We start from the raw sequence: 72,089 nt of genomic DNA, 5'->3' as shown, positions 1-72,089 counted from the left end.
TTCTGTCCCCACCCCTCCCATCCCTTGTAACCATCGAAGATTGTTTCTTTTTGTATGTAAACGTTTTCATGAATTTTTATAGTAGTGGTCTCATACAATATTTGCCCTTTTGTGATTGACTTATTCTACTCAGTATAATGCCATTCACATTCATCCGTGTTGTAAAATACTTCGTGGATTTATCATTGTTCTTTATAGTTGTGTAGTACTCCATTGTGTGTATATACTATAGTTTGTTTATCCATTCATCTGTTGTTGGACATCTAGGCTGTTTCCATCTTTTCGCTATTGTGAACAATGCTGCAATAAACACGGGTGTGCATATATCTATTCGTGTGACAGCTCTTATTTCTCTAGGATATATTCCTAGGAGTGGGATTGCTGGATCAAATGGTATTTCTATTTCTAGCTTTCTAAGGAAGCACCATAACATTTTCCAGAATGGTTGTATCATTTTGCATTCCCACCAGCAGTGCATAAGAGCCCCAATCTCCCTGCAGCCTCTGCAACATTTGTTTTTTTCTGTTTTTTTGATTCATGCAAGTAATGCCAGGGTGAGATGGTATCTCATTGTGGTTTTGATTAGCATTTCTTTAATGGTTAGTGATCCAGAGCATTTCCTCATGTGCCTGTTAGCTGCTTGAAAGTTTTCTTTGATGGATTGTCTGTTCATTTCCTTTGCCTATTTTAAATCGGATTGTCTTTTTTATTGTAGAGGTGTTGGGTTTTCCTGTAGATTTTAGAGATTAGACCTTTGTCAAATTTGTAATAGCAAAAAATTTTTTCCCAGTCCGTAGGTTCTCTTTTTACTCTTTTGGTCAAGTCCTTTGATAAACATAAGTGTTTAATTTTTAGAAGATCCCAGTTATCTAGCTTATCTTCTGGAGGTTGTGTGTTGTTAGTTACGGTTTATATCCTGTTAATGCCCCATATTAAGGACTCTAGTGTTGATCCTATTTTTTTCTTCTATGATCTTTATAGTTTTTGGCTTCACATTTAAGTCTTTGATCCATTTTGAATTAGTTTTTGTGTATGGTGTGAAGTATGGGTCCTGTTTCATTTTTTTTACAGACAGACATCCAGTTTTGCCAGCACCATTTGTTAAAGACTGACTTTTCTCCATTCGATGGACTTTGGGCCCTTGTTGACGATCAAGTGACCTTAGGTGGATGGATTTACATCTGGGTTCTCCATTCTGTTCCACTGGTCAATGTATCTGTCATCATACCAGTACTAGGCTGTTTTGACTACCATAGCTGGATAGTAGGTTCTGAGTTCAGATAGTTCAAGTCCTCCTATTGTATTCTTCTTCAATAGTGCTTTACTTATCCAGGGTTTCTTCCCTTTCCATATATAGTTAATGATAAGCTTTTCTTCTCTTTAAAGAATGTTGGTATTTTGGTCGGAATTGCATTGTATTTGTAAATTGCTTTGGGTAGAATTGTGATTTTCACAGTGTTGAGTCTACCTATCCATGAGCATGGTATATTTTCCATTTATGTAGATCTCTTTTGGTTTCTTGAAGTAGTGTTTTTTAGCTTTCTCTGTATAGGTCTTTTACATCCCTGGTTAGATTTATTCCTAAGTATTTTATTTTTTTTAGGGGCTATTATAAATGGCATTTTTTTCCTGATTTCCTTTTCAAATTTCTTTTTATTGATATATAGAATCCAACTGCTTTTTTTTTTTTATTAACTTTTATTAAGCTTCAAGTGAACGTTTACAAATCCAATCAGTCTGTCACATATAAGTTTACATACATCTCACTCCCTACTCCCACTTGCTCTCCCTCTCTTGAGTCAGCCCTTTCAGTCTCTCCTTTCGTGACAATTTTGCCGGCTTCTCTCTCTCTCTATCCTCCCATCCCCCCTCCAGACAAGAGTTGCCAACACAATCTCAAGCGTCCCCCTGATATAATTAGCTCACTCTTCATCAGCATCTCTCTCCCACCCGCTGACCAGTCCCTTTCATGTCTGATGAGTTGTCTTCGGGGATGGTTCCTGTCCTGTGCCAACAGAAGGTCTGGGGACCATGGCCGCTGGGATTCCTCTAGTCACAGTCAGACCATTAAATTTGGTCTTTTTATGAGAATTTGGGGTCTGTATCCCACTGATCTCCTGCTCCCTCAGGGGTCCTCTGTTGTGCTCCCTGTCAGGGCAGTCATCGATTGTGGCCGGGCACCAACTAGTTTTTCTGGTCTCAGGATGATGTAGGTCTCTGGTTCATGTGGCCCTTTCTGTCTCTTGGGCTCTTAGTTGTCGTGTGGCCTTGGTGTTCTTCATTTTCCTTTGCTCCAGGTGGGTTGAGACCAATTGATGCATCTTAGATGGCCGCTTGTTAGCATTTAAGACCCCAGACGCCACATTTCAAAGTGGGATGCAGAATGATTTCATAATAGAATTATTTTGCCAATTGACTTAGAAGTCCCTGCAAACCATGTTCCCCAGACCCCCGCTCTTGCTCCGCTGACCTTTGAAGCATTCATTTTATCCCGGAAACCTCTTTGCTTTTAGTCCAGTCCAATTAGGCTGACCTTCCTTGTATTGAGTGTTGTCTTTCCCTTCACCTAAAGCAGTTCTTATCTACTGATTAATCAATAAAAAACCCTCTCCCACCCTCCCTCCCTCCCCCCCTCGTAACCACAAAAGTATGTGTTCTTCTCAGGTTTACTATTACTGAAGATCTTATAATAGTGGTCTTATACAATATTTGTCCTTTTGCCTCTGACTAATTTCACTCAGCATAATGCCTTCCAGGTTCCTCCATGTTATGAAATGTTTCACAGATTCGTCACTGTTCTTTATCGATGCGTAGTATTCCATTGTGTGAATATACCACAATTTATTTACCCATTCATCCGTTGATGGACACCTTGGTTGCTTCCAGCTTTTTGCTATTGTAAACAGAGCTGCAATAAACATGGGTGTGCATATATCTGTTTGTATGAAGGCTTTTGTATCTCTAGGGTATATTCCGAGGAGTGGGATTTCTGGGTTGTATGGTAGTTCTATTTCTAACTGTTTAAGATAACGCCAGATAGATTTCCAAAGTGGTTGTACCATTTTACATTCCCACCAGCAGTGTATAAGAGTTCCAATCTCTCTGCAGCCTCTCCAACATTTATTATTTTGTGTTTTTTGGATTAATGCCAGCCTTGCTGGTGTGAGATGGAATCTCATCGTAGTTTTAATTTGCATTTCTCTAATGGCTAATGATCGTGAGCATTTTCTCATGTATCTGTTGGCTGCCCGAATATCTTCTTTAGTGAAATGTGTGTTCATATCCTTTGCCCACTTTTTGATTGGGTTGTTTGTCTTTTTGTGGTTGAGTTTTGACAGAATCATGTAGATTTTAGAGATCAGGCGCTGGTCGGAGATGTCATAGCTGAAAATTCTTTCCTAGTCTGTAGGTGGTCTTTTTACTCTTTTGGTGAAGTCTTTAGATGAGCATAGGTGTTTGATTTTTAGGAGCTCCCAGTTATCGGGTTTCTCTTCATTTTTGGTAATGTTTTGTATTCTGTTTATGCCTTGTATTAGGGCTCCTAGGGTTGTCCCAATTTTTTCTTCCATGATCTTTATCGTTTTAGTCTTTATGTTTAGGTCTTTGATCCACTTGGAGTTAGTTTTTGTGCATGGTGTGAGGTATGGGTCCTGTTTCATTTTTTTGCAAATGAATATCCAGTTATGCCAGCACCATTTGTTAAAAAGGCTTTCTTTTCCCCAATTAATTGACACTGGTCCTTTGTCAAATATCAGCTGCTCATACGTGGATGGATCTATGTCTGGGTTCTCAATTCTGCTCCATTGGTCTATGTGCCTGTTGTTGTACCAGTACCAGGCTGTTTTGACTACTGTGGCTGTATAATAGCTTCTGAAATCAGGTAAAGTGAGGCCTCCCACTTTCTTCTTTTTCAGTAGTGCTTTGCTTATCCGGGGCTTCTTTCCCTTCCATATGAAATTGGTGATTTGTTTCTCTATCCCCTTAAAATATGACATTGCAATTTGGATCGGAAGTGCGTTAAATGTATAGATGGCTTTTGGTAGAATAGACATTTTTACTATGTTAAGTCTTCCTATCCATGAGCAAGGTATGTTTTTCCACTTAAGTATGTCCTTTTGAATTTCTTGTAGTAGAGCTTTGTAGTTTTCTTTGTATAGGTCTTTTACATCCTTGGTAAGATTTATTCCTAAGTATCTTATCTTCTTGGGGGCTACTGTGAATGGTATTGATTTGGTTATTTCCTCTTCGGTGTTCTTTTTGTTGATATAGAGGAATCCAAGTGATTTTTGTATGTTTATTTTATAACCTGAGACTCTGCCAAACTCTTCTATTAGTTTCAGTAGTTTTCTGGAGGATTCCTTAGGGTTTTCTGTGTATATAATCATGTCATCTGCAAATAGTGATAACTTTACTTCTTCCTTGCCAATCCGGATACCTTTTATTTCTTTGTCTAGCCTAATTGCCCTGGCTAGGACTTCCAGCACGATGTTGAATAAGAGCGGTGATAAAGGGCATCCTTCTCTGGTTCCCGTTCTCAAGGGAAATGCTTTCAGGTTCTCTCCACTTACAGTGATATTGGCTGTTGGCTTTGCATAGATGCCCTTTATTATGTTGAGGAATTTTCCTTCAATTCCTATTTTGGTAAGAGTTTTTATCATAAATGGGTGTTGGACTTTGTCAAATGCCTTTTCTGCATCAATTGATAAGATCATGTGGTTTTTGTCTTTTGTTTTACTTATGTGATGGATTACATTAATGGTTTTTCTGATATTAAACCAGCCTTGCATACCTGGTATAAATCCCACTTGATCATGGTGGATTATTTTTTTGACGTGTTGTTGGATTCTATTGGCTAGAATTTTATTGAGGATTTTTGCATCAATGTTCATGAGGGATATAGGTCTATAATTTTCTTTTTTTGTAATGTCTTTACCTGGTTTTGGTATCAGGGAGATGGTGGCTTCATAGAATGAGTTGGGTAGTATTCCGTCATTTTCTATGCTTTGGAATACCTTCAGAAGTAGTGGTGTTAACTCTTCTCTGAAAGTTTCGTAGAACTCTGCAGTGAAGCTGTCCGGGCCAGGGTTTTTTTTTGTTGGGAATTTTTTGATTACCGTTTCAATCTCTTTTTTTGTTATGGGTCTATTTAGTTGTTCTACTTCTGAATGTGTTAGTTTAGGTAGGTAGTGTTTTTCCAGGAATTCATCCATTTCTTCCAGGTTTTCAAATTTGTTAGAGTACAATTTTTCATAATAATCTGAAATGATTCTTTTAATTTCATTTGGTTCTGTTGTGATGTGGTCCTTCTCGTTTCTTATACGGGTTATTTGTTTCTTTTCCTGTATTTCTTTAGTCAGTCTAGCCAATGGTTTATCAATTTTGTTAATTTTTTCAAAGAACCAGCTTTTGGCTTTGTTAATTCTTTCAATTGTTTTTCTGTTCTCAAATTCATTTAGTTCAGCTCTAATTTTTATTATTTGTTTTCTTCTGGTGCCTGATGGATTCTTTTGTTGCTCAGTTTCTATTTGTTCAAGTTGTAGGGACAGTTCTCTGATTTTGGCTCTTTCTTCTTTTTGTATGTGTGCATTTATTGATATAAATTGGCCTCTGAGCATTGCTTTTGCTGTGTCCCAGAGGTTTTGGTAGGAAGTATTTTCATTCTCGTTGCTTTCTAAGAATTTCCTTATTCCCTCCTTGATGTCTTCTATAACCCAGTCTTTTTTCAGGAGGGTATTGTTCATTTTCCAAGTATTTGATTTCTTTTCCCTAGTTTTTCTGTTATTGATCTCTAGTTTTATTGCCTTGTGGTCTGAGAAGATGCTTTGTAATATTTCGATGTTTTGGACTCTGCAAAGGTTTGTTTTATGACCTAATACGTGGTCTATTCTAGAGAATGTTCCATGTGCGCTAGAAAAAAAATTATATTTTGCAGCAGTTGGGTGGAGAGTTCTGTATAAGTCAATGAGGTCAAGTTGGTTGATTGTTGTAATTAGATCTTCCGTGTCTCTATTGAGCTTCTTACTGGATGTCCTGTCCTTCTCCGAAAGTGGTGTGTTGAAGTCTCCTACTATAATTGCGGAGGTATCTATCTCACTTTTCAATTCTGTTAAAATTTGATTTATGTATCTTGCAGCCCTGTCATTGGGTGCATAAATATTTAATATGGTTATGTCTTCCTGATCAATTGTCCCTTTTATCATTATATAGTGTCCTTCTTTATCCTTTGTGGTGGATTTAAGTCTAAAGTCTATTTTGTCAGAAATTAATATTGCTACTCCTCTTCTTTTTTGCTTATTGTTTGCTTGATATATTTTTTTTCCATCCTTTGAGTTTTAGTTTGTTTGTGTCTCTAAGTCTAAGGTGTGTCTCTTGTAGGCAGCATATAGATGGATCGTGTTTCTTTATCCAGTCTGTGACTCTCTGTCTCTTTATTGGTGCATTTAGTCCATTTACATTCAGCGTAATTATAGATAAATAAGTTTTTAGTGCTGTCATTTTGATGTCTTTTTATGTGTGTTGTTGACAATTTCATTTTTCCACATACTTTTTTGTGCTGAGGCGTTTTTCTTAGTAAATTGTGAGATCCTCATTTTCATAGTGTTTGACTTTATGTTAGTTGAGTCGTTACGTTTTTCTTGGCTTTTATCTTGAGTTATAGAGTTGTTATACCTTTTTGTGGTTACCTTATTATTTACCTCTATTTTTCTAAGTAAAAACCTAACTTGTATTGTTCTATATTGCCTTGTATCACTCTCCATATGGCAGTTCAATGCCTCCTGTATTTAGTCCTGCTTTTTGATTATTGTGATCTTTTACCTATTGACTTCCATGATTCCCTGTTATGTGTATTTTTTTTTAATTAATCTTAATTTGTTTGTTTTTGTGATTTCCCTATTTGAGTTGATATCAGGACGTTCTGTTTTGTGACCTTGTGTGGTGCTGATATCTGATATTATTGGTTCTCTGACCAAACAATATCCTTTAGTATTTCTTGTAGCTTTGGTTTGGTTTTTGCAAATTCTCTAAACTTGTGTTTGTCTGTAAATATCTTAATTTCGCCTTCATATTTCAGAGAGAGTTTTGCTGGATATATGATCCTTGGCTGGCAGTTTTTCTCCTTCAGTGTTCTGTATATGTCGTCCCATTCCCTTCTTGCCTGCATGGTTTCTGCTGAGTAGTCTGAACTTATTCTTATTGATTCTCCCTTGAAGGAAACCTTTCTTTTCTCCCTGGCTGCTTTTAAAATTTTCTGTTTATCTTTGGTTTTGGCGAGTTTGATGATAATATGTCTTGGTGTTTTTCTTTTTGGATCAATCTTAAATGGGGTTCGATGAGCATCTTGGATAGATATCCTTTCGTCTTTCATGATGTCAGGGAAGTTTTCTGTCAGGAGTTCTTCAACTATTTTCTCTGTGTTTTCTGTCCCCCCTCCCTGTTCTGGGACTCCAATCACCCGCAGGTTATCCTTCTTGATAGAGTCCCACATGATTCTTAGGGTTTCTTCATTTTTTTAAATTCTTTTATCTGATTTTTTTTCAGCTATGTTGGTGTTGATTCCCTGGTCCTCCAGATGTCCCAGTCTGCATTCTAATTGCTCGAGTCTGCTCCTCTGACTTCCTATTGCGTTGTCTAATTCTGTAATTTTATTGTTAATCTTTTGGATTTCTACATGCTGTCTCTCTATGGATTCTTGCAACTTATTAATTTTTCCACTATGTTCTTGAATAATCTTTTTGAGTTCTTCAACAGTTTTATCAGTGTGTTCCTTGGCTTTTTCTGCAGTTTGCCTTATTTCATTTGTGATGTCTTGAAGCATTCTGTAAATTAGTTTTTTATATTCTGTATCTGATAATTCCAAGATTGTATCTTCATTTGGGAAAGATTTTGATTCTTTTGTTTGGGGGCTTGGAGAAGCTGTCATGGTCTGCTTCTTTAAGTGGTTTGATATGGATTGTTGTCTCCGAGCCATCACTGGGAAACTAGTTTTTCCAGAAAATCCACTGCGTCCAGTCCAAATCCCAGCGGGATGGTTCCCTGGCTGGGACGCTGCTCTCCCCGTTCCAAGACCAGTCACTGCCTCCCGGGGACTTCTCCTACCGGCTGCGTCCCACGCCGCCCGCGGAACCAGCTGGTCCCTCTCCCGGGGTTAGTTCAGGGGGTGGAGCAGCTCTCTGTGCTTGTGCCGTACCTGACTGGTACGCTGGCTCCAGGCTCTGGAAACAATCGCTGCTTCCCCGTATTAGTTCGTTCTCTGTCTCTAAATCTGTGTTTGTTGTTCAGGGTTCGTAGATTGTTATGTATGTGATCGATTCACTTGTTTTTCCGTGTCTTTGTTGTAAGAGGGATCCGAGGTAGCGTCTGCCTAGTCCGCCATCTTGGCTCCGCCCCCCAACTGCTTTTTTTTTTTAGTGTTTATCTTGTATCCTGTTTAGTAGTCTTTTAATGTAATCGTGAATATTCTTTGATACAACATCAACATTTGATGTGATAGTTTCTTAAAGGTTAGTTGCAACATGGAATCTGAAGCCATATTAATGAACATTTCAAGCTCTTCTGTGTGAAAATCCATTGGCATATCTTGCACCTGAATGGATCTTTTTACCCAGGCATGATTTTGTAACATCATGCATTGGTCATCTGGAAAGTGTTGATTCAATGAGCTGTGCAGCTTTCCAAATATTGACACACTTCATTATATAAAATTAAAGAAAAACCCACACATTTGTTAATGTCAACCAGCAATCTCATCAATAAAGTCTTTAAGTGTTGAAAAGTTGTCAAGCTCATGGGGCAGATGCATGTTTCCTAAAATTGTAATTTTTGGATCCAGATAAGTAAAACACTAGTGGAGAAAAAGAATAAGTAGGAGGATTTGCACTACCTGACCTAGGAGCCCAGTATATAGCTACAGTAGTCAAAACAGCCTGGTACTGGTACAATGACAGATGCATTAACCAATGGCACAGAATTGAGAGCCCAGATGTAAATCCATCCACCTACAGTCACCTGACCTTTGGTAAAGGCCCAAAGTCCATTACATGGAGAAAGGACAGTTTTTTTTTTTTTTTTTTAAACAAATGGTGCTGGCAAACCTGGATGTTCATCTGTAAAAAACTGAAGCGAGATCCATACCTCACACTATATACAAAAACTTATTCAATATGGATCAAAGATCTAAACATAAAACCAAAAACTACAAGGATCATAGAAAAAAAACAAAACAAAACAGGATAAATAGGGCCAACACGAGAGGCCCTAATACATGGCAGAAATAGCATAAAAACCATAACCAACAATACACAAACGCCAGAAGGTAAGCTAGATAACTGGGATTTTCTAAAAATTAAACACTTATGTTCTTCAAAAGACTTCACCAAAAGAGTAAAAAGAGAACCTATAGGCTGGGAAAAAAATTTTGGCTATTACAAATCTGACAAAGGTCTAATCTCTAAAATCTACAGGAAAATCCAACACCTCTACAACAAAAAGAAAAATAGTCCAATTAAAAAATCGGCAAAGGAAATGAACAGACACTTCACCAAAGAAGACATTCAAGCAGCTAACAAACACATAGAAAATGCTCTGGATCACTAGCCATTAGAGAAATGCAAATCAAAACTATAATGAGATACCATCTCACCCTAGCATTACTTGCATGAATCAAAAAAGCAGAAAATAACAAATGTCGGAGAGGCTGCAGGGAGATTGGAACTCTTATGCACTGCTGGTGGGAATGTAAAATGGCACAACCATTTTGGAAAATGATATGGTGCTCCCTTAAAAAGCTAGAAATAGAAATATATGATCCAGCAATCCCACTCCTAGGAATATACCCTATAGAAATAAGAGCTGTTACGCAAATAGATATATGCATACCCGTGTTCATTGCAGCATTGTTCACAATAGGAAAAAGATGGAAACAACTTAAGTGCCCATCAATAGATGAATGGTTACACAAACTGTGGCACATACACACAACGGGATACTATGGAATGATTAAGAACAATGATGAATCTGCAAAACATCTCACAACATGGATGAATCTGGAGGGCATCATGCTGAGTGAAATAAGTCAGTCACAAAACGACTAATACTGTATGAGATCACTATTATAAAAACTCATGAAAAGGTTTATACAGACCAAAAGAAAATACTCTTTGATGGTTACTGGGGGTGGGTAGGGAGGAAAAAACTCTAAATAGACAATAGTTAAGTGGTAAATTTGGTGAATGGTAAGACAGTACACAATACTGGGGAAGTCAATACAACTTGACCAAGGCAAGGTCATGGAAGCATCACAGACAAATCCAAACTCCCTAAGGGACTGAATTACTGGACTGACGGATGGGGACCATGATCTCAGGGGGACATCTAGCTCAGCTGGCATAAAATAGTTAATAAAGAAAATGTTCTACATCTTACTTTGGTGAGTAGTGTCTGTGGTCTAAAAGGTTGTGAATGGCCATCTAAGATACTCCACTGGTCCCACCCCATCGGGAGCAAGGGAGAATGAAAAAAATGAAAGACACAAGGGAAAGATAAGTCCAAAGGCCTAATGGACCATTACTACCACAGCTTCCACCAGACTGAATCCAGCACAACTAGATGGTGCCTGGCTACTACCACTGACTTCTCTGACAAGGATCATAATGGAAGTTTCCAGACAAAGCTGGAGAAAAATGTAGAACAAAATTCAAACTCACAAAAAAAGACCAGACTTACTGGTCTGACAGAGACTGAAGAAACCCTGAGAGTATGGCCCCTTGACACTACTTTAACTCAGTACTGAAGTTACTCCTGAGGTTCACCCTTCAGCCGAAGATTAGACAGGCCCATAAAATAAACAATAATCCATGTAGCTCAATCATGTATATGAGACTAAATTCACACACCAGTTCAGAGACAAGGATGAGAAGGCAGGAGGGGACAGGAAAGCCGTTAACAGGGAACCGAAAGTCAAGAAGGGGAGAGTGTTGACATGTCGTGGGGTCAGCAACCAAGATCACAAAACAATATGTCTATTAATTGTTTAATGGGAAACTAATTTTCTTTGTAAATCTTCATCTAAACACAATAAAAAATTACAATTTTTGCTTGAAAGATCAACTTTTATCATTGGCAATAAACGCTGTCAGTTCCTTGAAGCGACGAGCTCTCTTTGTTCATTTTTGAGAAAATGCCTGCCAAATACTCACGTCTGAATAACTGCATTTGCCCATCAGTCATTCTTTCAAGTAAAAATGGTGTTAGATTGGGGAAAAGATCTGGTTCAGCTCACAACTCAAAAGGTCACACAAGTGCTTTTCTTTGAGAAGCCATTGTACCCTGGTATGTAGCAGAATTGCTTCATGTGTGCTTTTCATTTTGATGTACAGAATATTAAAAAGATGCCCATTCAAGGGCTGAGGTTTAATAAAATTATAGTTTTACTGCTTTAATAAGACTTTATTAAGTGAAACTAATTTTTTTTTTCTTTCTGCAAGGGCGCAGGATAAAGAATACAACTACTAATACATAGCACCATTTGGTCCCACTGCCTTTATTTGTGCTAAGGCACCTATGGTTTTACCTACCGTTGCTTTTGCACTATCAGTGCAAATGTTGGCATAGTGAGAAGAACAAATAATATCTTACTGTTACGATGAAAATGGCTTTGACCTTATAGATCTCCTGAAAGTGTCCTGAGTTCCCATAGTGTGCTTTGAGAGCTGCTGCATTAAGTGATGGAAAATATTGGGGAGGGACATGGTCAAATTTGCAATTTAGGACGATCACTCTGACAGTAGATGGAAGATGGATTGGGTGGCGTCAGTCTGGAGGCAAGGAGACTATGGCAGTGTTCCAGGAGAGAGATGATGAGGGCCCTGAGCTAAGACATAGGGGGAGCATGGGGACCTCACATACAACACTACGAACCATTGCCCGATCCTGTGCCATCTTCACTATCATTGGTATGGTTAAGTCCATTGTTGTGGACACTTGTTGAGTGCCTTCCAACCTAGGAGGCTCATCTTCTAGCACTATGTCGGACTAATCTTTGGAAGTAGATTTCCAGGCCTTTCTTCCTAGTCTTAGTCTGGAAGCTCCACTGAAACCTGTCCACCATAGGTGACCTTGCTGGTATTTGAAATACTGGTGGCATAGCTTCCAGCATCATAGTAACATACAAGCCACCACTGTACAATAAAATGACAGATGGATGGTGGGTAGAGCACAGGGATAAGAAAACTGACAAGTCCAGCATGACTCTAAGCATCCACAATCACGTGGCAGGATTCACTGAGATGGGGAACTCAGGAGAAGGAGCAGCTGGGGGCACAGCACATGGAGTACAGCTTTGATTATTTTGACACTGGGGTGCCATCCATGGGGAGTTGTCCAGGAGGTAGCTGATTATACAGGTCTTGAGATACAGAATTGAGAACTGAAATCAGAGGAAAGGTTGAAATTTTGGAGGATAAATGTAGAGCCCAGAACAGAACCTAACTAAGATTCTGTTAAAGGCTGATTAACAGTTTAATGAATAGTTGGAGGAAAAGGAATCCACAAAGAAGACTGAGAAGGAACAAACGAAAAGACTGGAGAACCAAGGAGATTAGTGTCATGGAGAGTAAGAGAGTGTTTCCAGAAGGCCAATCTCAATGACCACAAATGCTAGAGACATAAGAACTGAAAGGAGTACATTAAAATGTGAGCTCCAAGACAGTCTTTTTCACAACTATAGTCCACTGCTTCAAACAGTGTGTGGTTCAGAGTAGGCATATAATAACATTTTGTTGAATAAATAAATGAGTCCATTTGGTATGGCCATTGAAGGACCATGATAATTGTTGTGTTAGTGGTTCTGTGTGATGTAGAAAAGTGAATGAAAGAAGAAAGAAGAGAGTGAGTGTAGACTCTCTTGAGGAACTTGGTTGTCAAAGGAAGGAATGAGGTGAAGAGATAATTGGAAGTATCACTAAGAGAGGAAGGGCTTATGTTTAATTAGGTGAATTTTATTTATTTATTTTATGATGAAAGAGTTTCGAGTATTTTTTTTTTAATTTTATTGTGCTTGCTTTAGGTGAAAGGTTACAGCACAAATTAGTTTTTCACTCAAAAATTTATACACAAATTGTTTTGTGACACTGATTGTAAATCCACATTGTGTCAGCGCTCTCCCCCTTTCCCTTTCCACCCCTGGTTCCCCATATCCATTTGTCCAGTTTGCCTGTCCCTTCCTGCCTTCTCATCTTTGCTTTTGGGCAGGTGTTGCCCATTTAGTCTCCTATACTTGACTAAACTAAGAAGCACATTCCTCACGTGTGTTACTATTTGTTTTATAGGCCTGTCTATTCTTTGCCTGAAAGGTGGACTTTGGGAGTGGCTTCAATTCTGGGTTAGCAGGGTGTTCACGGGCATAGTCTCGGGGTTTCCTCCAGTCTCTGTCAGACCAGTATGTCTGGTCTTTTTTTGTGAATTTGAATTTTGTTCCACATTTTCCTCCTGCTCTGTCTGGGACTCCCTCTTGTGATCCCTGTCACAGCAGTTGGTGTTGGTAGCCAGGCACCATCTAGTTCTTCTGATGTGAGGTATGGGTCCTGTTTCTTTTTTTTTTTTTGCAGATAGACATCTAGTTTTGACAGCATCGTTTGTTAAAAAGACTGTCTTTTCCCCAGTTAGTGGACTTTGGTCCTTTGTCAAAGGTCAGCTGACCATAGTTGGATGGATTTATATCTGTAGATCACCTTGGGTAGAACTGACATTTTCACAGTGTTGAGTCTTCCTCTTCATGGGCTGGTATGTTTTTCCTTTTATGTAGGTCTCTTCTGGTTTCTTGCAATAGTGTTTTGTAGTTTTCTTTATACAGGTCTTTTACCTCCCTGGTTAGATTTATTCCTAAGTATTTTATCTTTTTTTTTTTTTTATTATTATTATAAAGGATATTGTTTTTCTGATTTTCTTTTCAAAGTTCCTTTTTTTTTTTTTTTTGGTATCTAGGAATCCAGCTGATTTTTGTACGTTGATTTTGTATCCTGTTACTCTGCTGAATCTCTTAGTTCCAGTAGTTTTCTTGTGGAATTTTTGGGGTTCTCTATGTATAGTATTGGGGCCCTGGTGGCACAGTGGTTAAGCATTTGGCTGCTAACCAAAAGGTTGGCAGTTCAAATCCACCAGCCACTCCTTGGAAACCGTATGAGGCAGTTCTACTCTATCCTATAGGGTCACTATGAGTCAGAATTGACTCAACGGCAATGGAAATAGGATATATAGTATCATATCATCTGCAAATAGGGATGGTTTTACTTCTTCCTTTCCAATTTGAATGCCCTTTATTTCTTTTTCTTGCCTTATTGCTCTAGCTAGGACTTCTAGCACAATGTTAAATAGGAATGGTGATAAAGGGCATCCTTGCCTTGTTCCCATTCTCAGGGGCCATGCTTTTAGCCCATCTCCATTGAGAATGATGTTGGCTGTTGGTTTTGTATAGATGCCCTTTTATGTTAAGGAATTTCCCTTTTATTCTATTTTATTGGGGGCTTTTATCAGGACTGCTGAGTATGTTTTATAAGCTCTGGGGAAGGAGCCAGTAGAAAGGGCAAAGTTGGCAAGCATGATGAATTCTAATCCTTTTATTTACAGTGCCGTGTCTTCTGTAAACTGCATAGCTGCCAAAGCCATAACTTTTCAAATAGCTTGAAGAAATATAAATTCTCCTTTACACAAAGAATATTTTGGGGAAAACTTTTGGCCATGCATATCAAGAGCAACAAAGGTGCTACTGAGATATTATGTTCACTACTGACTCCTCCCCCCCAGCAACAGACTGTAGTTTATCTCAGTCCTATGTAACTGGGGCCTCTCGTGCACTGCTGGATTTCAAGACATCCCACCCAAGATGCATCTTCAAAGTTACCATGAGTTCAGCCACAAGAACTACTTTCAGTTCTTCAGGAATGCCTTGCTCTCTCTTACTCCAAGCTTCCTCTCACCTGGAACACTTTAGCTCTCCATCTTGAACTGGCTAACCGGTACTCATGCTTGAACTTTCAGCTTAGACATTCCTTCCTTTCCCTGTGCTTCCTGTATCATAACACTCATCATGCTAGACTGTAAATTCCTATTTACAAAGCTGCTTCCCTCACTAGACTAGAAGCTCCACGACAGTAGGTACCATGTCTTGTTTTCTGTGAATTCCCAGAACCTAGCAATAAATGCGTGTTGAATGAATGAACCAATGAACAAATGGATCTATTCCTTATCCTTTTTTTATCCGACTCTCTTCATGGAGATAGATGCAGGCAAAACAGCAGCCTTAGAAACAGAGTTTAAATCTATGCAGCTTCCCTCTAAGGTCTAATTTTCTCAAGCTCCAGACTTAGGCTGCAAGCTAACTGCAGACTAGGAGGCAGTGATGACTACATCACAATAACTACATTATAATAAACTTCAAAGGGAAAAAAACTAAACACATAAATGGAGCTAATTGCTGGTTGCCACAAATTGGTTCCTGGGCATTATAAATGGTTTAATAGTGGGTCTAGATACCACTGCGATAGGTCAGTGCCATACATAAATACAAACACAGAGAGATGTGGACATAGTTGAAGGCGGCTGTGACCTCACCAAGTCACAGCCCCATAGCCTACAGGGAAGAATTTTACCTATTAGTGTGTTTGACATAACTATCTGTCATAAAGTAGCCAAAAATGACTCTCTTGTTTAACGATTTCATTACCTAGAGACATCCAGGCTTAGGTGAAGCAAATGAAATAACAGTTATCCCGAGCTGGGGGTCAGGATGCCTGCGGTCAGATCAAGCAGCTGTGTGCCCACAGGCCAGTTGCCTGTCTCTGTCACTCAATGTGCTAGATATAATACTTGGGCTCCTTCATTCCCTTATTCATTTATTCAATACATATTTATTGGGCACCTACTATATTCCTGGCAAGGAACCCTGGTGATGCAGTAGTAAAGCACTCAGCTGCTAACCAAAATGTCGGTGGTTTGAACCAACCAGCAACTCTGCAGGAGAAAAGACCTAGCAATTGCTTCCGTAAAGATTACAGCTGAAGAAACCCTACTGGGCAGTTTTACTCTGTCATACAGGTTGCTATACATTGGAATTGACTCGATGGCACTCAACAACAATGTATTCCTGTCACAATGCTAGGCATTGGGGATACAGACAGGAATAAGGCATAATCCCTGACCTTGAGATCACAGACAGTAAGAGGGTAATTGCAAAGAAATCAAAAGAATCCAATGGGACATTGACAGTGATGTAGGTACAAGTGCTGTGTGTGTGTAGGATAGGGGTGGGGGTAAGTGACCCTGATGGGAGAAGACAGGGGAAGTATCCAAACCAAAACCAAATCAGCTGCTGTCGAGTCAATTCCAACAAAAGTCTCCAGAGAGGAGGAAATCTTTGAATTGGGCTTTACGTGATGAAGGGGAGTTTGTCAGGCAGAGGAAAAGAAAATGCCTCTCAAAATAACAGGAAAAGGGTATGTAGCAAAGATACACAAAAAAGAAATGTTTAGGGAACTGCAAGTGTTAGGTGGCTGTGGTTAGACTGTAAGTGGCCTGTTGGGTTCAGTGGTCAGTTGTGAGGCCTGAGAGGGGCCCGGGCATTCTCTCATAAGCAATAAGGCAAAGGTTCTCCAATGTTAACGTGTATCAGGAGGGCCTATTTCAACAGATTGATGGGCCCCACCCCAGAGCTCCTGATTCAGTAGGTTTCAGAAAAATACAAAACCAAACTCATTGCTGCCAAGTTGATTCCGACTCATAGCGACCCTATAGGACAGAGTAGAACTGCCTCATTCTGTTTCCAAGGAGTGGCTGGTGGATTCGAACTGACAACCTTCTGGTTAGCAGCCATAGTCTTCATCACTACCCACCAGGCTTTCCTAGACCTCAGAAGGGCCTCAGAACTTGCATTTCTAATAGGTTGCCAAGTAATGTCACCACTGCTGATTCTGGGAGCAGACTTGAGGAACCGCTGGTTCAGTTTTCCCCTCGGATGCTGTTAAACCCAGGTCTGCTGAAGCAAGTAGCTGGCATGCTGCAGGGCAGATTGGAAGCAGACTGGCCAGAGGCAGAGGGCATCCAGGGGGGCTGTAGTGGCCCTAGAAAGAAAACTTCTCCCAACTTTAATAATGCAGAAGAGTGTGGTTCACCTTAAACCCTTATGTTCATTTCCCTTACTAGTTTGTTACTGGTGCCTGACATTTTTTCCATTAGAATTTTCTTCGTTTAGATTATAAATTGTATCTCATTTAAACGCAAACGCTTCTGAAAGGGACAGCAGATGAAACTGCTGTCAGTCCTTTACTATACAGTAGTGAGTTAACTGAATTATGTGATCTTTTCCACACAGTCAGATGAGACTTGTGGTAGTTATTAATGAGCTGGGAGGGTAGACAGACTCAGATCCTGTTAGGGGCTCCTGGTTTCTCTGTGGAATATAAGCAGTGTTTTCCAGAAGCCCAGAAACTGGCAGTATTGACCAGGCTGAGACTGAGGCATATAACCTCTTCAAACAAATACGCTTCTAGCCAGTTTTAGGAAACCTTCTCTTAACCTTGACGTAATTCCAGGACATTGACCAGCCGGGTTTAAAGAGCTCCTTCACTATGACTGAAGCTTTCTTTTCATCAGGAAAGACTGCAAGAGGATGTAATATGTTATTCTGAAATTTGCTGGCAGGCGCGCCCTGAAACAGCGAGCTATCAGTTTACCGGTAAGTGAACCATTACCCCGGTGGTGTGGTTAATCACGCACCTTCACCATGGTAAAAGAAAAACAACATCCTTTCCATCTTGTCCCAGAGGAAAAAGAAGAAGCCATCTCTCAATCTGTAAGAGGATAATTTCCTAATTATCCCATGAAGTTTGTTATTTCTGGTGGGTCTTAAATCAGCTTGAGAAGGGCGACATCGGATCCTTCCTTTAGTGAAGAGAAATGTTATTGGCGGGTTACCTTTTCAAAGTGTCTCCTTTTTACAACTGAGGAAGAATTTGCTAATCTCATTGGTAGTCCTAGAGGCAGCTGGGCTAGGCAAAGGAAAGATCCCCAAGTGAAAAGGCCAGAGCTAGTGTACTTCAGATAGGTCACAACATAATTGTTTAATTACTTGCAAAACCTCTCTCCTGAGTGTGAGGAGGCCCGGTAGAATATATGACTCATAGCATACTATCTTCTGAATGCTAGAGAAATTAAGCTTTAAGTTTTTCAGCAACCATTAAATTCTCCTCCAGGCATTTTGTCAAAAAAGGAGGCGTGTTCTGGTAGTGATTATCAAACCCTAACAACCCGCAGCCACTCATAGGGCACTCCCAGACTGCTGTGTACTAGTCAGAAAAAAAAAAAAAAAAATTAATACTTTAGGATTTATGTAGGGGTACCATGTATTCCAGAACTTTCCCACCTATTGTCTTCTTATCTCTTCACAATAACCCTGTGAGACAAATGTAATAGCCGCCATTTTAAAGTAGGAAAATGGAAGCTTAGAGTCTAAATTCCCACATGGAGGAGCTGGGAAGTAGTGCCCAGTCTACCCCATTATACTATACCTTCCAGAAGAAGGTGGCCATCTTGGCAGCTCTCTGTTTTCAGAGCTCTGCTCCTTTCTGCTTTCCTGTCTTCCACTCTCCTATAGCTGTGAGCTCACAGGCAGGGGACAGCAGGAAACAGAGACGGGGGAGAAGGTAGAAAAGTAGGCAAAGGAAAAAAACCCTGGTGCAACCTGGATGAGGAGTAGCGTTGGTGTTGGAGGGAGAACCAGGGCTGGTGCCAAGAACAGAAAAGTAGGGGAAGTGTGGTTTTTTCCTCCACTTTCTTCTGTTCCAGAACTACCTCCCTCCACTCCTGGAATTCATTCATTAATTCAACAGCTACTGACTAAACACCTTCTATATAAAAACAACAACAAACCAAACCAGTCACCATCCAGGCCACTCTGACTCATGGCGACCACCTGTGTGTCAGAGTAGAACTGCGCTCCATAGGGTTTTCCATGATTGCCAGGCCTTTCTTTCTAGTCAGTTCTGGGTGGACTCCAACCTCCAACCTCTCAGCAGCTGAGCATGTTAACCGTTTGCACCACCAAGGACTCCAACTCCTATGCGCCAGGTACCACAACAGGCACCGGGGACATAGCAGTAAACAAACAGAAATCCTTTCCCTCAAGGAGCTCACATTCTAGGGCAGTTTATTATGCATTAGATTGAACAGCCCTGGAGCCCCTGTGGCGCAGTGGTTAAATGGCTACTAACCAAAAGGTCTGCAGTTTGAATCCACCAGGCGCTCATTGAAAACTCTGTGGGACAGTTCTACTCAGTCCTATAGGGTCGCTGTGAGTTGGAATAGACTGGACGGCAACTGGTCTTGGCTGCTCAGAACTTTAAGTAACCCCTTTCCAGTTAGGGTTTTTTTCTTACAGACACGAGCACACACAGCCCACTGTCTTGCAAACCTCTCTCACGCCAGGTGTGCGGTGCAGAGGGTGCAGCCGACGTGGACTTGGTCCATGCTGGGCCCGGGCGGCGGAGGCACTGGTTTGGTGAGGAGCAGGACACTGGGCAGCCGCTAAACCGGGAAGGGCCGGCCCGCCTCGCGCCCCCTGCCGTCCGCCGCACGAGGTGCAGCCCAGGGCCCCAGCTGCCTGCGCCTCTGCCTGCCCCGCCCTCTCGGTCCGCACAGCCCGGCTCCCAGCCGAGGGGCGGTGCAGGGGTCCCGCCCAGCGACGCGCTGCAGGCGTCGGGGCGTAAATCCCACCCTCCGAGGGCCCCATCTCTGCCAACCCCCGCCCCGGTTGCTGCCCTCTCCGCCCCACAACCGGGCGGGCTACCGTCCCAGGCCCGGCCTTGCTTCATTGAGTTCCCCTTGCTCAGTAATTATTTCTGGGGCCCAGTCTGAGGGGAGGAGCGAGGGAAGGAGGCCTGGGTGCCCGGCAGTGGTTTTGGGGCAAGGCACGGGTGGAAAACAATTATCAAGCTTTTTGTAAACAGCCTCAGCCCTGGGAGTGTGGCAGAAACTTGGACTCGGTGGCCTGAAACCAGGCAGAGGAGTCGCGAGGCCGACGGGCCTTCTCTCGGGGCTGACTTGATTAGCTGCTCTTCCTCCCTGAGGAACAGCAGTGGGTTGTTTGTTTCTAACCCTAGCAACGCCTGCCGCCTTGTTTCTGACCCTAGCAACGCCTGCCGCCTTGTTTCTGACCCTAGCAACGCCTACCGCCTTGTTTCTGACCTTAGCAACGCCTACGTCTGGTTCTCACATCTTCCCCAAAGCAGGCAGCATGGCGGACAGCGCCTCAGCTACTCCCCTACTCGCTCGCATTGGGGCCAACTCCTGACTGGCGCCTTTTGTTTCTTTAGGTCTGTCAGCACTTTGTAGGCATTTACCCACTGTCACGTCCACCTCTCTGTCCTCACACAGAGGAGAAAGGTCGAGGGGGCCAACTCATTCAGAAAGCCCTAGGTCTGAAGTGCCCCCTCACGTTAGAGAGCATTCATGACACCCCCAAAAGTGCAGGTGTGCCTTTCTGAGCAGGGTGGGCCTGAGGCGATCTTTTTCTTCTCCCTCTGTGGAACAACCTCAACAGCAAGGGACTCTCCCAGAGTTTGGTGCTCCCTTGGGGGCGCAAGTCTCAAAGCAAAGAGAACTCTTTATCCATCCTTTGCCCAGAACGTAGCTGAAGAGGTAGAGAATGTTAGGGAAAGAGCCGAAGCAACTCCCATCTCTCTTTGGAAAGAGAGATGGACACTGGCCCCTGGTAGACTTGGAGGACATTTCCTCTCTGTGTGGACCTGAGCTGCGAGCTACTGAAGGGAATTTGATGGCAGAATTGCCCTTATTACCTGCCTGTCAGCACTTTACCCTGGGAGCCTCCAAACTGTATCCCTTTTACCCTCACAATGCCTCTGGTAGGTATGTATTATCCCCACTTTACAGGTGACAAAGATGTGAACTATACCAAGATTCAAGTATAGCTGTAGCTACGGAACGTAGAATATGATGAACAAGACCACTTTCGAATAGTTTTGTTGCCAATAGGAATTTCTTTTCTTGTTCTTGCAAAGTAGTCTGTAAGGCTGGGAGTTAGGTTTCACTCCGTCTACTCCAGCCATGCCAGTCTCACCTCTCCCCTGTAAACAGTCCTTGTTCTTTCCTATCTCCTGGATTTTTCTCATGCAGTTTACACAGCTTGGAATACCATCCTCCCTTCTATCAATGCTACACTTACACACCTGTCAAGGCCCAGCTAACAAACCTCCTTCATGAACATTTTCCTGCCCCCTCTAGTCTTTATCAGAGCTCTGGTGGCACAGTGGTTAAGAGTTACAGCTGTGAACCAAAAGGTCGGCAGTTTGAATCCACCAGCTGCTCCTCGGAAATGCTATGGAGCAGTTCTACTCTGTGCTGTAGGGTCGCTATGAGTTGGAATCGACTCAATGGCAACAGGTTTTGGTTTTGCTAGTTTTTATCAATCTCCTTCTACTCTATACACCTACCTTTACGGCCTGCGCATAAAGTCTAACCCTTCGTTATGTTATTGTCTTTTATGACTCTCACCGTTTCAGTTTCATTGGTCTTATCCCATCAGCCTTTAGGGCAGGAATTATGGCATAGATACTTCTCTTGTATACCCCACTGTTCCCAGGCTGGTGCTAGGCACAAAGGCACACGCAATAACGCTTGTTGTTTGACTAATTAATCAGACACATTCTAAACCCGAACAAACATGGGCCTAGGAGTTTTTGCTACAAGATCTTGGGGGTGGTATTCTGGGCTTTCAGCCATGAATCAACTAGCAGCAACTCCCCCTCACTGGGTGGTTCACCTGCCTGGTTCGTCCAGACTGTCAGGAAGGATTGCACCTGGATTACCTGAGAAAGGGAGACAGAGCTCAATTGTATTCTCTGTTCACAATAAGACACTCAAGGACTACTTAGGCCAGGAGATGTTTCTTAAATAATGCTTATAGTATGTGGTAACAAACACTCAAGGACTACTTAGGCCAGGAGATGTTTCTTAAATAATGCTTATAGTATGTGGTAATAAAAGACAAATAAATGAAATGCAAACAGCTATATAAATAGCACAAAAGATATGGTCTAAAATTGAAATAAAACAAACAAAACAGAAGACAAGTGATTGCTTTTCAGTGAAGGAGTATTTCTGTGTTTTCTGCTGCAGATTTTGAGGCTGTTCAAATACATTCACTAAAGCCAAATCTATCTTTTTTTGATTACCAGCATGAGTGTTCGCTTTTTACCATACTAGTTGATAACATGTTTTCACATCCATAATCTCATTTATTCCTCACAAAACTTTGAGAGGGAATAATAGCAACAGGAGCAACAATAATGATGGTAATAAAAACAATGTCTACACTTACGTAACACCTACTATACATAGGGCAGAAACCTTGGTGACATAGTGGTTAAGAGCTCAGGCTGCTAACCAAAAGGTTAGCAGTTCAAATCCACCAGGTGCTCCTTGGAAAACCCTGTGGGGCAGTTCTACTTTGGCCTATAGGGTCACTATAAGTCAGAATCAACTTGATGGCAATGGGTTTTTTTTGGTTTATTTATCAGGCAGAAGCCCTGGTGGCATAGTGGTTAAGAGCTATGGCTGCTAAACAAAAGGTCTCACTGCAGTTCGAGTCCACCAGACGCTCCTTGGAAACCCTATGGGGCAGTTCTACTCTGTCCTATAGGATTGCTATGAGTTGGAATCTACTCGATGGCAATGGGTTTGGGGTTTTTTTTTTTTTTTTTCTTTTTTAAATGTATCAGGCACTGTGCTAAGGACTTTGCATGTATTAACTCATTTATTCCTCCCAATTTTACAGATGCAGAAACTGAGGCGCCAAGAGACTTCAGACCACAAACCTTCTAAGTGGTGAAGCCTGGACCTGCATCCTGGCTGATAGAGTTTCAGCTACCAGGTCTCCTTGCCTCATGACTTTGGCTTCATCCAGTTCTTGTCAAGTTATCATACTTCTAGGAAACCCCTCTCTAATGCTGCACAGAAAGAGAGTTCTGAGGTCATCCCTAGGGAAGGTTCACTTACCAGGGTTGATATTCTGGGCTCAAGGGTAATGAGACAAGAGAACTGGGCCTAGAACGAGAAGGCTGGGCTCGAATTCTAGCTCTGCCACTAGCTAGTCAAGTGTGACCTTGGTCAATTCACAAAACCTCTCCAAGCCAAAGTTTCCTTACCTGCAGGTTGGGAGTGATGATCCTACAATCCTTCACGGGACGCTTGTGAGGATCCAATTAGACAGCATAAATACAAAGCCCTTGTAAGGAAACTCCCCTCCTCTCCGCTGTCCCCTGCTGTTCCAGGTCAGCATCTCCTACATGGGTGTGGGTTTATGTGTTGGATTGATGTGATTATCTTGCTAAGTCACTACAGCAGTGAGGCCATGCTCCTGAATGTTAGGGTCTGGGTACCCTCTGAAAGGAACACACATTCCTATTATCACAGGGGAGAAGACTTGTCCTCAGACTGGAAGTAAGAATTCTGAGATTAGGTCTTGGATGGGAGAGGGAGTTACCATTCCTTTCTCTTCAGTTTGGACTTGGAGAAGTCTAGACAGGCTTGAGGATGCCCCTTGGAGACTGACTTGGAGCTGAACAGAGAGGCTCCTCTGGAGTGGGCCAAAGGTGCAGAAGGGTGCACCCAGTTGTCAATTTCAACTCTTGGTGCCCCCATGTGTGTCAGAGTAGAACTGTCTGATTTTTGGAAGTAGATCACCAGGCCTTTCTTCCAAGGCACCTCTGGCTGGATTCAAACCTACCTCCAACCTTGCAGTTGGCAGCAGAGCACTTAACCGTTTACCCTACCCAAGAACTTCAGGGAGTCCACAAGACCTCGCAAAGCCTGTTGGCTACTTGCACACTGCTCTCTGGCTTTACGTACCCTTTGTTTTTTCAAGAGCTCCAGCCTGGTCTCATTGAGGAAAACAGGAGTCCAAATCAGGGCCTCTTGGTTAAGGAAAAATCACACCAGCATGATGTCAGGTCAGCATGGGGTGCAGGAAACGCCCCCTGGAACAGAGCTGGATCTTGGAGGATAATAGCAGGTCTAGGAGGCACAGCCACCCAAGTGGAGATCCTCCCTTGAATACTCAACACCCACTGAGTTTCAGTGTTTACTGAAGGACTTCCTCAATGATGAGGGCCCCTCATCTGACAGGAATGAGATGCCTCGGCACTGAGTAAGGAGGCCAGCACTGAACACTCACTCTCTGCCAGACCAGGCTGTGAGGAGCTTCACGGGCGTTTTCTCACCCAACCCTCACAATAATCTGGAAGGTACCTTTTTTTTTTTTTTTTTTTTTTTTTACCTTCCCCGGTGTTTGATGGATGTTGGCCTCTGAGAGGTCGGTTGGCTTGCCTGAGGCTCCAGCTAGTGCAGCTGAGCCAGGACCTCAGGCAAGTCTGTGGGACCCTCATGCCCATGCCCTGTCTGCCACACTGTGCGGCCTGACTGGTGGCTTGGCGCTCTGTGGCACTTTGTTTCTCGTGGAGAGAAATGAGGCAATGTTTATTTCACGGGCTGGGATGGTGAGATCTTTATCATTCTCAGGAGGCATGCATTAAATCCCTCATTGTATGTGGCACTGAGCGCTGCACTGAATTATTTTTATACAAAAATAATTAAGAAAAGCACATAGTTGGGGCTTCTACCCCCTGGGAACATGAGATGCTCAGCGCGTGAATGTAGAGCGAGGTCCCACCTCATGGACAGTGGACTTAAGCACCAGGCTCATACAGCCAGGGCCTTCTCCGGGGGCCAGTGCACTTCTCCTCACCTCACAGTCACAGACTGTACCCCGTTCCTTAGCAATTGCATGTCCTGGCATGAAGGGGAGAGGGGTGTCACTAATCCATTACCACTTCTGAGTGGTTAAGACTTTGGGGTCAAATAGAGGTGGGTTTGAAGTCCTCTTGTTACCCGTGTAACCTTTAGCAAGTTACTTAGCTCCTCCAAGCTTCAGTTTCCCATCTAAGAAATTGGGATAATAGCAGTACTATTCTCTTAGGCTTGTTGCACCTGCTAAATGAGACAATACATGTGAAACACGTAGCATAATGTTGCACATATAATAAGTTCTCAATATTTAATAGCTATTTTCTATTATCACTGCTGTTGTGGAGGTGGCTGGTACCTAACATAAACTTTAAGTATGAGAGAAAGGCTTGTGCTTAAATAGTATTGGCAACCAGTAGCCAGATGCTACGGAGTTAATGCCAACTCATGGCAACTTCATGTGTGTCATAGTAGAACTGTGTCCTATAGGGCTTTTAAGGGCTGGTTTTTTGGCAGTAGATAGCCAGGTCTTTCTTCCGAGTTGCCCATTGGGTAGACTTGAACCTCCAACCTTTTGGTTAGTGGTGGAATGTGTTATGGGAACTTCAAATTGCAGATGAAAGATACCCTTTCTTTCCCCCATTGCTTTGTGTAACAAGGTAGCAAGGCCCTTGAGTTTCTCACCCACTCATTCTCCTGAGATGAGCTTGAGGCTTAGCTCTTAGGGAGGGGTCCTCTGAGTGTCTCTTTGTCCAACCTCGGTCTTTATTTCTTTATTCCAGAGGGCTGTGAGGCTTTCTTGAGGCAAAGACTTGAAGGAGAAGTGAAATGAACCATAATAGAAAAATTAGAGAGCAGCGCAGTCAGGATTCCTTAAATGCTGACTGCCTGGGATATCAGGGCCCCAGTCTGCCGAGACCCACAGGGGACGCTGTCCTAAAATACGTGCCTGAAGGCTCAGAGGGCAGAGCCGTCAGTCACATCGGCTGAGGTATCTGCGGTGGCAGGCAGAGTGCTCCAAGATGTTTTTCTCACCTGTACGCGTCCCTGGAATGTTCACCCCTTGCTCACCCAGAGCTTGGACAGGGCTTGACCAGGGAGCCTCAAGAACACAAGGGCACACACTTCAGAAAGCCTCTATTGTTTGACTCTGGCAGAAGCCCGCTACAAAGCCGGATTCATTCTTAAACGGCTTGTGGGGGGCGGGGGGCGGGGTGAAAAATCAGCAGAACCAAGGGAGAAAAAGATTAAACTAACAATAAAACCAAACCCAAACATCACGGCCCTCCCTCTCTCCGCCCCCACCCCCCGCATTACAGTATTTGTAGCTGTCTTCAAGCCAGTTCTCCCAGGCAAATACTGTTTATTCCACGAGGCTCTGACACACCGCTCCAGAACTAGACAATGCTTGATTGTTTCTTCCTTCCCCCTGCGGCGAACGATGGGCTAAGGCGAGACGTGGAGAGGGAGAGGAGGAATATTGATGTTCTTCTCCTGGGAAGGAGCTACGCGCGCTGTCAAAACAAGCCCGAGATAAGGGCGGGCAGGGGTTGCCGGTAAAGAGATTACTGCCACTGCTCCAGAACCTGCTTGGAAGGTCTCACTCTGTTAGCAAAGTTCCTGGCAGCTGTGACCACTTAAGCGGCTTTTGCTTCCATTAAACAGTAGAGCCATTAAGTCACCAGGCTTAATGAGGCTCTGAAGGGCCCTGTAGTCATTCCTTAGTGAAAAGTGCCGATTCATTGCCCAGTAGATAGAAAACGTGGAAATTCTGACTAAGTCAGAATTGAGCTTCTCTAGTTTAGCACTAGGCACTGACAGCTGACCCCAACGTGACCCCTTGCGAAGAAAATGAGGCCTGTGTGAGTCAAAGCCTCTAGGACTTCTGCATGAAGGAAGAAGAGGGGCTGGAGTGTTAGCTTCCCCAGTTTCTCAGCTAGTGTTGTCTCTTCAGGCCTGCAAGATCCAGAAGACCTAAAAACCAGTAGCCATCAAGTCACTTCCAACTCCTGGTGATCATACGCGTTGCAGAGTAGAACTGTGCTCCATAGGGTTTTCATAACTGTGACCTGTCAGAAGCAGGTCTCCAGGCTTTTCTTCTGAGACGCCTCTGGGTGGGTTCAAACTGCTGACCTTGGGTTAGTAAACACCATTTGCACCACTCAGGAACTCCTGTTGAAGACCTAGGCAGTTGCTACATTATCCCAATCAAAGTTTATTTCCTCCTGGACCGGGCGATCACCATCATGGTCCAGGGCTGGAGTTAGTTCTTCTATTCCTCCTTGAAACTAGGGATCTTTTCCACTTCTTCTCTGAACAGCACCCATCACGTCACTGCGGAATATTTACAGGAATGTAAGGGTAAAGGACAACCCCAGACCGGGTATCCTTTATCCTCCCTCGTGGGGGAGTCCACTGGTCAGTCAGCAATTGTCAGAAGTGGCTAAGCCAGATGGGGTGCTGGAAAACACGACTGCCCACAAGAGAAAAGTGAGTACTCACCTCTGTGGAGTACTTGTCAGCTTTTCAAAGTTTCCCCATTTATTTTACTCACTTAATTCTCATAATAAAGTCGGGTGAGCAGGGGAGGCATTACTATTCCCATTTTACAGATGAAGACACTGAGACCAAGTGACACATAAGCAAGTATCTGGGTGGCACAAATGGTTAAGCACTGAGCTACTAACTGAAAGGTTGGTGGTAGAAAGGCCTGGAGATCTACTTCTGAAAGATTACAGATATTATAAACCCTATGCAACACAGTTCTACTCTGACGTGTGGGGTTGCCAGGAATCAGAGTTGACTTCTTGGCAACTGGTTTTTTATCAAGTATCCTAAATCACAGAACTTTTGATTCCTAGTCTAATGTTCTGTCTATGTTAACCCTCCAAGCTCTCTTATTACAACAGAAAAACGGTGATTAGGAGGTAGGCACCGTTGAACTCATGGACTAAGCTTCCAGCCTGGTCTTCATCCACCTTGCCAACACCCCTTTTCACTTGTCAGGACCCAGCCAGGCTGTTCCCCTCTCCCAGAGGCCTGGTATTGGAAGAGAATGAGCAGGAAGAGGAAAGTGACCCTGAGAGCCTGTTGCCTCACCCATCTCACTGGGGAGAGTTGGCAGAAAGCAGTTAGGAGAAGAATGAAATGGTTTGAGGCTGATGCCTTTCTTGACAAGGGTGTGTTTTCCTTCCTTAAGCCATATCCTCAGCCTTTCACTCTCAGGGCTGAATGGAAAAGATTCACAGCACCTGCACAAAGCCATGAGAATGGACAGTGGGAACTTGGGTGGGGCGTTTGCCAAAGTGGGGGAGTTTAACTAGGAGTAGCAGCTTCCAGAACGATTGACTCCCTGTAGCAGCTCCAGGCACCAATTCTCAGTGAGGAGAACATGGCAGTGTCCCTGCTGCCCAGTGGATGGACAGAAGTTGTTGGGCCTAAGTTCTAGAAAAGGCACTCCTTATAAGAATTCTGATGGGATCTCTGATCCAGGAAGGGAGAGGTTAGATCCTGCTGGAAAACCCAGGATCACTGGCAGTCTGGCTTCTCCCGTGTGGGATTACTCAGCACATAAAAGTTCTATGTATGTGCTAAGGGAGGGGCAGCTCTGTATTCCATCTGTTGACACCTGGACTGTGAGGAGCAGGAGCTGTATCTCCTCTGCCCATCCCAGCACCGTGGCTCGGGAACTCCCTGCAAAGCTGGGAAGGGCACGTGGTGGGTGAGTGATGGGAGAGCTCCTGCTGGCAGCTGCTTCCTCTGCTGAAAGCCATGAGCATCGCCCAGTGGAATGGAAGCCCAGGCAAAGAGCTCGAGAACACCGTTCCAAACACGTTTCATGGAGGCACATGCCCAACAGTGGGCCTAATCTTCTCAGTGAAACCAGGCTTGTCTGCTCCCAGTAGCTGCCTCTCCAAGAGTCCCGCTGAGATTTCCAGTACTTCTTCTCATTGCTGTGTTAATTCTGGCTCCAAAACTCAGTGAAGAGAAGATTCAGAGTGTTTAAGGTCTTAGATTAGAGGTCTGAACAGTGCATACCCACTCTTTTGCCTCTGGTTCCTTCATACCATTTTACCTCAGATGACAGGAGAGCAGAGAGGAAAAGTTATCTCACGTATTAGAGCTGGTGATTTACTTAGTTTCAAGGTGGTGTCCCAGAACAGGCAATTATGGTAAGAACTACTGGCACTGGAAAGAGCACAGACTCAGTGCTTAAGAAGCATGGGCCCCAACCCTTGCTCTGGCCTTAACCAGCAGCGTGACCTTGAACAAGTGCATTAACCTTTTTGCATCTGTTTCCTCACCAGAAAACAAAAGTGATTGGATTGATGCCCTCCAGGGACCCCTTCCAACTCCAAATTTTACAATTGTACAGCTCTGTTGTTGGCAAAGAGTACTGAATATACATAGACTGCCAGAAGAACGGGCAAATCAGTCTTAAACTCAACCAGAATGCTCGTTAGAAGTAAGGATGGTGAGGCTTTGGCTCACTGATTTTGGGCACGTCATTGATAAAGACCAATAGCTAGAAGGGACATCAAATTTGGTAAAGTAGAGAGTCAGAGAAAAGAAAGGAAACCCTCAGAGAGATGGATTGGCACAATAGCCACAACAACGGACCCCAACAAGCCAGTGGTCATGAAGATGGTGCAGGACCGGGCGATATTTCATTCTGTTATACATAAGGTTGCCATGAGTTGGAGGTGACTTGATGGCAACTAACAACAACAATCTCAGGACAGATTTCCTCCGTTATCTGAAAGGACAGTATTCCTATGAAACCTTTTGTGAGCCGAAAAGGCATAAAGCAAAGAAGCAAATACCATTAATTTATATGAAAAAAATTGGGGGGTATTCCCAGACCCCAAAAATAACCTACCAAATTACACCAAGCAACATGTGAAACCTAAAATACCACTAACATATAGTAAAAGCAGGAATGATATGATAGATACACGGCCTGTGTAAAGTAAAAATAGTGTCTGTACAGTGGAGTTTCACCCTTACAAGCTTTCTTAGGGTTTTCTGACATCTTAGGACACGTCTTGCTAACAGATGCACAAAATAAACTGAGATAAAGCACAGGTGCCCACAGACACAGTTCAAAGCTATGGTGGCTTAAAGCTGAGTGTAGTTTCCTAGGAAGGAAATTGGCAATGCTACTCTTGTTGCTCGGGGTGAGCGCCTCTTTAACTGCTTACTGCAAAACAAATGTTGAATGCTATTTCTGCTTTTTGCTTTTTTTGGTAAAAGTGAAAATCCTCTTCAGATATCTTTTGGTTAGCGAAAACAGGTATTAATGTAGGTCTTTCATAAAAGTGAAGTGGTGTAAAACGAACTTTCGAAAAGCGGCGGATACTTGTACTGTCTTTTATTTATAAAGAGGACGCAGTTCAGGAAGGATTGTGCTTTGAGTGGGTTTTCCTGCTGTGGTGGTGGACTTGCTGTGCTCCACTGCCATGTTTGCCCTGCCCACTTTGTCCACCACAGTGCCCATTTAAGCTTACCCCATGGTATCTACTGTGCTCTAGAGTCCTTCAGAGGGCTCCATTCAATGGCCGCACAGGGCTGGGAACTGACTTGCTGGGTAGCTGCAGGCAAGACTTAGCTTCTCTGAGCCTCATCCACCAACAAGATAAATAATCCACCCTGGGAAAGCACTTCGGGATGCTTCAGTGGAAGTAGCAAGAGGAGCAGGAAGCAGCCCCATTGTCGAGGCTGCATAGCTAAATCCCAGAGCTTTTGGGAGCCAGTGGCCCTTTACTAATGGGCCGAACACTCAGCAGAGCTTTGGTGGCTTCCCAGTTGCATGGAGCTAGGCTTCCTGGCAGATGCTGTGTGACTTGTTCACGGACATTGTGAACTTGGATCAAGGCACCCTCTTTTTGGATTAGCTCTGAACCTGGTTTTAAAGCATCTTGTTGGAACAGTGAACGGTTTTGCAATATGTTTTGGTGAGTTTTTTACAGGCTCATTCATCAGGCCTTGGGTTAACTATGCCTCCTGCAACCTTCTAGTCTGGGATGCCCCGCTGGAAGCTGCTGAGTCACACAGCAGAGGACCGTTACCTGCCAAACAGCTTTTCTGGATCCACCTTTCCGGTGTGATGAACCCACAGGACTAATCTGAGTGCTCCTCCCTTTTCTTCCATCTCTACTCCCTTGCTTTCATTCCCCCAACTTCTGCTCCTCAGGTGGGAGTTCCTGAGCTGGGAGGGAAGAGCAATTAGCCAGCTCCAACCCTAAGACTGTCTCCCTAAACAAGTGAGGTCAGGTAATACCCTGGTAACCCTGGGATGCTGTGGGCCCCACTTTGCAAGAGACGCTTGAAAGAACATGAGAGTTAACAGAGAGGGTCTTTCAGAGCCATTTGGAACTACTTCTCTGTCAAGTTCTTTCAGGTCCCTGTGGCTTTGTATTGCTGTTTCCTGTGCCTGGAATCTTCTCCATTCTCACTTGCCTGGTTAGCTCTTACTTGTCTTTAAGATTCACATCCTCCAGGAAACTGAACCATTTATTCCATAAGCAGTTATTAAGCACTCATTATGTACCAGGCACTGGTCTCAAAGTTGGGATACAATAATATTATAAATTAAATTGTGTCTCCAAAATGTGTGTTGGAATCCTAACACCTATTCGTGTGGATGTAATCCTGTTTGGAAATAGGAATTTCTTCTTTTTTTTTTATTACGTTAATTGGATCATACCCAAGTAGGGTGGGTTCTAAATCTAATCACTTCAAAGTTATAAAAATAGCAGATTAGATAGTGAGATATCTTCATGGAGAAGACAGACACCATGTGAGTGTTGTCTATGAGCCAAGGCACCAACAAAGGAGTGCCCTGGACTACCTCCAAAGAAGGAATGAACACAACCAAGAACCTGATTTGGACTTTTAGCCTCCAGAACTGTGAGAAAATAAAATTCTCTTCTTTAAAGCCACCCTCTTGTGATATTTGTGTCACAGAAGCACTAGGAAATAAAGACAAACAGTGAACAAAATACCCCAAAGTTTCAGCTTTCATGGAGATTACAATGAGGCAGGGGCAGATAGACCACATGGATCCATAACTACATAAGATATCCAGTGATGACACTTCCCAAAACCCAAACCCAGTGCCCTCGAGTCAATTCTGACTCATAGCGACCCTATAGGACAGAGTAGAACTGCCCCATAGAGTTTCCAAGGAGCACCTGGAGGATTCAAGCTGCTGACCCTTTGGTTAGCAGCCGTAGCACTTAACCACTACACCACCAGGGTTTCCGATGATACTTCCAGTGAAGATAAATAAAGCCAGTTAAGAGGCTACAGAGTAAAGGACTGGCATTTTGGTCAAAGAAGTCTTCTCTGGAATAGCCACATTTAAGCAGAGACCTGAATAAAGCTAGAAAGCGAGCTATGTGGATGTCTAGGTAAGCACTGCAGGGAGAGGAAAGAGTTGTAGGTGATAAGGTCAGAGAGGTAATGTTGGACAAGATCACACAGGACTTTGTGGACCCTATACTGACTTTGGCTTTCACTGAGAAGCCATTGGACATTTTTAAACAGAGAGGTGACATAATCAGACTCAGGTTTCAATAGTATCCATCTGCCTTAGAATAGATTATAGGATACAAGGATGGAAGCAGGAAGATCAGTAAGGAGGCAGCTTCAGTAATCTAGGCTAAAGATAACAGTGACTTGGACAAGGGCAGTTTCAGAGGTACAAGAGAGAATTAGAAGAGAGAAAGGAAAGACCGTTCATATAAACAACACTTGAGGAGTTTTGCCAGAAGGGTAATTAGAGAGATGGGGCAATAGATGGAGGAAAATGTGGTCAAGGCAGTTTTTTAAAAAATTGAATTAGAACATTAATTAGTGAATTAATAAATATGGGTGCCATTAGTACATATTTTCAGAGCTTATCCTAGATCCAGGAGGGGAGATAAAGAAAAGGTTCTTTTTCTGTTCTTGCCTTTAGCCCTTGTCCATGGATTCCCTTCCCCATTCTGCCTCTGTCTTTCACTCAATGGTGAAAGGTGTGGGCATTTTTGTTTCAACACATCCTTCAGATTTCTAATCTTTCTGGTATTTAGCAAATCAAGGAGACTACCTGTCATGTCATATTGGATACCTATCCTCCATGCCATGTTATCTCTTTCCTACAAGACTGACATTTGGCTATATAAGTCACTGGATGCGTTGATAATGTCTGATTCATGTGTTATAATGTAACCTGGTAATTGTATGGTGAAGTGATTTGTCACTTCTGTGGTAGTCACAACATGGTTTGTAATCTTTTACAACAATCAATTAATAAGAATGTTGCATCAAGGATCTATTTAAATAGTCTTTAGAACTCTGGAGATTAGTGCCATGTTCCTGATCTTTCTATGAATATTTATATAGAAGCTAACAGTTTTTTAAGTATGACGGAGCATGCATTAGAAGACATGGCTTCTGTTCTCGGGGAAGATGAAATATCCGTGTCTAACACTGAATATAAATAAATGAGAGCCTGTACAAATGTCTGATTGTGTAGTAGAAACTGCAAATGAATTCTAGAAGAACACAATAGTAACCAATAACATCTATGCTATAAATAATAATATGTTGAGTTTGATTGGGGATGATTTTTTTTCTGATAACAGGGCACACGGTTTCTCTTTAGAACATCTTAATTACAACACACAAATAGACATTATTTTTTCCTTTTGGTAGTGCAATAAAAAAATAAAGAGCTTTGGGGTCAGTCAAATCTACATTCATAGCCCCACTTTGCTGTTTGTTAACTGTGTGACCATGAGCCAGTTGCTTTAGTTTCCTTATCTGTAAAATGGTGATGGCAATACCTACCTCACAGGGTCATTAGGAAGCTCAACTTAAATATTAATGTAAATTGCATGGTATGATATCTGGCATGAAATGGGCAATGATAGCAATTAGTATAATTAACAGTACTCGTGGTGATAGCAAGGGTGGTGGAGGCGTTTGTACATAGTGATGGGTGTAGTAGCCTCCCAGGGCTGGAAGTGAGGTGGGCTGACCTCCACCCTCTCTCTTCACTATAAATCCCATCAGTAGGTAGAAACACATTTGTCCATGACCCACACCACTGATCCATATTGGCTTTCACTCATTCATTGAATAAATTTTTATTGAGAACTTTCTAAGTTCTGAGCAACAAAAATCCCCTGTCCTTATACAGCTTACATTCTAGTGAGTTTCGGAAAAAATCTGGGTCACCCCAAATTTAATACAGCTCTTCCAGGCTTCTTTTCTTTAGTGCTTTTAGTTAGTGTCCAGTCACAAGCCCAACCTGCTTCAGGTAAGAATTAAAAGAGACAACTTCAGGTCTCCACAGATGCATACTAGCCACTAGTGATTTTTACTGCTCACATGTTGCTATGATGCTGAACAGGTTTCGGGGAGCTTCCAGACTAAGATGGACTAGGACGAAAGCCCTGGTGATGTACTTCCAAAAATTAGAGAAAACCCTATGAATCACAGTGGTTTGATCCACAACTGATAAGGGAAATGGTACAGGACTGGGGATCATATTCAGTTGCGCAAGGGGTTGCCATGAGTTGGGGGCCGACTCGTGGTAGCTAACGACAACAACGAGCTAACTCACAAGGTTTGATTTCTTCTGAGACTATTACACTTTTTTCAGAGTGGAGGAAATTGTTCCCTGATTAAGTAAGAATTCATACTTCTTTTTCGTGTAACTGAGTTTTGGGGAAGGCTCAGAATCACTGTACAACTTTGGGCTGCAGCTACTACAGACCTTTATCTCTTGTTTTCTCCTTTCACATGGGGGGAGAAAGGTGGGAAAACCCTGGGGCTCAGCAAAGAGGATGAAGTTGGACACCTCTGGAGTAGATGGTGGGAAGAAGGGCAAGAGATAGGGACGTAGAAGTAGTAGACCCTTAGAACCTGGACTTCATTTGAAGTCCCTGCTCTTCTGGAAATAGATCATGAAGTTTTGTTTTGTTTTTTAAAATAATACTGTATAGTTGCAGATGATCACAACCAGGTGTTTCTTTCTTCGGGTCTCCAGCACAAACACTTGTTCCCCTGGCTGTCAACGTCAGGGTGGTGCAAGCTGTAGCCTGTCAAGTGTGGACAGTGATGAGATGTGGCCAACTAGCTTGACACCAAAATGAACCCTTCACCTAAAACTCAACTCAACCCCAGGGATTTCTGAGCTGTCGAAGAAAGTTTGATGACCATCCTTGCTTAATCAGGCCTGTTAATCTCCCTGAAGGCTAAATAGGGAAGGAGGGGCCAGAAATTTTGTCTTTCTGTGAGAATATGTAATTTCCAAAAGGAACAATCCTTCTCCAAATAAACTTACAATCAAAGGAAGAAGTGTTCTCTGCTTTGTAAACCTACCATTAAAACGCTTCTGAGGGCCCTCTTCCAGCAAAAAGACTGACCCCTCCTTTACAGAAATTCTGGGACCTTTGGGGCCTAGCATAGTAGCAATATGCATAGTACATTTGAACACAGGTGTTAAGTCAAATTAAATGTAACCAGTTCCACCCATCTCGTTTCTTTGTTATATGTCATGTATTTCCAGTATGAAGTAGGAGTTATTAAATACTCAGAGTCCCAGTGCCTATGAAAGAGCAGCTCCTGTTTTCTCTGACTTGATACCCACAGGGACGTCAGAACAGGCAGGTGTATCTTTAGCTGAAGCTCAGTAATTAAGGACTTAGTGAGCTCTTTATGTTTTACTAACCCTTAAGTCAACAGTCTACGACTCATTCATTGGCACAGATAATTACTGCTCTTCCCACAGGTAACTTGTTCTAGAAAAATAGTTTAATATTGGACAGCTTTAGCTAGGCAAAGAATACTTCAAACCCCTAACCCTGCTTGATTCTGATAAAAAAATGGAAACTGCAAAATGACCACACCAGAACAAAAAAGATGTTGTATAAAAGTTAAGCTGCACACTCCTTCCCCTCAAAAAGGAATAACATCTCATCATCTATCCAGGCATTATCATGTGGTAATCAAGAGCTTGGTGTCCTCAAATAAGACAGACCTGGGTTTGCATCCTGCTTTTGAACCACCTGTGTGACCTTGACCATGTTGCTTGGCATATCTAAGCCTGCTTCATACAGCGTTGTTAGACTTGTGTGAATAAGACAACATATTACATGGTCTAGATGATAGATGTTGTTGTTAGTTGCTGTCAGTCAGCTCCAACTCATGGCAACTCCATGTATTAACAGAACAAAATGTTGCCTGCTCTTGTGCCATCTTCATTATCATTGATCTGCTCAAATCCATTATTGTGGATATTGTGTCACTCCATCTCATTGAGGGTTTTCCTCACCTTCACTGACCCACCACTTACCAAACATCATGCCCTTCTCCAGTGATCGGTTCCTCCTGATGATGTGTCCAAAGTAAGTGAGTTGAAGTCTCGGACAATATTCTGTAATCCATAGGGTTTTCATTGGTTAATTTTCAGAAGTAGATCACCAGGCTTTTCTTCATAGTCTGTCTTAGTCTGGAAGCTCTGCTGAAACACGTCCACCATGGATAACCCTGCTGGCATTTGAAATTCTGGTTAGCACATCTTCCAGCACCATAGCAACATGGAAACCAACACACTATGACAAAGCGGTGGAGATGATATATATATATATATAAAAGATGCCGTTGCATTGATTCCAATCATGGTGACCCTATGTGTGTCAGAGTAGAACTGTGCTCCATAGGGTTTTCAATGGCTGAGATGATGTTTTATTTTCCCATTGCCATCCAGTCCATTCCAACTCATATTGACCCTATAGGACAGAGTAGAACTTCCCCACAGAGTTCCCAGAGCTGTAATCTTTATGCGAGCTGACTGCCACAGCTTTCTCCTGAGGAGCAGCTGGTGGCTTCAAACCACCAACCTTTCTGTTAGCAGCCAAGCACTTAACTGCTGTGCCACCAGGGCTCCTTGGCTAAGACGATAGATAGTGCTTAATAATTTAAAAGAAAGTTATTTTTATAAGTCATAACTGCAATTTACATTACTATGGGCAACCAAACTGCAAATATTTGTAAGCCAGAAGGAATTCACACAGCTTTACTTCTGCTAAAACTTCTGCTCTAGGAAATGATAATAGAAATATTAGCTCCCTCCACCACAAAAACTAGTTCCCATCAAAAAAGACCACATATTGCATGATTTCATTTATACAAAATTTCCGTAATAGGTAAATCCATAGGGACATAAAGTAGATTAGTGGTTGGCTAGGTTTGTGGGAGGAGAAGGGGGAAAATGGGGAATGAGCAGAAAGGGTACAGGGCTTCTTTTTGGAGTGAGAGATATGTTCTAAAATTGATTGTAGTGATAGCTGCCGAATTCTGAATATATTATAAACCATTGGATTGTGTACTTTAAATGAGTAAGTTGTATGGTATGTGAATTATATCTCAGTAAAGCTGTTATTAAAAATATATTAGTTCTCATTTATTGTTTTACAGTTAAGAAAAGTGAGATTAAGATACATTAAGTAACTTAACCAGGCATGCATGCATTAGCATGCAGTGTAACCAGAATTTCTTATTTATTGATTGACCAATTAGATCTTTCAATGCTCACCTGTCAGTTAGTCATACTGTTGTGGTTTGCATGTTACTGTGATGCTGCAAGCTATGCCTCTGGTATTTCAAATACCAGCAGGGTTACCCATGGTGGACAGGTTTCAGCTGATCTTTCAGACTAAGATAGACTAGGAAGAAGGAACTGGCAGTCTACTTCTGAAAAAATTGGCCAGCAAAAGCCTTATGAATAGCAGCAAAACATTGTCTGATATAGTTCCAGAAGATAAACCTCTCAGGTTGGAAGGCACTCAAAATCCGACTGGGAAGAGCTGCTTCCTCGCAGTAGAGTCGACCTTAATGACATGGAAGGAGTAAAACTTTCGGGACCTTCATTTGCCAGTGTGGCACAACTTGAAATGAGAAGAAATAGCTGCAAACATACATTAATAATTGAAACGTGGAATGTACGAAGTATAAATCTAGGAAAATTGGAAGAAGTCATCAGAAATGAAATGGAACACAGAAAGATCTATATTCTAGGCATTAGTGAACTGAACCATTTTTAAACAGACAATCATATGGTCTACTGTGCTAAGAGTAACAAATTGAAGGGGAATGGTGTTGCATTCATCATCAAAAAGAACATTTTAATGTCTATCCTGAAGTACAATCCTGTCAGTGATAGAATAATATCATACGCCTACAAGGAAGACCAGTTAATATGACTATTTTTCAAATTTACACACCAACCACTAATGCCAAAGATGAAAAAAATTGAAGATTTTTACCAACTCCTGCAGTCTGAAATCGATCAAACATGCAAACAATATGCATTGGTAATTACTGGTGATTGGAATGTGAAAGGTGGAAATAAGGAAGAAAGACCTAAAGTTGGAAAATATGGCCTTGGTGATAGAAATGATGCCAGAGATCACATGACAGAATTTTGCAAGACCAGTGACTTCTTCATGGGAAATACCTTTTATAAGAACATAAACAGTGACTACACACGTGGACCTCACCAGATGGAATCCACAGGAATCAAATTGACTACATGTTTGGAAAGAGACAATGGAGAAGCTCAATAACATCAGTCAAAACAAGGCCAGGGGCTAACCGCAGAACAGACTACCAATTGCTCAGATGTAAGTTCAAGTTGAAGCTGGAGAAAATTAAAACAAGTCCATGAGAGCAAAAATACAACCTTGAATATATTCCACCCGAATTTAGAGACCATCTCAAGAACATTGAACGTTAATGACCAAAGACCAGATGAGTTGTGCAAGGACATCATACACCAAGAAAGCAAGTGGTCATTAAAAAGACAGGAAAGAAAGAAAAAAAAAAAAAAAAACAGAATGAATGTCAGAAGAGTCTCTGAACGTAGAGCGGCTAAAGCAGATGGAAGAAATGATTAAGTAACAGAGCCGAATAGAAGATTTCAAAGGGCAATTCGAGAAGACAAAATAAAGTATTATAATGAAATGCCCGAAGACCTGGAGATAGAAAACCAAAAGAGAAGAACACGCTTGGCATTTCTCAAGCTGAAAGAGCTAAAGAAAAAATTCAAGACTAGAGTTGTTATATTGAAGGATTCTACAGGGAAAATATTAAATGATGCAGGAAGCATCAAAAGAAGATAGAAGGAATACACAGAATCACTGTAACAAAAAGAATTTGTTGAAATGTAACCATTTCAGGAGATAGCATATGATCAAGAACTGATGGTACTGAAGGAAGAAGTCCAAGCTGCACTGAAGGCTCTATAAAAAAAACAAAGCTCCAGGAATTGATAGAATTCTAATTGTCTTAGTTATCTAGTGCTGCTATAACAGAAATACCACAAGTGGATGGCTTTAACAAAGAGAAATTCATTCTCTCACAGTGTAGGAGGCTAGAAGTCCAAACTGAGGGTGCCAGCTCCAGGGTAAGGCCTTCTGTCAGCTCTGGGGGAAGGTCCTTGTCATCAACCTTCTCTGGTTGAGGAGCTTCTCAGCGCAGGGACCCTGGGTCCAAAGAATGTGCTATTCTCCTAGCTCTTGTTTCTTGGTGGTATAAGTTCCCCTGTCTCTGTGTTTACTTCCCCTTTTTATATCTCAAAAGAGATTGACTTAAGGCAAAACCTAATTTTGTATATTGAGTCCTCCTCATTAACATAAAACATATCTGCCTCTAATCCTGCCTCAGCAACATCATAGCAGTAGGATTTACAACTCACAGGAAAATCACATAAGATGACGAAATGATTGTGTTAGCCATCTGGTGCTGCCATAACAGAAATACCACAAGTGGATGGCTTTAACAAAGAGAAATTTATTTCTTCAATGTAAAGTAGGCTAAAAGTCCAAATTCAAGGTGTCATCTCCAGGGCAAGACTTTCTCTCTCTGTTGGCTCTGGAAGAAGGTCCTTGTCCTCAGTCTTCTCTTGGTCGAGGAGCTTCTCAGGCACAGGGACCCCAGGTCCAAATTACACCTCTGCTCCCGGTGCTGCTTTCTTGGTGGTATGAGGTCTTCAACTCTCTGCTGGCTTCCCGTTCCGTTTATCTCTTGAGAGTTAAAAAGTGGTGAGGCCACTCTCCAGGGAAACTCCCTTTACCTTGGATCAGGGAGATGACCTGAGTACGGGTGGTGTTACAATCTTACCCTCATCCTCTCAACATAAAATTACAATCCCAAAATGGAGGACAACACACAATACTGGGAATCATGGCCTAACCAAGTTGATACACATATTTTTGGGGGGATATAATTCAACTTATGACAATGATGGACAATTACATAATGCTGGAAATCATAGCCTAGCCAAACGGCCAAAAATTGGGGGGGACACAATTCAATCTGTAACACCAATGGAGATGTTTCAACAAACAAATCCAGCCCTGGAGGTGCTTACTCGTCTATGCCAAGAAATTTGGAAGACCTGGCCAACTGACTGGAAAAGATCCATATTTGTGCCCATTCCAAAGACAGATGATCCAACAGAATGGGAAAATTTTTTAACACTATCATGAATATCACAGGCAAGTAAAAATTTGCTAAAGATAATTCAAAAGTCGTTGCAGCAGTACATCAACAGGGAACTGCCAGAAACTCAAGTCAAATTCAGAGGAGGACACGGAAAGAGGGACATCACTGCTGACGTCAGATGGATCTTTGCTGAAAGCAGAGAATACCAGAAAGGAATTTAGCTGTGTTTTTTTGATTAGCAAAGGTATTCAACTCTATGGATCATAACAAATTATGGATAACATCGCAAAGAATGAGAATTCCAGAACATTTAATTGTGCTCATGAGGAACCTGTACATAAATGAAGAGGCAGTTATTTGAACAGAACAAGGGGATACTGTGTGGTTTAAAATCAGGAAAGATGTGCATTAGGGTTATATCCTTTTACCATTCTTATTCAATCTGTATGCTGATCAAATAACCCAAGAAGCTAGGCTATATGAAGAAGAATGTGGCGTCAGGATTGGAGGAAAGCTCATTAACAACCTGTGATATGCAGACGACAAAACCTTACTTGTTGAAAGCGGAGAGGACTTGAAGCACTTACTGCTGAAGATCAAAGACTACAGCCGTCAGTATGGATACACCTCAACATAAAGAAAACAAAAATCCTCACAACTGGACAATAAACAAAATCACGATGTTGTTATTGTTAGGTGCAGTCAAGTTGGTGCCAACTCATAGTGACCATATGTACAACAGATCACAACACCACCCAGTCCTGTGTCATTCTCACAATTGTTGCTATGTTTGAGCCATTTCTTGCAGACACTGTGTCAATCCATCTTGAGGGTCTTCCTCAATTTCATTGACCCTGTACTTTACCAAGCATGATGTCCTTCCCCAGGGACTGATCCTTCCTGATAACATGTCCAAAGTACATGATGCAAAGTCTGTCCATCCTCACTTCTAAGGAGCATTCTGGCCCTACTTCTTCTAAGACTGATTTGTTCATTCTTTTGGCAGTCCATGGTATATTCAATATTCTTTGCCAACAACATAATTCAAAGGCATCAATTCTTCTTCTGTTTTCATTAATCATTGTCCAGCTTTTGCATGCATATGAGGCAACTGAAAACACCATGGCTTGAGGGGGCAGAACCAAGATGGCAGCTTATTCACACACACCATAGCATCCCCCTACATCAAAGCCCCCCAAAACTAAGTGAAACAGAAGCAGATAGCAATCTGGGGACACTGAACATCAAAGAAGAAGGTCTAAGAACTGAACCGAACACTCATTAGAAAGAAAAAGAGTGAAAGCAGTAAAAGAGGAGTATCACGGAACAGAAGAATTGAGCCAGTTGTCCCGGCTTGACGTGGCTAACTAAGGACAAAGCCAGCAGTGACCCTAGGTAAGAAAACAGCAAGGCAACTTCATGACTTTTCCAAAAGGGACAGAAAACCTCTATAGATGCACACAAAAGAGACAGGGAAGGTTCCAGGATCCAGAAGCAGAGATACTCAGGAATGGTGACCCTTGACCTGCAGGGTGAGTCATGTGCAGGAGGTGGTGGGCCTGTACGTAGTATAAGCAGGAGCTCTCTTACCCAACTGGCCCTGGGGGCAGCCCCCACTCTTCGTACTCAAGAGAGAACAGGTCCTGCTTGCTGGCTGCAGTAGACATGAGGTGCCCCAACACCTGCGTAGCCTAGTCAGAGGAAAGCACTCTCCCTCACCCTATCCTCCTGATCAGAGGCTTCAAGAGGTCCCATACTCTGACCAATTTGCCTGGCTGGTGGACCACATCATGAGCCTATCCTCTTCCCTCCACCCTACCCACTACCCCCTTGTCCACCTAACAAGTGAGACTAGGTGCATCCCTGTGCATGTGCCCTCATACCACCTACTTCCCTCCAAGGGCCCAGTGGAGGGCAGTGGCAGCAGGGCAGTGAGAGAGCTTGCCCTCCACTCCCTGCACCTTCCTCCCACCCAGCTCCAGGCAGCACCTCTGTGGGTGCATCCACCCAGCACAACTCCATCACTTAACTCGCCCTGTGAGGGGCAGAGGAGATACAAATGTGTGCATTCCCCTATGGCCCCTCCTCCCTTCTCTCACTTGACGTGAGGCAGCACCTTTGTATGCACACCCACCAGGCTTGATTCTGTCCCTTAATCTGCCCAGTAAAGGGTGGAGGAGACGTGACTGTGTGCACATCCCATCCCAACCCCTTTCTTCCTCCCCCCACCTGACGTGAGGTGGCAGGATTGTGGGTGCATTTGCCAAGCCTGACTCCATCCCTTAACCCACCCAGTGAGGGACAGAGGAGACAACACACATCCCCCAGCAGCCCCTTCCTCCCTCCCCTTACCTGACACAAGGCCACACCTTTGTGAGCACATCTACCAGGTGGGACTCCATCCCTTAACCTGCCCAGCAAGGGGAAGAGAAGCTATGACTACATGTGCATCCCCTCTGAGGCCCTTTCCTCCCTCCCCATGCCCAGCACAGGGTGGAAGAGGAGTGAGTGTGTGTGTACCCATACACTGTACCTTCCTCCCTCTTACCACCACTGACAGACAGACGCAGCAAGACAGAGTGAATATTCTCCTGCCATTCCCTCTTCTCTCCCCCTGCCCAGGAGGAGGTGGAGGTAGAGTGACTGAGTAAATATCCAGCCTCCACCCCTCCACCACTAACATCTCTCCCCCAACCAGAGAGAGATGACGAGCATGCTACCACTGGACCACCACCCACAACACCAGCAATTCTACCTGCATGGATAGCACCATCACCTCTCCTGCACCACTGAACCAAAGACTGACGAAGGTCAAAACCTGACCAGCCCACCCTCAGCTGCCCCGCAAGACAGTAAACAGAGACCTAAGCTACCACACCTACCCACTACTCCACCTGCTCCAGCACAGCCAGACCAGTGACCAGAGCACCACTCCAGCCACATCTGCCACAAATCACCAAAACAAAATTAAAAAAAGGAACCCAGCAAACAATTATACAATTAAGTACAATAACCCCTTAATATTCCAGAGACAACAGACAATAGCAAACTACATAAAGAAGTAGGGCAAAATGGCCCCAGCAAGAAACAGTAATCTGAGAGGTGGGGCCAAGATGGCAGAGTAGTCAGACACTTCTGGTGAACTCTCTTACAACAAAGACCTGGATAAACAAGTGAAAAGATTACATTTATGACAAGCTAGAAGCCCTAAACATCAAAGGCAAAGTTAGAAAACAGACTGAGTGGCAAGGAGAGGGAGAGACAGTTCAGAAGCGGAGAGGAACTGCCAGACCTGAATCCCTGGGAAACTTCAGGCATTATTCCCGAGAGTGGCTGCGGCAGGATGGTGGTAGCATTCGGCCTCAGTTTCCTCAGGGCAAAACATCCAGCTGCACAGCCAACTCACACCTCCGGAACCAGGTAAGAACGGCACTCTTGGGAAAAGCTAAGTACTTGCATATATTTTACCGTGCCCCCCACCCTGACGCTGGCTTCAGTGGCTGTTGATTTCCCTGGGCCTGAGATAGGTCCTGTTGCGTGACCTGAGCCATTCTCCTGGCCTTGGAAAAGGAATATATTCACAATCGAGGAAAAGATAATCTTCCAGCTCCACTAAACTGGGGAGCTCAGGACAGAAGTGGCTCCTGTCCAGGCATAAATAATGTGTGAACTTTGAATACCTTTCCCCCCTTGCATGGACCTGTGCAGGCCTATTTCAGGAGGATAGGCCGTTGTTGGCAGACTGCAACTGTTTCAGCTGTGTGGTGGAGAGGTGGGTGTTTGATGTTTGACACTCCTATGCCTATTAAACAGGGTCCTACATCAGGTGTCTAAGGACTGGTGGCTCCACCTGTGATTGGGGTCCAAGGATAAGTGGTACCTCCCAGTCCTTACAACCAAAAGCATTGAGTGCCCAAGGTCCATCTGCAGAACCCACACACCTGTGTGCTCTAGGGAACAGGGACACGCTTTCCTCAGAGACACTCGGGGGATGGTTTTCAGCCCCTTGCCTTGTTCAGGGCGTGACCTCCTGCTGCAACCAGATACTGGTACCTACATCCATTACCCCTGTCTCTCTAAGACTGCAGGACAGAGCCTGTACCACAAACATGATGACCAGCTACCTGGACACCTGAGCTGAATCCATACAAGATAAGTGAATGGACTCCTAGTCTCTAGCCATCTGGTGACAGGATGTTAGAGCTTCAAAGGTGAAAATAATCCAGCTGGCTATCTCAAGCAACCTATTTGGGCATATCGAAACAAAACAAAGCAAGAAAATAGGATATATAAAGCAAACACCAAACATAAACTAATACAATAACTTATAGATGGCTTGGAACAACAGTCAATATCAAATCACATAAAGAAACAGACCATGGCCGCTTCAACAAGCTCTCAGAATGAACCATCAAGGGATCTTCTGGATGAAGGTGCCTTCCTGGAATTATCCGATGCAGAATACAAAAGATTAATATATAGAACTTTTCAAGACATCAGGAAGGAGATCAGGCAATACTCAGGACAAGCCAAGGAACACACAGAAAAAGCAGCTGAAGAAATTTAAAAAGTTGTCCAAGAACATAGTAAAAAATTAAATAAGCTGCAAGAATCCATAGAAAGCAATCAGAAATTCAGAATATTAACAATAAAATTACAGAATTAGGCAACTCAATAGAAAGTCAGAGGAGAAGAATTGTAGTAATGTAGTCATAGATCTTTCATATGAAGAGGAAGACAAGGCAATATAAAGAAATAAAAGTTAGGTTTAAATGTAGAAAAATAAGGGTAACATTAAAGTAACCACAATTCAGAATATTAACAATAAAATTACAGAATTAGGCAACTTGATAGAAAGTCAGAGGAGCAGAATTGAGGAAATGGAAGGCAGAATTGGTGAGATTGAAGATAAACCACTTGGCACCAATATACTTGAAGAAAATTCGGGTAAAAGAACTTAAAAAAACGAAGAAACACTAAAAACCATGTGGGACACTATCAAGAGAAATAACCTACGAGTGATTGGAGTACCAGAGCAGGGAGGGATAACAGAAAATACAGAGGGAATTGTTGAAGATTTGTTGGCAGAAAAAGTCCCTGATATCTATCCAAGATGCTCATCAAACTCCACATAAGGCAGATGTTAAAGTCACCAAGACATGTTATAATCAAACTTTCCAAAACCAAAGATAAAGAGAGAATTTTAAGAGCAGCCAGGGATAAACGAAGAGTCACCTACAAAGGACTGTCAATGAGAATAAACTCAGACTACTCAGCAGAAACCATGCAGGCAAGAAGGCAGTGGAATGACTTAAATAAACCATTGAAGGAAAAAAAAATGCCAGCCAAGAATCATATACCCAGCAAAACTGTCTCTCAAATATGAAGGCAAAATTAGGACATTTCCAGATAAAGAGAATTTCAGGGAGTTCTTAAAAACCAAACCAAAACTACAAGAAATACTAAAGGGAATTCTTTGGTTAGAAAATCAATAATATCAGACATCAACCCAAGACTAGAACACTGGACACAGCAATCAGATGTCAACCCACACAGGGAAATCACAAAAATAAATCAAGGTTAAAAAAGCTCAAAACAGGGAAACAGTGATGTCCTTATGTAAAAGAAGACAACATTAAAACAATAAAGAGGAACAAAGAAATGTAGTCATAGATCTTTCATATGAAGAGGAAGACAAGGCGATATAAAGAAATAAAAGTTAGGTTTAAATGTAGAAAAATAGGGGTAACATTAAAGTAACCACAAAGGGGACTAACAATCCTAGTCACCAAAATAAAATACAAGAAAAAAAAAAAGAGAGACTGGGCAGAAACAAAACCAACTACAATGAATAAGAGGAAAAGACAATATATAAAGATAATCTACTCAGCACAAAAAATTAAATGGGAAAAAAGCTGTAAACAACACACAAAAGAAGACATCACTATAACAGCACTAAACTCATACCTATCCATAATTATGCTGAATGTAAATGGACTGAAAGCATGAATAAAGAGACAGACAGTGACAGAATGGAAAAAAAAAAAACACGATCCATCTTATGCTGCCTACAAGAGACATACCTTAGACTTAAAAAAAAAAAAACAAAAAACTAAAGCTTAAAAAAAAAAAGCTTAAAGCATGGAAAAAGTATATCAAGGAAACAACAATCAAAAAAGAACAGGAGTGGCAATATTAATTTCTGACAAAATACATAAGGATAAGGAAGGACACTATATAATGACTCAAAGGACAATATACCAGGCGGATATAACCATATTAAATATTTATGCACCAAATGACAGGGCTGCAAGATACCTAAAACAAACTCTAACAGCATTGAAAAGTGAGATAGACAGTGCCACAGTTATAGTAGGAGACTTCAACACACTACTTTCGGTGAAGGACAGACCAACCAGAAAGGAGCTCAATAAAGACACAGAAGATCTAAATGTTGCAATCAACCAACTTGACCTCATAGACATATACAGAACACTCCATCCAACAGCAGCTAAGTATACTTTCTTTTCTAGTGCACATGGAACATTTTCTAGAATAGACCACTTATTAGGTCTTTAAGCAAGCCTTAGCAGAATCCAAAACATTGAAATATTACAAAGCATCTTCTCTGACCATAAGGCCATAGAAGTCGTAATCGATTGCAGAAAAGACCAGAGAAAAGAAATCAAACACTTGGAAACTGAATAATACCCTTCTCAGTAATGACTGGGTTATAGAAGACATCAAGGATGGAATAAAGAAATTCATAGAATCAAATGAGAATGGAAACACTTCCTATCAGAACCTTTGGGAAACAGCAAAAGCGGTGCTCAGAGGTCAATTTATATAAAAAAATGCACATATCCAAAAAGAAGAAAGGGCTAAAATCAAAGAATTATCCCTAACAACTTGAACAAATAGAAAATGAGCAAAAAAGAAACCATCAGACACCAGAAGCAAGCAAATAATAAAAATGAGAGCAGAATTAAATGAAATAGAGAACAGAAAAACAATGGAAAGAATTAACAAGAAGAAAAGCTGGTTCTCTGAAAAATTGATAAACCATTGGCCAAACTGACAAAAGATAAACAGGAGAGGAAGCAAATAACCCGAATAAGAAATGAGATGGGTGATATCACAACAGACACAACTGAAATTAGAAGAATCATATCAGATTACTAGGAAAAATTGTACTCTAACAAATTTGAAAACCTAGAAGAAATGGATGAATTCCTAGAAACACACTACCTACCTAAACTAACACAAAGAGAGGTAGAACAACTAAATAAACCCATAACAAAAGAAGAGATTGAAAAGATAATTTAAAAACTCCTAAAAAAAAGCCCTGGCCCAGACAGCTTCACTGGAGAGTTCTACCAAACTTTCAGAGAAGAGTTAACACCACTACTACTGAAGGTATTTCAGAGCATAGAATAGGGCAGAATACTCCTAAACTCATTCTATGAAGCCAGCATATGCCTGATACCAAACCAGGTAAAGACACCACAAAAAAAGAAAATTACAGACCTATATCCCTTCATGAACTTAGATGCAAAAATCCTCAACAAAATTCTACCAATAGAACTCAACAACACATCAAAAAAATAATTCACCATGACCAAGTGGGATTCATACCAGGTATGCAGGGATGGTTCAACATTAGAAAAACAATCAATATAATCTATCATATCAATGAAACAAAAAACAAGAACCACGTGCTTTTATCAACTGATGCAGAAAAGGCATTTGACCAAATCCAACACCCATTCATGATAAAAACTCTCAGCAAAATAGGAATAGAAGGAAAATTCCTCAACATAATAAAGGGCATTTATACAAAGCCAACAGCCAACAACATCCTAAATGGAGAGAGTCTGAAAGCATTCCCCTTGAGAACAGGAACCAGAGAAGGATGCCCTTTATCACCACTCTTGTTCAACATTGTGCTGGAGGTCCTAGCCAGGGCGATTAGGCTAGTAAGGAAATAAAGGGCATCCAGATTGGTAAGGAAGAAGTAAAAGTATCTCTACTTGCAGATGACGTGATCTTATGCATAGAAAACCCTAAAGAATCCTCCAGATAGCTACTGAAACTAATAGAAGAGTTCAGCAGAGTATCAGGATACAAGACAAACATACAAAAATCGGTTGGATTCCTCTACACCAACAAAAAGAACATTGAAGAGGAAATCACCAAATCAATACCATTTACAGTAGCCCCAAAGAAGATAAAATACTTAAGAATAAATCTTACCAGAGATATAAAAGACCTATACAAAGAAAACTACAAGACACCACTCCAAGAAACCAAGAGACCTGCATAAGTAGAAAAACATATCTTGCTCGTGGGTAGGAAGACTTAACATTGTAAAACCGTCTATTCTACCAAAAGCCATCTATAGATACAATGCAATTCCGATCCAAATTCCAGTGACATTTTTTATGAGATGGAGAAACAATTCACCAACTTCATATGGAAAGGAAAGAGGCCCCAGATAAGTAAAGCATTACTGAAAAAGAACAAAGTGGGAGGCCTCACTCTACCTGATTTTAGAACCTATTATATCGTCACAGTAGTCAAAACAGCCTGGTACTGGTACAACAACAGATACATAGACCGATGGTACAGAAATGAGAATTCAGACATAAATCTATCCACATATGAACAGCTGATATTTGACAAAGGCCCAAAGTCTGTTAAATAGGGAAAAGACAGTCTGTTTACCAAATGGTGCTGGCATAACTGGATATCCATCTACAAAAAAATGAAACAAGACCCATACCTTACACCATGCACAAACATTAGCTCAAAATGGATCAAAGACCTAAATATAAAATCTAAAATGATAAAGATCATGGAAGAAAAAATAGGGACAATGCTAGGAGCCCTAAGACATGGCATAAACAGTATACAAAACATTACTAACAATGTAGAAGAGAAACTAGATAACTGGGAGCTCCTAAAAATCAAATATCTATGCTCATCTGAAGATACCACCAAAAGAGTAAAAAGATTATCTACAGACTGGGAAATAGTTTTTAGCTATGACATTTCAGCAATCCCACTGCTTGGAATATATCCTAGAGAAATAAGAGCCTTACATGAACAGATACATGCACACCCATGTTCATTGCAGCACTGTTTACAAAAGCAAAAGGATGGAAGCAACCAAGGTGCCCGACAACAGAAGAATGGATAAATTATGGTATATTCATACAATGGAATACTACACATCGATAAAGAACAATGATGAATCTGTGAAACATTTCATAACATGGAGGAATCTTGAAGGCATTATGTTGAGAGAAATTAATTGGTTCCAAAAAGGCAAATAGTGTACGATACCACTATTATAAGAACTGGAGAAATAGTTTAAACAGAGAAGAAAATATTCTCTGATGGTTACGAGAGTGGGAGGGAGGGAGGGAGGGAGAGGGGTTTTCACTAATTAGTAGATAAGAACTATTTTAGATGAAGGGAAAGACAACACACAATACTGGAGAGGTGACCACAACTGGACTAAACCAAAAGCAAAGAAATTTCCTGAATAAACTGAATGCTTCGAAGTCCAGTGTAGCAGGGGCGGGGGTTTGTGGATGATGGTTTCAGGGGGCATCTGAGTCAATTGGCATAATAATATCTTTAAGAAAACATTCTGCATCCAACTTTGGACAGTGGCATCTGGGGTGTTAAACGCTAGCAAGTGGCCATCTAAGATGCATCAATTTGTCTCAACCCACCTGGAGCAAAGCAGAATGAAGAACACCAAAGACATAAGGTAATTATGAGCCCAAGAGACAGAAAGGGCACATAAACCAGAGACTACATCAGCCCGAGACCAAAAGAACTAGATGGTGCCTGGCTACAACTGTTGACTGCCCTGAGAGGGAACACAACAGAGAACCCCTGAAGGAGCAGGAGAGCAATGGGATGCCGACCCCAAATTCTTGTAAAAAGACCAGACTTAATGGTCCAACTGAGACTAGGAGAACCCCGGATGTCGTGGTCCCCAGACCTTTTGTTAGCCCAAGACAGGAACTATTCCTAAAACCAGGGAATATTCAGACAGGGATTGGACTTGACTATGGGATAGAAAATGATACTGTTGAAGAGTGAGCTCCTTGGATCAAGTAGACACATGAGACTATGTTGGCATCTCCTATTTGGAGAAAAGTTGAGAGGGCGGAGGGGGGCAGAAGCTGGCCGAATGGACACAAAAATAGAGAGTGGAGGGAAGGAGTGTGTTGTCTTATTAGAGGGAGCGCAACTAGGAGTATATTGCAAGGTATATATAAGTTTTTGTATGAGAGACTGACTTGGTTTGTAAACTTTCATTTAAAGCACAATAAAAATTTAAAAAAAGAAGAAAGAAACAGAAATCCTCCCTGAGGAACAAAAGTTATGGAGCTTCCTGATAAGGCATTCAAAAGGGTTGTGTAAAGGGTTCTCAAAGGAATCAAGGAAAACACAGACAAAACTGTGGAAAACCAAGGAAGGCACAGATAAAATTTTAGAGAATTCAGGAAAGCAGTACAAGAATGAAATGAAAAATTAAATAATAGGAAACCATACAGAAACAGCAACTAGAAATTCAGAAGTTAAACAATAAAATTGCAGAAATCGACAACTCAATGGAAAGTCATAAGAGTAGAATTGAAACAACAGAAGACAGGATCATCAGAATAGAAAACCAATCCCTTGATACCAATCTGTTCAAAGAACAATAAAAAAAAACAATGAAGAAAGCTCAAAAGTTATGTGGGACAACATCAAGAGTAATAACTTATGCGTATTCAGAATCCCAGAAGGGGAGGAGTCAACAAAAAGCACGGAGAGAATTGTTGAAGATATGCTGACAGAAAACTTGCCCTATATCATGAAAGATGAGAAAATAACCACACAGAAGCACAAAAAACCCCATACAGGATAGATCCCAAAAGAAGATCACCAAGACATATAATCAAACTTTCCAAAACCAAATTACAAAGAAAGAATCCTGAGAGCAGCTCAGCAAAAAGGAAAGATTATCTACAAAGGGGCATCAATAAGACTAAGTTCTGATTACTTCATCAAAATAACCAGTACTCTACATATTGTGCTTAGCGTTTCCTTGCCTTAAAAACAAAGTTTTTATAGCATATTATAGCATAATACTTAGGGCATATTATTATTATTTTTTTTTATTTAGTTTTGCTTATTATAGTTTAGTTTTAATGTTGTTTGGTTTTCAAGCTTTATAAAAAGTGTATCATATTATATGTGGTCTTCTGGGAATTGCTTTATTTCATTCAACATTATGTTATTGAGATTCATCCATGTAGGAGAGTTCAGCTGTAGTTCTTTTGTCTTCATGTTGTACAACATTCCATTTTATGAATACACTGTGATTTCTTTATGCATTTTTCTTTCAATAAGTATTCAGTTTATTTCCAGTTTTCTGCTATTTTGACAAGTTTAGCTATGATTAGTTTTTGTACATGTGTCTCCTGGTAGCCATGCTAAATTTTCTCTTTGGTATATGCTTAGAGAAACGGCATATACCTAGTGGATTTGCTGGGTATACAAGCAATCAACATTACGAGATAATGCCAAATGGTTTCCCAATTTCCCACCAGCAATTTGTGTAAGATCTTGTTGATATCCAACATTTGGCATTATCAGGCTTCTTAGATTTGTTAGTCAAGTAGGTGTAAATTGGCATTCCAAGGCGATGAAATGTGATCTATCTCTTCCTGACTCTTGTTGAGATGAGCATCTGTTTGTATGTTTATTGGCCATGTGTGTTTCTTCCATGAAATGCCTCTTTGCTTTTTTTGCCACTTTTCTTTTGAGTTGGGGTTTTTCTAAATTGTAAGAGTGCTTTATATCTTTTTGAAGTAATCTCTTGTTGGCTATATGCATTTCTACAATAGTCTCTAACTTTGCAGCTTGTATTTTATTTTCATTACAGTCTCTTTTGATGAACAGAAATTCTTAGTTTTAGCACAATAAAATTTAGGTATATATATATTTGTATTCTTTTATAATTAGCAATTTTTATGTCTTGATTAAGAAATCCTTCCCTTTCCTAAGGTCAATAAGACATTCGCTCATATTTTCTTCTGAAAGTTTTCAAATTTTGCTTTGACATTTGGTTTCTTCAATCCATTTGGAGCTGATTTTTGTTGGTGTGAGTTAGGGATCCATTTTCAATTCCTTCCATATAAAAGCCACCATTTTCAGTGAAGTTGTTGTTGTTGTGTGCTGTCGAATAACTTCTAACTCAGCGTGATGCTATATGACAGAGTAGAGCTTCTCCATAGGGTTTCCTGGGTTGTAATCTTTATAGGAGGAGATCACCAGTTCTTTTGTCTCACCGATTTGAATTGCCAACCTTTCGGTTAGCAGCCAAGCACTTAATCATTGTGTCACAGGGCTCCTTTCTCAGTGCAGGTGGGCTTTAAACCTAGATCAATCCAACTTGAAAAGCTAGGCTCTTTACCATTTTGATATTCCAGGGAAATAATGTTTGCTGTTAGGTGCCATTGAATTGGCTTTGATATACATAGCAACCTTATGCATAACAGAATGAAATGTTACCCAGTCCTGTGCCATCCTCACAATGATTGCTATGTTTGAGCCCATTGTTGCAGCCACTGTGTCAATCCATCTCATTGAGGGTCTCCTTTTTGATAACCCTCTAACTGTTTAATAAACAAGTACTAGGTACTGGGGAGAAAAGGTAAATAAGGCACAGCTTCTACCCTCAATCTATTGTCCATTAACAGGAGCTGAGGGCTAGATTGGGTTTTTCTTTACAAATAATCTCTCACCATTCCTAAATTTCAGGATAATCTCTTCCAGGTCACCTTTTTGCATTAGAAGTTCCACAGAGAAGTTCCTAATAAGCTCCAGGTTCCACTTTTTTGTTCCTTTTTCCTTCATTTCCTAGAGGTTAATATGATATTGTAAGGGGCATTGGTGATTCAGTGACAGAATCCTCAACTTCTATTTGGGAAAACAATGTTTGAATCCTGGTCAATGCACGTCATTAGCAGCCACCACCCAAAAGTTAGTGGAGGTTTATATGTTGCTATATTTGACACCATTGCTTTGGCTATTGTGTTACTCCATCTCATTGAGGGTTTCCCTCATTTTCACTGAGATTAACAACGAGAATAACAATGCCTACTTCACAGAGTTGTTGAGAGGTTTACATATAAGGTGATGTAGAGAAAGCACTCAACGAGTATGAGTTATCCCTTTTCTACTCTAACACTGCCCCTCACCTTTAAGTTGCCAAGTAATACCACTTCTTCCATTGTCTCCCATTGACTTACATCTACCACCCTATTTTCTATCATGATCTAGCTCATGCTTCACCAGTGCCATCCCATTCTTGAGCTCACAAATTCTGCTCTGGGGACCAGAAGTTGACAGAGTCAAGGCAATGCCTGCAATAATAACATTCTTTTGATATGTGTGTATGAGTTGCTGCTAGCCCATGACTGAAGAGGAGGGTTCAGAACCTGGTAGCCTACACCCCACATTTCTGTAAGTTGCTCTCCTTTTTGAACTTTCCTCTCTCCTTTCCGTCCAGCATATAGCCAACAGGGCCACTTAGCTGATCATGTTATTCCTGTGCATGAGAACTTCAACACACTCCCTGGCAGCCTACCATGTCCTGTCCAGCCACTGCACTCCAACCTCATTGTTGCTCCTCCCTACTATAGAGAATCCTTTCTAGTCTGCTTTATCTCCTGAGTATCAAGGCATATCCACCCTCTATTCACCCCCCTCATTATCACTAATTACAATGATAACATCTTATACTCATATGTAGGTGTAATTTATGAGGCACTCTCATATCTATTATCTCATGGTGTCTTGAAGAGGAAGACACTTGGGCATTGTTATCGACACTCTATTGATTAAACTTAAAGAGTGACTTGTCCAAGGAGGGGTCACATCATTGGCCAGTGGCAGACCTAGTGTTCTAACTCAGAGCAGGGCTTCTGGTGCAAAGGCTGTTGCTCTTTCTTCATTATTATTCAAGTATCAGTTAGCATTGTTTGTTTCCAAGTGTAAATATAGACCCTGACTAATCTAAGCAAAGGGGAATTTATTGGAAGGAGACTGGATACTGAGTAGCTCACAGAATTAAAGGGAAATGGTTGCAAAACCAAGCTTTCTGAAGATTAAGAGCCAGAGTAGACCCGAACATCAAGTAGCGAGAGGTCATAGACTTTACTGGTAGACACAGTCATTGGAGATACAACCCTAATCCCTTTCTGTCCCTCTGTGTCCCCACTCAAGATGCAAATCCTCAGTAGAAAAGGAAGCTTAGCATACTCATTCACTCCCCAGCTAGAAGTTGTGACAGAGGGATGGTGATGAGCAGCCCATCAAGGTCATCTGTATTGTGAAAGGGTGGTTCCCCCAAAAAGTAGAAAAAAAAATGGCAGATGCCTCCTACAACATCCTCCTAGGATATTATTGTGTCTAAACTTTTTTCTCTAGTTAGTTTCAGTATCTTGTCACTTAATCTGGTCTGTGAGCCCCTGGTGGGCAGCTCTTGTACCTTGACTTCTTCCACACAGTGTGTGTACACAGTAAAGACTTAACAAATGATCTTTGAATGATTGAGTGAGGGAGTCACTGTTCTCAGGGTCTCAGTCTTAAGAGCAAGCCCTTGGTTTCATTTGAATTTGCTTTCCCAATAAAAACAAAAACAAGCAGCCATCAAAACAGTGAGGAGAGAAAGGCCTTTCTCCACATGCTTTTCCCGGTGCCTAGAGCTTGATTTTGAGGAGCTTGGGTGTGATGATGGACTCCCACTCAGACCCTAGTTGATCACCACCACCTGACCATAATGTTTATGGGTTTTGCCTCTTACCCCTTGGCAGGGAAGATTCTAGTTCAGCACAAACAGCAAGAGTAAGAGAAGGGTGGAGCCAACATACACACTAGACAGATGCATCATGCCATCCCTTTGCAGCAAAGACCCAAAAATCTAAGTAAAACAGATACAAAAATCAATCTTGGAACCGTAAGCATCAAATTAAGGGATAAAGAACTAAATCAAACACTGAATAGAAGAAGAAACTGAAGGAACACAGAGAATGAGGAGAGATACAGTGGAGGCCTCTGCCAACTGATACGACACAGTCTTGCCATCTTTGAGTGCAGGCAGCATGCCCCCAGACAGAGAGTACAGGAAGGCAACTTAGTGGAGTTCCCAACAGGAGACAGCACCCAGTAACAAAAGAAATATGCTTTCCCACCCCTCACCATTCTGCCCCATATACCGCCCCATCCGTTCCCAATGGGTCACACTGAGGCGGTTGACTAGACAGCTTCTGGCCCACTGTCACCCTGGTTCCGCCCCACCCCCACCTGCTAGTTCCTGCTGTCCCATTTTTCTTTCTTTTTTCCTCCCCTTTTCTTTCTCCCTCCAACATAGCTCCATATGCTACCCCCACCCCTTCCTGACAGGCCATGCTGCATCACTTGGCTAGAGAGTTACTAGCCTGCCAACATTCTGGGTCTGCCCCACCCCCACCTGCTGGCTCCTGCCATGTCATTTTTTTTTCTATCTTTCTTCCTTTTCTTTCTCCCTCCCACCTAGCCCTGTACACTGCATCTACTCTTTCCCTACAGGCCACACTGCATCACCAGGAGTAGAGAGCCACTGGCCCACCACCACCCCAGGTACCCCACCACCAGCCACCAGCTCCCACCACACCATTTTCCCTCTTTCTTCCTTTTCTTTCTCCATCCCACCTAGCCTCACATGCCATTTCTACCCTTTCCTGACGGGCTATGCTGCACTGTCATGGGTAGAGCCATGAGCATGCTGCCAGCCTGGGTCCACCCTACCCCAACTCACCAACTCCCACTGCACCATTTTTCCCTCTTTCTTCTTTTTCTCTCTCCCTCCCACTTAGCCCTATACACCACCTCCCCACCTTCCCACCAGACCCCAATTCCACCCTGTCCCCACCAACCATCTACCCTTCTTTTTTCTCTTTCTCTCTCTTTTATTTTCTTTGTTCCCCCCACCTAGTCCCATATGCCATATTCTTCCTGTCAGCCTTCACAGTGCCACCTTGGCTAGTGTATCCCTGGCTCAGACCTGCCCTCAAACTGGGCCTGCACTGCCCCTCTCCTCCCACCACTCTACCAGTTGCTGAATGGAGGGAAGTGAACCCATACCATTCCCTGTCCACACCCCAGCCTATCTGGTAACTTGCTGTGAATGCTCCCACCCCACTGGACAAACATCAGGAGGCAGGCAACTCTCACCCAGTCCACCCTCAGCCACCTTGCCAAACCAGTATACAGAGAAGTGGGATTACCAGACCTGCTGCTGCCTTGCCCAGCTAGACAAGGTGGTGAGAGCTTTTGTGCTCACAGATGAGCAAGCAGCAAAGCATGTCCACCCCACCACTCTGGCATATCAAAACAAAACAGAGAGGTAAAACAAATGAACACACAATCTATAAATACAAAAAACAATACCATAATGTTTTGGAGTCATCAGACAATATCAAAACATAAAAATGCAGTACAGAATGGCTCTAGCAAAAGACCAAAATAAAGAATCAGATGACCTTCCAGTAGGAGAAAAAGCATTGAAACTACTCGATACTGAATTCAAAAGACTAATATTTAGGGCTTTCCAAGAGATTAAGAAAGAGATCAAGGAAAGCACAGAAAAACTAAGGAAAAAATAGACAAAATCATGGAAAACACAGGCAAAACATAGACAAAATCAAGAAAAACACAGACAAAGCCATGGAGAATTCAGGAAAATAATACAAGAACAAAATAAATCATACAAAAATATTGAATAGAAATTCAAAAGATAACAGAATTTCAGAAATGGACTACTCAATAGGAGGTTTTAGGAGCAAATTTGAAATAATGGAAGACAGAATAAGCAAGATTGAAGACAAACCCATGGATGCCACTTGGTTTGAGGAAAAATCAGAGGAAATAGTGAAAAAAAAATGAAGAAAACCTAAGAATTATGTGGGACACAACCAAGAGCAAAAAGTTACATGTGATTGGAGTTGCAGAACAGGGGGAGAAAAAGGAAAACACAGAGATTGTTGAAGATTTGCTGGCAGAAAATTTCCCAAATATCATTACAGAAGAAGAGCTGACTAGTCAAGAAGCTTAATGAAGCCCTATAGGATAGACCCCAAAGAAAGACACCAAGATATATCATAAACACACTTGCTTAAACCAAAGACAAAGAAAGAATCCTGGTAGCTGTCTGAAAAAAGTGAAAGTTGCTTACAAAGGGAAAACAACAAGATTAAGCTCTGAGTACTTGGCAGAAACTATGAGGCCAGGAAGGCAATGGTATGACACATATATATAGCCTCAAAAGAAAAGAACTGCCAAACAAGAATAATATATTCTGGAAAACTCTCCAGATAAACAGAAATTAAGAGAATTCATAAACACCAAACCAAACTTACAAAATATTAAAGAGAGATCTTCAGTTATAGATTCAACAACATCAGACAACAGCCTGAGTCTAGGACACAGGACACCATCAGCCAGATACTAACCCAGATAAAGAACCGTCATTAATATAACAAAGCTAGGAGAATCAAAATAGGGAAACAGAGGCGTCAATCAGTAAATGAGGACACAAAAACAATAAAAGGGGGAATAAACGGTGTAGGTATAGAATTTTCAAATGAAGAGGAATTCAAGGTGATATCAACTAATAAAAGACTGGTACTACTTTAAGAAGATAAAGGTAAATTTCAAAGTTACCACAAAGAAAACTGACAAATCAACTCATCAGAATAAAAAAGAAAAAAAATAACAAATAAAGTTTCAGTAAAATCAAAATCTTTAATAATGGGGTGGGGAGGGGGAAGAAAAGAAAATCCATAAACAAAAGGAACTCAGCACAGGGAAGTAAGAGGAACAAATAAAACACCACTATGACAAAAAAAAAAAAGCAGAACGATATGAATATGACAGCAATAAACTCATACCTATTGATAATCACACTGAATGTAAGTGGCTTAAATGTGCCTGCAAAGAGACAGAGTGGCAGAATGGATTTAAAAAAAAAAAAAAAAAGCCATCAATATGCTGTCTACAAGAGACACACCTTAGACAGAAAGACATAAATATATTAAAAATCAAAGGATGGAAAAAAAATACATCAAGCAACAGTAACCAAAAAAAAGGATAGGAGTGGCAATATTCATCTCAGATTAAATAGACTTTAAGGCAAAATAAACCATAAAAAACAAGGAAGGACATTATATAATGATTAATGGGACAATCCATCAAGAAGACATAACCTTAATAAATATCCACACAATCAGTGACTGGGCTCCAAAATATATAAAACAAACCCTAACAGCACCACTGAAAAGAGAAATAGTTCCACAATAATAGTAGGAGACTTCAACATTCAACTTTTGGTAATGGCCAGAACATCTAGACAGAAACTCAACAAAGATACAGAAGAACTAAAGGCCAAAATCAACCAACTTGACCTCATAGACATATATAGAAAACTCGACCCAACGGCAGCAAAGTATACATTCTTTTCCAACATACATGGAACATTCTGCAGAATAGACCACACTTTAGGCCACAAAGCAGCCCTCAATACAATTCAAAACATTAAAGTAATACAAAGCATTCTCTCTGATCACAATGCCATAAAAGTAGAAAACAATAAGAGAAAAAGCAAGGAAAAAAAATCCAATACATGGAAACTAACACCTTGCTTAAAAACAGCTGGGTACTAGGAGAAATCAACAAAATCAACCAACCACTGGCCAAACTGACAAAAGAGAAAAGAGAGCAAATAACCCAAATAAGAAATGAGATGGGGGACATTAAAACAGACCCAAGAGAAATAAAAAGTATCATAACAGAGTACTATGAATAATTGTACTCCAACAAATTTAAGAACCTAAAACAAATGGAAAAATTTCTAGAGCCACACTACCTACCTAAACTAACACAAACTGAGATAGAAAATCTGAACAGACCCACAACAAGAGAAGAGATTGAAGAGGTAATTAAAAAAAAAAAAAAAACTTTCAACAAAAGAAAACTCTGGCCTGGACGGTTTCACTGGAGAATTCTACCAAACATTCAGAGAAGAGCTCACATCAGTACTACTCAGACTTTTCCTCAGCATAGAAAAGGAAGAAATACTCCCAAATTCATTCTGTGACACCAGCATAACCCTGATACTAAAGCCAGGCAAATATACCACAAAAAAAGAAAGTTACAGACCAATACCTCTCATGAATACAGATGCAAAAATTCTTGACAAAATTCTAGCCAATAGAATTCAGCATCATATTAAAAAAAAAAAAAAGTGATTCGACATCAGAAAATCAATCAACGTGATTCACCACATGAATAAAAGAATCACATAATCATCTCAACTGAGGCAGAAAAGGCATTTGAGAAGTCCAACACCAATTCCTGATTAAAAAAAAACTTAATAAAATAGAAATAGCAGTGAAATTCCTCAATATAATAAGGGGCATCTATACAAAATCAACAGTCAACATCTTCCTCAACGAAGAGAAACTATAAGCATTCCCCCTGAGAAAAGGAATAAGACGAGGATACTGTTTATTACCACTCCTATTTAACATTGTGCTGGAAGTCCTAGCTAGAGCAGCAAGGCAAGAAAAAGAAATAAAGGACAACCAAATCGATAAGAAAGAAGTAAAACTCTCTATATTTGCAGGTGATATGACACTATACATAGACAACCCAAAAGACTCCACAAGAAAACTACTGGAACTAATACAAAGATTCAGCAGAGTAGGAGGATAAAAGATCAACATATAAAAATCAGTTGGATTTCTACATCAACAAACAGAACTTTGAAAAGGAAATCAGGACAACAATAACATTTATTTAAAAAAAAAAAAAAAAAACCTGTTGCCATCAATTCATTTATAGTAGCCCCTAAAAAAGATAAAATACTTAGAGATAAATCTAACCAGGGATGTAAAAGACCTATACAAAGAAAACAACAAACCATTATTGTGAGAGGTGGGGCCTAGATGGTGGAGTAGTCAGACATTTTCCGTGATCCCTCTTACAACAAATACCTGACAACACAAGTGAATAGATTACACATGACAATCCAGGAGACCTGAACATCAAAGACAAAGTTGAGGAGTCAGACTGAAAAAAAGGAGAAAGGAGAGACACTTCAGAAGCAGTGGGGATCTGCCAGACCTGATCTGGCTGGCACCCTACGGGCTGGATTGGCCAGTGCGCATGGACTGAGGCAATCAGTAGTGCTCGGGACATGTTTTCCACATCAGGAGAAACCAAGTGGCAGAAAGCCTGCACAAGTCTCCAAAATCAGGGGGAAGTGGTGCTGGATCTGTGAAAGTTAAGTGCAAGTGTATAACCTACCACGTGGAATCAAAATAACCCTTTCCTCTTCTAGGAAGTACCTCTCTCCCCTTCACCCACCCTCTCCCCACTCTGCCCTGGTCCCGGCCCAGATTCAGCAATTGCCATGCCCCCTGGGCCAGAAGTAGGACCCATCATCCACCCTGAGACATTCTTCTGGCTTTGGACAGGGAGCAAATTAACAAATAACAAATAGAAAAAAATAATTTGCCAGCTCCTCTAAGCTGGGACCTCAAGGCAGGCATATCTCTACTGCTTAGGCACAGGCATAAGGGGTCCACAGACTTTGAATACCCTTCACCCCTGCCTATACTTGTGTGGGCCCATTTCAACAGCACAGGCCCTCATTGGCATAGTAAAACAGGTATATAAATGAAGCCTATTTTCAACTGCAACAGCTAAGGGGGAATGGCAGATTCATGACATTTGACACTGCCCTGTCCATTAAACAGGGCCCTTTTTTTTTTTTTTTTTGCCTACCCACTTCAGGGGCTTAAGGACTGGTGGCTCCACCCACCCCACCTAGCCACCAGTGACAGTGGTCCAAGAATAAGTGGGGCCTCCCAGCTCTCACAGCCAACAGTATTGGGTGCCCAAAGCCTGACTGCAAAACCCACCCACCTAAGTGCTCTAGGGAACAGGAACACACCTTCCACTCAGGCACTCAGGGACAGCCTTCAACCCCCTACCTAGCTCAGCATATAACCCCATACAGGATCCAGATACCTGTGCCTACTTCAATCACCCTATGTAGCCCTGCCTGTCTAGAACTGTAGGTGAGAGTGTGCATCAGACAATCAGTGACCAACAACCTGGACACCTAAGCTGAATTCACACAAGAAAAGTAAACAGACTCCTGGGCTCACATACCTACGGGCAGCTCTACCCAATTGGCGACAGGATGTGAGAGCTTCAGAGATGCAAATAATCAAAGTAGCTAACGTGATCAGCCTATTTGGGCATAATAAAACCAAACAAAACAAGAAGCTAGGACACAGTAAGCAAACATAAAATAAATATATTAACCTATTGATGTCTCAGAAACAACAGTCAATATCAAATCACATAAAGAGGCAGACCACCATGGCTTCAGCAAGTGACCAAAACAAAGAACCAAAAAACCACCTGGATGAAGGTAAGGTCTGGGAATTACCAGAGGTAGAATTCAAAAAGATTAATATGCAGAGCTCTTCAAGAGATCAGGAAGGAGATCAGGCAAAACACAGACCAAACCAAGGAACACACAAATCAATAGAGGAAATTAAGAAGGTTATACAAGAGCAAAATGACAAATTTAACAGGTTGCTAGAATCCATAGAGAGACAGCAAATAGAAATCCAAAAGACTAACAAAATTTCAGAATTAGAAAATTCGATAGAAAGCCATAGGAGCAGAATTCAGGCAATGGAAATCAAAATTAGTGAGGCTGAAGTAAAGAACTTGACGCCAATTTATGTAAGAAAAAATCAGATAAAAGAATTAAAAAAAAATGAAGAAACCCTAAGAATCATGTGGGACTCTATCGAGAAGAATAGCCTATGAGTGGTTAGAGTACCAGAATGGGGAGAGAGTGAATAACAGAACATATAGAGATAATTCTTGAAGATTTGTTGGCAGAAAACTTCCCTGATATCATGAAAGATGAGAAGATATCTATGCAAGAAGCTCATTGAACCCCACACAGGGTAGATCCCAAAAGAAAGTCACCAAGACATATTAAAATCAAACCTGTCAAAACCAAAGATAGAGAATTTCAAGAGTGACTAGGGATAAATGAAAAGTCATCTACAAAGGAGAGCCAATAAGACTAAACTCTGACTACTCAGCAGAAACCATGCAAGAAGGCATTGGAATGACATACCCAAAGCCTTGAAGGAAAAAATTGCCAGCCAAGAATTATATATCCAGCAAAACTGTCTCTCAAATATGATAGTGGAATTAGGGTATTTCCAGATAAACAGAAGTTAATGGAATTTATAAAAACCAAATGAAAATGACAAGAAATAGTAATGGGAGTCCTCTGGTTAGAGAATCAATAATGTCAGATAACAAACCAAGACGACAACACGGGTGGAACAACCAGATATCAACCCAGGTAGGGAAGTCACAAAAATAATTCAAAGCTCCAGTGCAAACCCAGTGCCGTCGAGTCAAAGCTAAAACACTGAAAATAGGGAAACAGGCACATCAATATGTAAAAGATGACAACATTAAAACAAAATAGGGGGTAAATAATGTAGTCATTTCAGTTCTTTTACTTCATCAGTTCTTCCTTTTGCTTTAGCTGCTCGACGTTCGAGAGCAAGTCTCAGAGTCTCCTCTGACATCCATCTTGGTCTTTTCTTTCTTTCCTGTCTTTTCAATGACCTCTTGCTTTCTTCATGTATGATGTCCTTGATGTCATTCCACAACTCATCTGGCCTTAGATCACTAGTGTTCAATGCATTAAATCTACTCTTGAGATGGTCTCTAAATCCAGGTGGGATATACTCAAGGTCATATTTTGGCTCTCACGGACTTGCTCTGATTTTCTTCAGTTTCAGCTTGAACTTGCATATGAGCAATTGATGGTCTGTTCCACAGTCAGCCCCTGGCTTTGTTCTGACTGATGATATTGAGTTTTTCCATCTTATCTTTCCACAGATGTAGTCAATTTGATTTCTGTGTGTTCCATCTGGCGAGGTCCATGTGTATAGCTGCCGTTTATGTTGGTGAAAAAGGTATTTGCAATGAAGAAGTCGTTGGTCTTGCAAAATTCTATCATTCGATCTCCAGGATTGTTTCCATCACCAAGGCTATACATTCCAACTACTGATCCTTCTTCTTTATTTCCAACTTTTCCATTTCAATTGCATCTTGATTGCATGTTCTATCAATTTCAGACTGCAGCAGCTGATAAAAATCTTCTATCTCTTCATCTTTGGCCTTAGTGGTTGGTGCATAAATTTGAATAATAGTCGTATTAACTGGTCTTCCTTGTAGGTGTATGGATGTTGTCCTATCACTGACAGCATTGTACTTCAGGATAGATCTTGAAAGGTTCTTTTTGATGATAAATGCAACACCATTCCTCTTCAAGTTGTCATTCCCAGCATAGTAGACTATATCATTGTCTGATTCAAAATGGCCACTACCAGTCCATTTCAGCTCACTAATGCCTAGGATATCGATGTTTATGTGTTCCATTTCAATTTTGATGATTTCCAGTTTTCCTAGATTCATACTTCATACATTCCAGGTTCCAATTATTAATGGATGTTTGCAGCTGTTTCTTCTCATTTTGAGTCACACCACATCAGCAAATGAAGGTCCTGAAAGCTTTACTCCATCCATGTCATTAAGGTCGACTCCATTTTGATGAAGGAAAAGAACTGAACAGAAAATTTCAAAGGGCATCTCAAGAAGAGAAAGTAAAATATTATAATGACATGTGCAAAGAGCTGGAGATGGGAAACCAAAAGAGAAGAACACGCTTGGCGTTTCTGAAGCTGAAAGAACTGAAGAAAAAGTTCAAGCCTCGAGTTGCAATAGTGAAGGATTCTATGCGGAAAATATTAAACAATGCAAGAAGCATCAAAAGAATACTGAGGGAATATAGAGAGTCATTATACCAAAAAGAATTAGTTGATGTTGAACCATTTCAAGAGGTGGCATATGATCAGGAACCAATGGTACTGAAGGAAGAAGTCCAAGCTGCTCTGAAGGCATTGGTGAAAGACAAGGCTCCAGGAATTGGTGGAATAACAATTGAGATGATTCAACAAACAGATGCAGTGCTGGAGATGCTCACTCATCTATGCCAAGAAATATGGAAGACAGCTTCCTGGCCAACTGACTGGAAAAGATCCATATTTATGCCTATTTCCAAGAAAGGTGATCCTACTGAATGTGGAAATTATAGAACAATATCATTAATATCACACACAAGCAAAACTCTGCTGAAGATCATGCAAAAATGGCTGTAGCAGTGTAGCAACAGGTAACTGCCAGAAATTCAGGTCAGTTTCAGAAGAGGACATGGAACCACGGATATCATTACTGATGTCAGACGGATCCTGGCTGAAAGCAGAGAACACCAGAAGGATGTTTACCTGTGTTTTATTGGCTATGCAAAGGCATTCAACTGTGTAGATCAAAACAAATTATGGATAACATTGTGAAGAATGGGACTTCCAGAACACTTAAATGTGCTCATGAAGAACCTTTACAAAGATCAAGAGGTAGTTGTTCAGACAGAACAAGGGGATACTGATTGGCTTAAAGTCAGAAAAGGTGTGCGCCACGATTGTATTCTTACACTATACCCATTTAATCTGTATGCTGAACAAATAATATGAGAAGCTGGACTATATGAAGAAGAACGGGGCATCAAGATTGGAGGAAGACTCATTAACAACCTGCGTTTTGCAGATGACACAACGTTGCTTGCTGAAAGCAAAGAGGACTTGAAGCGCTTACTAATGAAGATCAAAGACCACAGCCTTCAGTACGGATTACACCTCAACATAAAGAAAACAAAAATCCTCACAACTGGACCAATGAGCAACATCATGATAAACGGAGAAAAGATTGAAGTTGTCAAGGATTTCATTTTACTTGAATCCACAATCAACAGCCATGGAAGCAGCAGTCAAGAAATCAAAAGACACATAGCATTGGGTAAACCTGCTGCAAAGGACTTCTTGAAAGTGTTGAAGAGCAAAGATGTCACCTTGAAGACTAAGGTGCGCCTGACCCATACCACGGTATTTTCATTTGCATCATATGTGTGTGAAAGCTGGACAATGAATAAAGAAGACTGAAGAAGAATTGATGCCTTTAAATTGTGGTGTTGGCAAAGAATATTGAATATACCACAGACTGCCAAAAGAATGAACAAATCTGTCTTGGAAGAAGTACAGCCAGAATGTTCCTTAGAAGCAACGATGGAGAGACTGCGTCTTACATACTTTGGACAGTTTGTCAGGACGGATCAGTCCCTGGAGAAGGACATCATGCTTGGCAGAGTACAGGGTCAGCAGAAAAGAGGAAGACCCTCAATGAGGTGGATTGACACAGTGGCTGCAACAAGGAACTCAAGCATAACAACAATTGTAAGGATGGCTCAGGACCGGGCAGTGTTTTGTTCTGTTGTGCATGGAGTTGCTATGAGTCAGAACCGACTCGATGGCACCTAACAACAATATAACAAATAATGTAGTCATAGTATTTTCATATGGAAAGGAAGTCAAGGTGATATTAAGAAAAAAAGATTGGTTTAAACTTAGAAAAATAGAGGTAAATTTTAAGGTAATCACAAAAGAAATTAACAAACTGCACATCAAAATAAAAAAGAAAAACACAAAGACTCAGCAAATACAATGAAAAAGATGAAAAGAAAATACATAAATGATTCAGCACAGAAAATTAAGTGGAAAAAGAAACTGTCAACACACCCACAAAAATACATCAAAATGACTCCACTAGACTTGTACGTATCAATAATTACACTGAATGTGAATGGACTAAATGCACCAATAAAAACACAGAGAGTAGCAGACTGGACAGAAAAACACAATCCGTCTATATGCTGTCTACAAGAGACATACCTGAAACTCAAAGATACAAACAAACTAAAACTTGGAGGATGGGAAAAAAAATATATCAAGCAAACAACAATCAAAAAAGAGCAAGCAGTGGCAATATTAATCTCTGACAAAATAGGTTTTAAAGCAAAATTTACCACAAAGGATAAGGAAGAACACCATATAATGATTAAAGGGTCAGTACACCAGAAGGGCATAACCATAATGAATAGTTACATATCCAACAAGAGGGCTCCAAAATACATGAAACAAATTTAATGGCATTGAAAAGAGAAATAGACCACTCCACAATAATAGTAGGAGACTTCAACACACCACTTTCAGTGAAGGTCAGAGCATCCAGAAAGCTCAATAAAGACATTGAAGACCTATGTTCCACAATCAACCAAACTGATCTCATAGACATATACAGAACTCTACCCAACAAAAGCCAAGTATACTTTCTTTTCCAACAACATGAAGCAGTCTCGAGAATAGACCACATATTAGACCACAAAGCAACCCTTAACAGAAGCCAAAGCATTGAAATATTACAAAGCATCTTTTTTGACTGTAAAGCCATAAAAGTAGAAATCAATCACAGAAAAAGCAAGGAAAAAAAAATCAAACATATGGAATCTGAATAACACCTTGCTCAAAAACTACTGGGTTATAGAAGAAATTAAGGACGGAATAAAGAGATTCACAGAATCAAATGAGAATGAAAACACATCCTACCAGAACCTTTAGGTCACAGCAAAAGCAGTGCTCAGAGGTCAATTTATAGCAATAAATGCACACATCCAAAAAGAAGAAAGGGCCCAAATTAAAGCATTAACCCTACAACTCAAACCAATAGAAAGAGAGCAGCAATGGTAGCCCTCAGGCACCAGAAGAAAGCAAATAATAAAAATTAGACCAGAATTAAATGAAGTAGAGAATAGAAAAACAATTGAAAGAGTTAACAAGACCAAAAGCCGGTTCTTTAAAAAAGATCAGCAAAATCCATAAACCATTGGCCAAACTGACAAAAGAAATAAGATGAAGCAAATAACGTGAATGAGAAATGAGATGGGTGATATCACAACAGACCAAACTGAAAATAAAAGAGTCAAAACAGAATACTATGAAAAATTGTACTCTAACAAATTTGAAAACCTAGAGGAAATGGACGAATTTCTAGAAACACACTACCTATCTAAACTAACACAAACAGAAGTAGAACAACTAAATAAACCTATAACAAAAGAAGAAACTGACACCTTTCAGAGAGGTTAACACCACTACTACTAAAGGTATTTCAGAGCATAGAAAATGATGGAATACCCCCAAACTCATTCTATGAAGCCAGCATAACCTTGATACCAAAACCAAGACACCACAAAAAAAGATAATTACAAACAAATGTCCCTCATGAACATAGGTGCAAAAATCCTCAACAAACTTCTAGCCAATGGAATTCAACAACATATCAAAAAAAATTATTCACCATGACCAAGTGGTATTTATACCAGGTATGCAGGGATGGTTAAACATTAGAAAAACAATGATCTTATCAATTGATGCAGAAAAGGCATTTGACAAAGTCAAACACCGATTCATGATTAAAACTCTCAGCAAAATTGAAATAGAGGGAAATTCCTTGACATAATAAAAGGGCTTTTATACAAAGACAACACCCAACATCATCCTAAATGGAGAGAGTCTGAAAGCATTCCCCTTGAGAACAGGAACCAGACAAGGATGCCCTTTATCACCACTTTTATTCAACATTGTGCTGGTGGTCCTAGCCAGAGCAATTAGGCTAGAAAAAGAAATAAAGGGCATCCAAATTGGTAAGGGAGAAGTAAAAGTATTCCTACTTGCAGATAATACAATCTTATACACAGAAAACTCCAAAGAATCCACAAGAAAACTACTGGAACTAATAGAAGATTTTAGCAAAGTATCAGGATACAAGACAAACATACAAAAAATCAGTTGGATTCCTCTGCAGCAACAAAGAGAACTTCAGGGAGGGTATCACCAAATCAATACCATTTACAATAGCCCCCAGGAAGATAAGATACTTAGAAATAAATCTAACCTGAGAACTAAAAGACCTATATAAAGAAAACTATGAGACACTACTGCAAGAAACCAAAAAAGACCTACATAAGTGGAAAAACATACTGTCACGGATTGATTTGTGTCCCCCTAAAAATATGTGTCAACTTGGTTAGCCACGATTCCCAGTATTCTGTGGTTGTCCTCCATTATGTGATTGTAATTTTATGTTAAAGAGGATTATGGTGAATTGTAACACCACTCTTACCCAGTCACATCCCTGATCCAATGTACAGGGAGTTTCCCTGGGGTCTGGCCTGCACCACCTTTTATCTCCCAAGAGATAAAAGGAAAGGGAAGCAAGCAGAGAATGGGAACCTCATACCACCAGGAAAGCAGCATCAGGAGCACAGTGCATCCTTTGGACCTGAGATCCTGCTCCTGAGAAGCTCCTCGACCAGGGGAAGATTGAGGAAAAGGACCTTCTTCCAGAGCCGACAGAGCAAGAAAGCCTTCCCCTGGAGCCTAGGCCCTGAATTTGAACTTTTAGTCTACTTTACTGTGAGGAAATAAATTTCTCTTTGTTAAAGCCATCCGCTTGCGGTATTTCTGTTATAGCAGCACTAGATGACCAAGACACATGGCTTGCTCATGTACAGAAAGACTCAACATTGTGAAAATGTTCTACCCAAAGCGATCTACAGATGCAATGCAATCTCCATCCAAATTCCAAAGACATTTTTTAATGAGATGGAGAAAAAAATCACCAACATCACGTGGAAATATGATAAGTAAAGCATTACTGAAGAAGAACAAAGTGGGAGGCCTCACACTATCTGATTTTAGAACCTGTTATACTGCCATGGTAATCAAAACAACCTGGTACTGGTATAACAACAGATACATAGACCAATGGAACAGAATTGAGAATCCAGGCGTAAATTCATCCATCTATAGCAGCTGATATTTGACAAAGGCCCAAAGTCTGTTAATTGAGGAAAAGACGGTCTCTTTAACAGACAATGCTGGATGTCCATCTGCTAAAAAATGAAACAAGACCTATACCTCACATCATGTACAAAAAACTAACTCAAAATGGATCAAAGACCTAAATATAAAATCTAAAATGATAAAGATCATGGAAGATAAACTAGGGACAACTCTAGGTGCCCTAATACACTGCATAAACAGAATACAAACCATAACTAAAAATGCACAAACACCAGAAGAGGACCTAGATGCCTGGGAGCTCCTAAAAATCAAACACTTATGCTCATCAAAAGACTTCACAAAAAGAGCAAAAAGACAGCCTACAGACAGAAAAAAATTTTGGCTATGATGTATCCAATCAGGGTTTAATCTCTAAAATCTACTGCAAAGCCTCAACAACAAAAAGACAACCCAATTTAAAAATGGGCAAAAGATATGAATAGACACTTCACTAAATAAGACATTCAGGCAGCTAACAGATACATGAGGAAATGCTCACGATCATTAGCCATTAGAGAAATGTAAATCAAAACTACAATGAGATACCATCTCACCCCAACAAGGCTAGCATTAATCCAAAAACCCAAAATAATGAATGTTGGAGAGGTGGTGGAGAGAGTGGAACACTTATACACCACTGGTGGGAACATAAAATGGCACAACCACTTTGGAAATCAATTTGGTACTTCCTTAAAAAGCTAGAAATAGAAGTACCATACAATCCAGCAATCCCACTCCTTGGAATATACCCTAGGGAAATAAGAGCCATCACACCTATAGATATATGCACATCCATGTTCAGTGCAGCACTGTTCACAATAGCAAAAAGATGGACACAACCTAGGTGCCCATCAACAGAAGAATGGATAAGCAAATTATGGTACATACACACAATAGAATACTACACAATGATGAAGCTGTGAAACGTCTCACAACCTGGATGAATCTGGAAGGCGTTATGCTGAGTGAAATTAGTCAGTCAGAAAAGGAAAAATATGGTTAGACCACTATTATAAGAACTCAAGAAAAGGTTTAAACACAGAAGAAAACATTCTTTGATGGTTACAAAGGTAGGGATGGCAGGAGACGGGAATTCACTAACTAGATAAGTGGACAAGAATTATCTTAGGTGAAGGGAAAGACAACACACAATATGGGGGAATTGAGCACAATTGGACTAAACCAAAAGCTAAGGAGTTTCCTGAACACAACCAAACACTTCAAGGGACAGAATAGCAGGAGTCTGGGGGCCATGGTTTGGGGGAACGTCTAGGTCAACTGGCATAACAAAGTTTATTAAGAAAATGTTCTGCATCCCATTTTGGTGAGTGGCATCTGGGGTCTTAAAAGCTTGTAAGCAGCCATCTAAGATACATCAATTGGCCCTATCATACCTGGAGCAAAGGCAAATGAAGAGCACTAAGAAAATATTAGCCCAAGAGGCAAGGAGGGCCACATAAGCCAGAGATTTCATCAGCCTGAGACCAGAAGAACTAGATGGCGCCTGGCTACCTCCAATGACCACCCTTACAGGGAACACAACACACAGTCCCTGACAAAGCAGGAGAAAAGTGCACAGCAGAATTCAAATTCATGTAAAAATACCAGACTTAATGGTCTGACTGAGACTTGAGGAACCCTTGAAGACATGGCCCCCATAATCTGCTAACCCAGAACTAAAACCATTCCCAAAGCCAACTCTTCAGACAAAGATTAGACTGGACTATAAAACATGAAACGATACTTATGAAGAGTGTGCTTCGTAGTTCAAGCAGATACACAAGATGAAATGTGTGGCTCCTGTCCAGAGGGAGGATGAGAAGGCAGGAAGGGACAGGAGCTGGTTGGATGGACACAAGAAACCCGGTGTGGAAATGGGGAGTGTGCCATCACATTATAGGGATTGCAACTAGTGTCACATAACAATATGTGTATACATTTTTGTATGAGAAATTAACTTGAGCTGTAAACTTTCACCTAAATCACAATTAAAAAAAAAAAAAGTTTATTCAGGCTTGCCTCTAAAATAAATAAAAATAAAGCAAATCACACAGAAAAGAAACCACTACTGCAAGAAGCCAAAAGAGATTTACATAAATGGAAAAACATACCATATTCATGGATACGAAGACTCAACATTGTGAAAATGTCAGTCCTACCCAAAGCAATCTACAGGTATAATGCAATCCCAATTCAAATACCACCATCATCATTTAACGAGTTGAAAACTATTCACAGCTTTATGTGCAAAGGAAAGAGGACCCAGATAAGCAAAGCATTACTGAAGAAAAAGAATGAAGTAGGAGGCCTCATACTACCTGATTTCATAACCACTATATAGTCACGGTAGTGAAAACAATCTGATACTGGTACAACGACAGACACAATGACCACAGGAACAGAGTTGAGAGCCCAAATGTAAATTCATCCACCTATGGTCAGCTGATATTTGGCAAATGACCAAAGCCCATTAAATGGAGAAAAGACAGTCTTTTTAACAAACGATGCTGGCCAAACTAGAAGTCTATCTGTAAAAAAAAAAAAAAAAAGATACAGATCACACCTCACACCATACACAAAAATGAACTTAAAATGGATCAAAGACCTAAATACAAAACCTAAAATGATAAAGATCATGGGAGAAAAAATAGGGACATGCTGGGGGCCCTAATACATGGCATAAATTTGATACATTCCATAACTAACTACAGGGAGATAACTGGGAGCTCCTAAAAATTAAACATTATGCTCATCAAAAGACTTCACCAA

Source organism: Elephas maximus, chromosome 17 (genome assembly GCF_024166365.1).
Source record: "Elephas maximus indicus isolate mEleMax1 chromosome 17, mEleMax1 primary haplotype, whole genome shotgun sequence".
NCBI classification, from domain to species: Eukaryota; Metazoa; Chordata; class Mammalia; order Proboscidea; family Elephantidae; genus Elephas; species Elephas maximus.
Note: the sequence above shows the minus strand (reverse complement) of the source record.